We start from the raw sequence: 72089 nt of genomic DNA on the forward strand, positions 1-72089 counted from the left end.
CATGTGGTACACTGTTAATGTCACCCCGGCCCCTTTCCCTCTGTGTATACAAGTAACCCCATCCACTTATTTCTACCCCGCTTCTCAAAATTAGAAATCGTGGATGAGATGCCATATGACTGTCATCTGGAGGAGGAATAAGGATTATAAACAACATTAAAACAAATGATATCAATGATTGACGTACAAGGGCAGACGGGTACATAACTTGCAACTGTTTATGCATGGTACATCCAAGTCGTTCTTCCTCTCGGAATTAACAAACTACCTGTAATACATGAAATGCACATGGTATGAATCACAACTAATACCATTTCTATATATCAATTAGAACCGACTGTAAAGGGGCACGAAGTTGTACTATTTTATCATTCTTGTTTTTCTTTGAATTTGTACATAAGTATGATGTGTAGATAAAGGTTCGATCCTCAACATATAGCAGCATCTTGCGTCCTTTCGACTACTAGTATGTGTCTATCACCATTGTCTGCTCTCTATCCAAGTATGCATCCCAGGGGGGGGGGGGAGGGGGGACGTGTCCCCCTACTCAAAATAGTAGGGGGACACAATATCAGATGTCCCCCTACTATTTTTTTATGATGGTAAGAAATACATCATTCAAAATCGAACTAAAACATGTATTTTCGTTCAAATTACCTTAAATATTGGGTGATAACTCTCTTTTTTTTTGGGGGGGGGGGCTTGTCAAGTTTTCCAGCCCCTTGACCCCGTACCTTTTGGTAAAGATTTCCGCCCCTGTGTGCATGGTAAATGCTTGGCTGGTAGGAAGAAATACATTTTAATTATAGATCACCAAGTAGGGTAGCCTGACGAAATTCAACACTGTTCAAGGTAATATTATAATAGTATGCAGTATTTATACACATTTTAATTACAACCTCTTTATTACATTTATTACCGTTAAAATGAAATTTGGATGTAAAATAAGAAATGAATAATAAATAAGGAATTTCACCGTCACAGAAGGGAAGTCTGTCTCATACATAGCTTTATTAAAATCTAACGTCTCCTGATCATTATACATAAAATCAAACAATGCTTCAAGATTATTCTCCTTCTCAAACATCTCAATCACGTGATTAATAGCTAGAGCCATCACCCAGATACCATCGTTCGCGTAGCCATGGTAATCGAAAATCCATATTTCCTTTGTGCATCGTAGGGCTTTATACTCGGCTGGTGTCTGCATAAAAACACACAGTTCCGATTGTTAGCTGATTTATTAATCTAGTTATCTCGCACAAATCTTTATCACAACCTGTCTTTATGAATATTCTTGACTAAAATTTGTTAGCCATTATACCACATGATTAACAGATTTTGAGTTTGAATGCATCTGTTCGCTTATATCACATCGCCCACATTTCTAAAAAATATGTATATATATATATTGTGTGATACTCTGTATTAGGAGGGCTATAAATCCACGGTTAACGATGTAAGTCCATATTTGTTTAAATTCTGATTAAGGTCAATATTTTATGAAATCCACGTGAAAGTTTGTTGTTTTAGCATGTGACAAAAAGAAAAACAACCATGGGTGTCGATCGGTATTCTTGGTTTGGGGGATGATTGACACATTTTTTTTGTGGATGGGGATCTTTCAACATTACCCCCACTAAAATCACAAATAAGGGCATTTGGGAGTGGTTGATATGCATGGTGATCTTGGAAATTCCTTAATTGTTGTAGTGTCCTTTACTTATATATTTTTTTTGAAAATTCAAATTGTGTTACAAGTGAGCCTATTCTAAACTTATGCGAAAGAAAAAAAAAATGACAAAAATTGTCTGGACCATGTACATAGTGATCTGTTTATTGAGCATGATGTATACACAGGGGCGTCGCACAGTGGGCCAGAATGAGTTGAAAATGAGCCAAAATTATATTCCGAGTTAGAATTTTACTTTAACATGTTGAATTTGGATAATTTTGGGCGTAAAATTGACTGAACATAATTTGAATCCGATGTGACGTCACCTTGATACCAAATTTTGATTGGCTAGTTAAAACCCACGTGTGAAAAGACAAATTACGCTAAACAATATGTAGTAAACTTTGTGTTATGTGCTACTCTCAGGGAATCCAGCCTTGGCCATAAAATGTTATGTTGGGAAGGAGAAAAATAAATTAAACAGAATGGTGAAAGTTTGAAAGAAATTGGACAAGCAATGAGAAAGTTATAGCTGCTTTAAAATTGAGATCACTAATACTATGTAGATTTCAAATTGGCAACTGGGTAAGTAAATTATGACAAGGGACAAGGACAACTTTCCCATAGGCCATGTACTTTATTATCAGGGATTTGTGGTTTTCTCCTAAGTACCCATTCCCCTGGGGCAGTAATCTAAATATAACCCAGGTAGTTTATTGTAGTATGTCCTCATGAAAGAAAAATATAATTTGAAATAAAACTTTTGGGAAAAATGACAGTTAAGCCATAATATGTATTGGAGTACATGGAAGAGTAGTCCTTGTCTTACATCACTATGACATCCCATATGCGGCCAATTTGAAGTCTCCATGGGTATAGTGATTACCAATATTTACAACTTTTAAAAATTCATAACTTTCTTGTTGTTTGTCCAATATTGTTCAAACTTTCACCTATCAACTTGTCTGATTTTTCTTTTCCTTATAAAAACAATTTTTTATTTGGGTTGGATTCCCCTTTAACCGTGCTATATCAAGCTGTGTTGACTTGTGTAAAACGCAGAGTAGTAACGCCACGAATGTATCACCTTGAGGAGGGTTTTTGGCTTAAATTATTCTACAAGTAAGTTTTATATCTGGAAGAGTTGTGGATATAGCCCTTATTTGCGTTAGCAACCTTTATTTTGTTTACATTATGCCCGAAATTCACGTCATTTTCATGGAATGGAAGGGGAATCGTCCTCGCCGCGTGCAAAAGCGAACGGCAATTTACACCTATACGGTGCGCTACGACGACTGCGCGATATAAAAATGACCGTTTTTTAACAGGTTTTTGGGGTGATATGTCAAGTAAAATCGGCTCTAACATGAAAACGGGCAAAAACGGGCAGCTAAATTTGGTATCGACTTAAAGCTTAGACATCGGGAAAAATGATGTTTATAGAATTTTGACGGAAATCCACGGAAATCTAAACGTTTCTATTGTAAATGCAAATAACATGGATTTTCAGCCTAGTTCGAGGAATAATCATCCTATAAACCACCTGAAAGGTGTCTTTTATCTATTTTGAACCCTTTCACACGAAAAAGGAATACATCAAGATAATGTGGGTACCATTTCAGATTCCTACATGAAAAACTTCCTGTGAAATGGCCTGTTTTTCAACTAGGTTGCCATATACGCGACATTTCGCATAATGTCACATTTTACGATTTGAGGTAAGAAATTAACAACCTTTATGCAAATTCCGGAATGAAATATTTTGCTGAAGTATTCTTCAAAGTGTTGTTTTTCAGCTGGGCATGACAAAAATTAAAAATCTGAAATTGCTCAAAATGACTTTGGGCGCACTTTTGTTTCGCCCCGGCCCACTGTGCGTCGATCCATTTTTCAGATGGGGGGGGGGGGGGGCAAAATCATGAATCAACGTTCTAAAGGCGCTCTATCACTCAAAACGAACAAACTCACCCACCTACACATAGGCCTTTACATATATTTATGACTCATGAGAAAGAGACACATATCTCACCCTCACCAACAATGCAAGTGCGAAGCGCGAGCTGAAATTTTTTAGTATGACATGAAAACAGAAAAATGTACCTGTTTAGGTTTGTTTGTAGTAACTCATGAGGAGGATAGATACATGTATCTCAATAGAGAACGAGCTCAAATTTCTCTATATTTTGACCTGAAAACTTGATATTCTGAGCATTTTTGGTACCAATGATTGAGATGGTTATCTAGAAGAACAATAGATGCGAGCGCAAAGCGCGAGCTGAAAATTTTGATATTTCGATCTGAAAAAAGACAGATTATTGGACGCTTTTGATAAAGAACAAGATATATATCCAACAAAAGATTATTGCAAATCGAAGCGGGAGTTCTTTTGAGGTTTAGAACTGAAAACAGGACATTCTATTCACCTATTTTATCATTAATAGTATGGGTTTTTGGTACAGAAACGATGCGAGCACGAACTGAAAAGCTTTATATTCCAATCTGAAAAGCAGACATTTTATGCACGATTTTAAATCAAAATCGAGTTGGTATCTCAATCTCGCTTGCTGATTTAAGTGTAGCATTACAATCTTTTTTTTTTAGTTGCACATGCGGAATTATTGAGGATCGACGCCTGTGTATACAACCCGACTGGCAATATCTTTTTTCTTCTTAATGCATAATGATAAAATGCAGATTCGGACCAATTGAATTGAATTAAAACTAGCACAAGTTACAAACTGTGTGGCTTCTCGTGCACCATCGGGCTAACCGTCATTCCTTAGACGATTTATCTTGCCACCATTTTACTCCCGTTTATTTTTCCACCCTTTTGAATTAATTGATTTATTAAAATTAATTTACTCACCACTGGTGGGATGGAACACCCTATCAACAAAAGTTGTTTTTCGTTGGGGTCCTTTTATGCCATGTGTTAAAAATATCATATAAATAAACATTTCATTCTTTTCATCTTGAACCTCCACCCATCTGTTTAAAAGTCTTGGAAAACAATACACAAATTGCGAGGGAAACAAACTGATATATGGCATACTATAATCATCATGATCAATCTTTTCATTTTTTCATCATTATTATAATTTTTCTACCCTAAATTATTGGGGGGATGATAATACAGGCCATCCCCCACTTGAAATATTGGGGGGATATATCCCCCATCCCCCGTGATCGACACCCATGAAAACAACACACTGTTTGGTTGTATTTGGTAGCCACAGTTGCTCTAAGTTCTTTGATACACAAAATATTAATAATAATAATTATACTTGCTTATATAGCGCTTAATGCTTTGTCAGAAGTCTCTAAGTGCTCTACAGTATATGCAGCATAATTACCATAATCACAATGTATTATTTCCTACTTACCATTTATTGCAGTGTATTTTTATTCCAGATAATAAATTATTAACTAGCATCAAACTATGAGTGCAACACACAATCATGAATAAATTAATTTGTGATCTGAATTTTGACCAATCACTCACTCGCATATCACGTTTGACCTGACCTGCAGACTCCGCCCACTTCCTTATAAGGTATGTGTATCCTTCTACAACACGCTACCTTGAAGGCTATGGTCGTTTTGAATTATTATTTGGATTAGAAAATGAAAGATATGAAACCCGCCATGACTTGTGTGCTTATTTGCCAATATACGATTTATTAATTTGGCATTGAGCGCCTGGATTCGTCGGAGGTTATCACTGTCTTTTGTAAATGCCGTTAAACTCTGTTATGGTAGAAGACGTCCTTACTTTTTAATTGAAACACAATGCTGATATGGACTAAGACGATTTTGTTTGAATAATTGAATGGTTTTATTCCCTTGAATTTGAAAACAATACTCTGAATTGATCCCTACATCAGATTTGATTCACTTTATTAACTTATTTCCAAGAGACATGAGAGAATGTTGTTCTAAACTTCGACACTTGGAATGATAGTTTTCCAGATGATAGAGGGATTAATGAATCTTGGATTAGCATATCTACAAGAATACAACCTATTACACCTGTTTGAGCTCCTAAAATAGATATCAGGTAAGTAATTAATTGTAACTTAATTATTACATTACACTCTTGCATTAAATACATGCTTCCACCTATAGATTACTACTTTAATCTACTTCTTAAGAACCAGTTTTAAGCCATAACTTTTACAGGTTGACACAAAAATAAAGTTTGAAACCTGAATGTAAGGTTTTTGGATTGAATCAATGGAATAATGACAATTTGTTAAGTTTATCAAGTGGATGCAATAAATCTTCTCAGCTAACACATGTTGTTCTTCTTAAAAGGATCATCATTATAATCTATCGGAAGGGTCTGATACAACGCCATAGGATGTTAATAACAAAGTAATAACTTGGGTTCTTGTTTGGGAGTTAACACCAGTAACAATTTAAGCGAACGTCCAACTCTCGAACTTAGTACCTTATCGAAAACCAGATGTTTTTTTAATCAATATTATCCAGCTTTACCCGTGTATTTAACTTTAATATGAAAATTTTGATGTAATGAAAAAAAGATTTAGATATTATTTTTGTGTGTTTCTAAAAGTACGGGTGAGCACATAGCTATATGTGTGATATTTATTATACAAATTTGCATCAAAATTATTATAAATCCGTTGAGTAAAAATCCTCATATTAACTTATCAACTTGCGTATCTTTCAGAAAATGGTTTCCCAAGAAGTGAACGAAATTATCATACATTCATTTATTACATTGTCAAATTATTTGTTAAACTGCAGGGCGCTTTTGGAAAGCAGGTTTTCATAACGGAACAGACCTATCCAGCAGTATAAAATAAATAAAACCAAAAAATGAATAATACAATACATTTAGAGGGATGGTCTGGGCTGAAAATATTGATATCTTCATATATAGAATAAAATTCACTGAGCAAAATGCAGAAAAATTTCATCAAAATCGGATAACAAACTTATTGAACGTTAAAGTTTAGCAATATTTTGTGATAAGAGTCGTCTTAATATTCATTAGGTGGGCTGAAGATGTCACATCCCCACTTTCAGTTTTCTTATGTTATTACAAAAATCATATTTTTTTTTATTATTTCATACTTGTGTGAATAATATGTTTCCTTTATAATGAAATAATTTGCAACAATAAATATCTGATGAACTAAATAAGTTGTCAATCCAATTTTTCTAGTTCTTGGAGGAAAAAATTTGAAGAAACCTTATTTCATATAATAAAATACAAAAGAACAGGTGGAGATGTGACATCATCAGCCTACCTAATGAATATTCATGATGACTTTTTTTTACAAAATATTGCAAAACGTTAAAATTCAATAACTTTGTTATTTTTTGTCCGATTTTGATGATATTTTCGACATTTTTCTCAGTGACTTGTACCCTATTCATTAAGTATTAAATACTTTCAGTCCGGACCATCCCCTTAACATGGCTAGGAAAAGAGCCATACAACTTTTATTCTACTCTGTAATGTTCAAATCACTAGTGACGTCACCTTGACGTTAATTCCTATCATAATATTTCAATCAATTCAATTCTTTTATTTCATTTCCATTCAAAACATAATACAAAGTAATATAAAACAATACAAATCAAGTACAATTTTACAGAAGGGCATTCTTACTTCGTAAAAAAACAACAGTATAATATAGAGCATAAATGGAAATGGAAATGAGGGGATCCACTAAAAAGCAAAGCTTGTAAAATTGTGGATCCCCTTGGAAATGAAGAAATTATAGTCGACTTACTATAATATGCGTACATGCATATACAGGAAAGAAAAAGAGAAAAAGAAATCATATTGATGGAAACATAATTACTAAACAAATTCAAAGCTTTTCACACAAAGAGGTCTTCGTTTAAAATGATATGTTGCGCAAGACAGAAGAAAAAAAAACAGAGAGAGGGGATGTCAAGACGTAGAAGACAAGACAAAACAAGAGACAGGACAGTACAAGACAACTATTTTTTTTTAAAAGGGAGTAAAACTAAGAATGGGAAAGGGCTGACCATGAACCAGCTTGATCTGGTGAAAGAACAAAAGATATGACTGGACAATATAGATGAAAAAAGATAAAATAAAAGTGAAAAATGTAAGATTATAATCAAGATAATGAAGTGTTAGTTCCGTTGCGAAGAATTATAGGAATCAAGCAGGATAAGTTTGAGTTTACGTTTGAATGAATTCAAGGAGACACTGTCTTTAACATTATTAGCGAGTGAGTTCCAGAATTTAGGACCGTTGAATAGAAATGTAATTTTGGCCAGTAAAGTTCTGTAAAGTGGAATGTGAAGTTCGTCAGAGTGTCTCGTGGGGTAGTTATGATAAAATTGATTTTTAGGGAACATGGCATCAAAAATATCGGGAAGTGCATTATTATTATAACTATACATGATGTGCCCTAACTGTAGTAAATACAGGTCTTTGACTTTCAACAGTTTACTTTCTAGAAAAAGTGGGTCCGTATTAGAACGGAAACATGTACTCTGAATATTACGAAGTGCTTTCTTTTGCAAAAGCAACAATTTATCTAATAAAAATTGATGGGTATCACCCCAAATAAGAATCCCATAGTTTAAATAATGCAAGGTTAAGGATGAGTAGAGCATGATTAATGATGTGGAGGGAATGCAAAATTTTAGCCAATTAATAATACCAATATTTTGTGAAATTATTTTGGATATATTTTCGATATGATTTTTCCAAGAAAGTTTACTGTCAACTGTTATTCCAAGAAATTTGGTGTAAGGTACCATTTCTAATGGGGTATTATCACACATAATGTTCATCGGTAACTTGTCTATGGAATTACCAAATAACATGTATTTTTAAGGTTCAAAGATAATCGATTGGCTCTTATCCACTCAGTAACATTAATAAGTTCAGAATTAATAACATCAACTAAAGTTTGTGGATTCTGATGAGAAAAAAATAAGGTCGAATCATCTGCAAACAAGATAAGGAAATATTTTGGCTGATCTACAGAAATCATTTATTTACATTGTGAAAAGAAGTGGGCCCAATAAGCTACCCTGGGGGACTCCACCATCAACATCAGGGCTTGAATGTAGACCCACACTCTGATTTGGTGCATATACATGGAATATGAAAGGATAGGATAAAAGCAATGAAGAAATGCAGCATCAAACTGTATGCAAAGTGAAGGAGTAAGAGGAGCCAGAAGGGAAAGGATGACATGGGAACCAATCGTATTGCTTTGATCTGAAAACACAATAATCAAACTTTACACTTCATCATTAAGGGGATAGAAGAGAAGTGAAGTTTGCGTGTCTGAGATATTTATGAATGCCTGATTTTAAAATACCTTTTTAATGAAGGTGTGAAAAAATAGATTTAGCGAACTTCAATATCAATAGGCAATTCATTCCAAATATCTGGCGTGATGTCTGATTGTTTAGTATGCTAATATTATTTTCGGGTTCGTGAAGTAAATGTTGGATGAGTGGCGTGTGGGATATGAATGTATTGTAATAAAAAAATATCTTGAAATGTGTGTACTTATAGATTTCGTTGAAAATTTAAAAAAAAAATTGCAGTATTGAAAGAATAAATAAAAAGTTTTTTCATGATTTAGGGTTCTGAAAAATAAAATGTGCTAAAAGCAGCTTAATTATACGAGTAAGAACAAATAGGGAGAGTTTTCTTTGGTAGGCGCACAATTTAGTATATTTTATTGTATTGCTATTACCCCGTCAGAACTCCTTTAGCAACGATGCTTATTATTTTCTTATGGATGTTTTTATTGTATTCTCTCAAATCAAAATACACATTCCATTAACAAGTTTTACAAAATATTTGAAATACGATTGTAAATTATACAATAAATCCATATCTCATATAATTATACAAATTATACATCAAATTTCAAAGATACTGGAAATCGATAAAATGCTGATGCCTTTCCAACAATTACAAAATGAAATATTATATTAACAAGGTGTATCAAAATTAATGACAAGAAAGAAAAACAAAATCCTTACAAATCGAATTTGTGAGAATTTGTACATTTTTTCTTCTTCTTATTCTTACCGCCTGTTACAACCGATAATGTCGCACCAACGCATAATGTCGCAGCAACGCATAATGTCGCAATCTGCGACATTATGCCAAGAGCGTCCGACGCATAATGTCGCAGTCAACGCATAATGTCGTAGTTTTTCTAACGCATAATGTCACATGTCGCAACGCATAATGTCGCAGCAAATCGTCAACGCATAATGTCACATGTCGCAACGCATAATGTCACAGTGGTATTTTCTTCAGGACTCGAGCTACAGATAAGATATAAAACATGCTTTGACTTAGTATTTTGAGACACGAAAAAGAGAAAGAAATTATTTTGAAATCAGGATTACTCTTTGTATGGATATTTGTCGCTTTATTACCATTTCGTCTACTGCCTTTTCCCCACTATCGCATGGTCTGATATCATTTCGTCTACCATTAGTTAGTCAACTATCAACATAGTCCAATAACCATTTCGTCTAATAGCCAGTTGGTCTAATAGCCGTTGTGTTTATTATCATTTAGTCTAATTGTATTTTTTTCAGTTGGTCCAATATCCATTTTGTCCAATATCATTACGTCTATTACCTTTTGGTCTAATAGCCAATTGGTCTAATAACCACTTGGTGTACTCTCATTTTCGTCCATGTTCCATTTGGTCTAACTTCAGTTGGTTCGCTATCACTTTGTCTAAACCCATTTCGGCTAACAATCATTTGGTATCGTTGCCATCACCATTAGGTCCTATCATCGGTTCTAGGACAATTACCCCCAAGAAAATCACCTTCCGGACAACCACCTCTTGTCATTTAGCCTCCGAGGACAATTACCCCCCCCCCCGGACAATTACCCCCAGACAATCACCCCCTGGACAATTATTTCACAGACAATTACCCCCCCCCCCGCAAATGCCCCTGAGGACAATGATTCCCCAGACAGTTACCGCCAAACAGTTACCCCCGGAAAATCCCCCCCCCCCGGCCCCACCTTCTCTCTGGCATCGGGGGAAGGGGCACTCGACCAAAAAAGTGGTAGGGGTGTGTCGCGGGCGAGACAAAAAACGGGGTCCTTGGAACGGATCGCTAGCGTGTCAGTGCTGATGCATCCCTGTGGAACGGACATGCGTGCATGATGTAGCTAGCCCAGCGGCACGTCCGCCGGGTGCGCTCGCGCAGAGGTGATGGTCGGACAGCGCTCTGCTGCCGCATTTCACCAAAATTGCAGCTCATTGTAGCAGATCAATGCGACCGGAACGGCGTAACGAAAAATATGACAAGCTTTGGAGCGGATTTCTTTCTTCTTTTTTCTCGATAAGAAGAAAATGTTTTGCCTTGGAGCGGCTTTCTTTGTTCTTTTTCTCAATAAGACAAAGATGCTATGCCTTGGAACGGAAATTTGAGTGTAAAAATGGGGGTCCCCTCCGCGGCACATTATTATTATTATATACTGAGTGCCCCCCCCCGGGCGTGAACCATTATAATGATCTGGGTCGGTGGCACAGGTTTTCAATATATTTTCTACTTTATCTTATGTTAATAACTTTCTCTCTTATATCGCTCCCCCTCCTTTTTTCTCTCTCCCTCTCTCTCTCATTTTCTTCTTTTTCATATTTTTTCTTCCTTTTCCGCCTTTTTTCTTTTTTTTGTTTAGCAATGCCTTCTGCATCATGAAAAATGGGGGTGGGGGCTTGCGCTATATAGCTACGCATATGTACATCAGAAAATGTGTAAACTGGCCCACATACTAAGTTTTCATAGAACAATTGAACATTCATGAAAAGACACGATTAGACATAATAATCACAAATGCCTAATTTCTCTGATTTCAACTGATCTGATTTTTTCTTGATTCATTTGGGGTTTAATTTCAGGAAAAAATCAGGAAAAAAGATAAACATTAAAAAGACACCTTCTTAGGTAGAATTATTGAAAGTCGGTAACGCAAACCATCAACACTACTATTAACAAGAAGAACCTATAAACGTGTTTTAAACAAGAAGAACCTATAAACGTGTTATTTTAAAACAATTCATCTAACAAGAAGCTAAGAATTATGAAACAATTGGTGCACATTCCAGATTAAGATGTGGCTTTAGTTTTAATACAGTAAGCAAAAAAAATATGCAAAGATAATATACACTCTGTGCACTCCCTTTGTCTAGAGGGTTATTGTCCCCGGGGCAGGGTAATTGTTCCCGTTGGTTATTTTCCTCGGGGGGGGGGGTAATTTTCCTAAGGGGTAATTGTCCGGGGGGTAATTGTCATCGGGGGGTAGTTGTTCAGGGGGTAATTGTCCGGGGGGGGGGAATTGCCCTAGGGGGTAGTTGTCCGGGGGGGGGGGGTAATTGTCCTCAGGGGGTAATCGTCCTCGGGGGTAGTTTTACAGGGGGTAGTTGTCCGGGAGTAATTGTCTAGGGGGGTAATTGTCCGGGGTGTAATTGTCCTCAGGGGGTAATTGTCCTCGGAGGTAATTGTCCTCAGGGGGTAATTGTGCAGGGGGTAATTGTCCTCGGGTGGGTAAACTTGTCAGGGATTAGTTGTCCGGAAGGGTGATTGTCCGTGGGGTAATTGTCCTAGAACCAATGATTGGACCTATTGGTGATTGGACCCGTGGCAACGATACCAAATGAGTGTTAGCCGAAATGGATTTAGACAAAGTGATAGCGAACCAACTGAAGTTAGACCAAATGGAACATGGACGAAAATGAGAGTACACCAAGTGGTTATTAGACCAATTGGCTATTAGACCAAAAGGTAATAGACGTAATGATATTGGACAAAATGGATATTGGACCAGCTGAAAAAATACAATTAGACTAAATGATAATAAACACAACGGCTATTAGACCAAATGACTCTTTTTCGTGTCTCAAAATACTAAGTAAAAGCATGTTTTATATCTTATCTGTAGCTCAAGTCCTGAAGAAAATACCGCTGTGACATTATGCGTTGCGACATGTGACATTATGCGTTAACGATTTGCTGCGACATTATGCGTTGCGACATGTGACATTATGCGTTAGAAAAACTACGACATTATGCGTTGACTGCGACATTATGCGTCGGACGCTCTTGGCATAATGTCGCAGATTGCGACATTATGCGTTGGTGCGACATTTGGGACCTTTCGCAATCCTCACGGACGCTAGTATTAGGGTCCCCTAACACAAAAGTTAACGCTTAATCATGCACTTGATTTTTAAGATTGATTGTGCATTACAGTCAATCGAATCAAACGTAGAAAACTGCTCTACGATCAATGCTAAGCTTTGTGTAACAGGGGGGTTACAGGCCCTACAAATCTGCTTTTCGTGTGCAAAATCCCTTTCCGCGACACCCGTACCATACATGCATGTATATTACGACTGATGGCTGGAGATATTCAAAATTAGGACGTGGTTAAGAAAGTGGTTTTTCAAGCAAATCGAGAACATATTGAGTGAGGAAAAACTTACTGAATGAAGGCTTAAATATAGATCATTACAGTCCATCGAATCGATATTACAATTAATGTGGATTATTGGTGGATCACTGGCAATTGATTTCATGGATCAGATCAACCTCTCCAGCCGAACATTTCGCATGCGTTGATATGTACACATCATATGCGATACCTTTGAACTCGTTTCCTCTTGTTTCTTTTGTTTCTTTGTTTCTTTTGTTTACTCCTTATACACAAACGATATGCCTCTCGCACACGATGTGAGGGGCATTATGTTTTACATTCCCCAGAAATGGGGATTAGATTCAAATTCCGGGGGGACCACTTCCATTGATGAGTGGATACCAGGCACGACCATGGGGTTTCGAAAAGTACCCTAAACATGCTATACAAGGGAAGCAATAAAGATTATGAAAATGCATCTCTTAACAAGTATTTGGCTTGTGAAACCCTACAAGTATTGGATATATATCCCTTTTTTCAGCATTTTTAAACATCGTTTTGACACCCTTATAACGTTACATAGGCCTATATACGTAACGTACCTGCCCACTCTGTCCCCTTTTACGGGTGGTCGCTACTGGTATCCACTAATCAATGGAAGTGGGCCCCCCGGGCGGCCTCTCGAGCTCTAGGAGGAGTCAAATGTGGCTTTGGAAAGTCGTCCTCAATCGGATAAATCGCTGTTACCATAGTAGCAACCAGAATTTTGCACACGAAACGCATATTGAATGTTTCCGTCGCAGATGCGAAACGAAAAAAAAATCTCATGTCACACAATTTGCATTGCAGGACTGAGTTTTACGACCATGATGACGGGCCCAAAAAGTCCCTTCCAAAGTCAACTACCGTTGTAAATAGCGTCCGCGTCCTCAAACGAAAGGTCGGGAATATCGGTTGTAACACCGCCCACCTCTCTCTCCTGTCCACTTTCTCTTTGTAATCTCTCTTGCAATTTCTCTTTCCCCATTTGTTTCTCTGTCTGTCATCAATTCTCCCTTTTATTAGTATATGTCAAATTTATGTTAAGATTGGTTTAGATTTATATAGCCATTATTTCATAGAAACGCATGCGATAATTAATTGTCCTTTAATTTTTTTAATTATTGTACTGATTACTCAAATGTCATAGTATGCACTTGGATTTCATGTTTCTTGTTAATATTTTCTCACACTTTTTTTTGTGGGGGGGGGGGTCATTTCAATGTTCATGTCAGCCGTGTAAACTGTTATCATCCTGTTTCGTGTTAAGTAAAAACCAATTAGCTGTTTTATATCGTCGATCAATAGAGAGTGAATTCATGAAAAGAAGGACAACTTTATCGAAAATACCACTTCTCACATTAGACTTGATGCACATAATATATGAAACGGCTCTTCCACTTCTCTTAGTTCGTTTTAATTGTAACTCTCGATTTCAATCATTTTTTTCCTATAACTTTTTCAAATTTCAAACACTAAAGTTACTATAAGATCGTTTACAAAAAGAGCAGAGTTTGATAACAAGGCTCGCTGAAGGAGAACAACTAGAGAGGACAAGTGGGTAAAGGAGAGCTAGGTACAATATCAGTTTTCATTGAAAAATGAAATAGTGAGTGGGTGACGTCATGGGGGGCATACCGAACCGGGATGTGCATATGAAATAACTCTTTTGCGAAATCAAGCGACATGTAAAATGTCATGACTTTCTTATTTAAACACTCGATTTCGATAGGATTGTCAGTGTTAAAATGTTCTCTTGTTATCTAAATTATATTTCTTGCGAAAAAATATATGTCGACAAATATATCGTAATTTGCTGAAATGGATCTGTACCAATGTTGAAAAGTGGAAAAATATTCAGGATATGAAAAATGTGTAATTAAATGATTTTTTTTCAAAGTGTAAACTCTTTTTTTAAAGAACTGTATATACATACATATATATATATATATATATATATATATATATATATATATATATATATATATATATATATATATAAATATATATATATCAGTGTTGTAGTCAAGGCTCAAACCTCCAAGGCTAAGGCCAAGGCCAAGGCTTTAATACCCAAGGCCAAGGCTTCAATAACCAAGGCTGAGGCCAAGGCATGGAAGCCCAAGGCCAAGGCCTGAAAACCTCAAGGCCAAGGCATTTCAATTGTACAATATATGGAAAAAAGACAACAATGCTTAGGCGGCATACATGACACACAGGACCAAATGTATAAAAGGTGTGAGTGAGCAAAATTTTTTACCCTTGTACATTTAAAACGAAAATAATTTTATGATAGATCATGTAGATTTAGACATGAAATCAAAATAAACATATAGTTACATTTGTACAATTCATTATTGTTCTAGGCGATTCACATTGCAATAATTATTATTACCAAGGTGATCTGATCATGGCATGCCCATTCTCAACATGTCTTTCTCCTCTACCTGGGACAGGGGAGGCAGAATGTATTTTTTGGGGGGGGAGGTCAAAGCCAAAAATGCACTTACAGTATAAGTCAAAATGAGAATTTTGGTGCAGTTCAGCAAAGCTTTTTTAAGTGATTTCTAATTGATAAGACAGATATTTTGATTTAGGTTTTAATTTCCCGCTATAGAAAGCATAGCGAGCAAGTGGTTTTGAAAAAAAAAAATCAATTTTGAAGTTGTAAAACTCGATTTTGGGTCAATTTAATGGTGCCAATCACTGTTAAAAGGGCATCCTTGCGAGATGTTGTAATAAGAAATGAAATTTAAATATTTTGAGCTGTTTTTGTAATCATGAAAAAGGTGTGCATCTTACTAAACAAATTAACGCGAGCACAAAACACAAGCAGAAATTTTTAGTGACCAGAAAAGGAAGCTGTTCTGGACTGCATTTAGTGACTCATAAATAGGATACATAACTCACCAATCAAAAAAATGCGAGCGCAAAGCGCGAGCTCAAAAATTTGTAATATTCCGATCTAAAAACTAGACATTCTAAGCATTTTTTTGTGTAAATTGAATGCGAACCTTACTTAACAATAATATATGCAAGCACAATCCAAAATTTGTTGATTTTGAAACCTAAAATTTTGCTCTGTATGCCATGCTTGGCTCATCATGCCATTGATGCCATAGCCCATTTGGAAGTGACGAAATTGAAGTTTGTGTTCAAGTTTACCGAATCTTTTCAGAATATCATTAAGACTTAAAACATTCTTGTTGGTCAAAGAAAATAATAGAAGGAAAACCTAATGGAATAGAAATCAACCTTGTTATCATTCTTCAGAGTAAGCTATTTTTAGAGTATGAAAATTGTTGTCAAAATTGCAGTCAGATCTGTCAGAGTTATTCCTGTCATAAAATCACTATAATCAGTGGTGTACCGTGGGTCACGGCATTGGGGGGCACCAGCAAAAACTTGGAATTGCCTAGTGAGCGCGCAAAGCGCTCCCAGTTGCCAGGTATACTGAACTAATAGAGATATTTTTATAAGGACAGTGCCAATAAACGGACATGTATCTCACTAGTCAAATAATGCGAGCGCGAAGCGCGAGCTTAAAATTTTTGATATTCAAACCTAAAAAGGGACATTACAATCAATCTTTTGTAATCATGATACGTACCTGTCTCGTTAAATAATGCGAGCGCGAAGCGCGAACTGAAATTTTTGTAAATATTGACCCCAAACAGGAAGATTTTAAGGACTATATTTTAGGAATCTTTTATCTATTAAGATTATACACATCTCACCATAGTCATCTAATGGGAGTGTCAATAAGCGCTTGCTGATTTTGTTAGAATTACATCTAAACATGCACATAAAGCACTTGTAATCATGATTAACAATTAACATACCCATCTCACTAATCAAATCTTGCGAGCGTGAAGCGCAAGCTGAAAATTGAGGAAATTCAGACCTGAAGAGGGGCATTTTAAGGCTTGTTTGTAGGAATTCAAGAAGGACTTACATAGTTCACTAACCAAATGATGCGAGCGCGAAGCGCGAGCTGAAAATTTTTGATATTCAGATCAGAAAACAGAAAAAGGAACATTTTAAGGACTCATTCTAGGAATTGATGGAGAGCAGACATCTTTCACCAATCCACTACTGCGAACGTAGGCACGGACAGGAAATGTTTTATATTAAGACCTTAAAATGGGACAATCACTTAAAGTATTCATAAAAAAGAAGCATACTTTTGTACATGTAAAAGAATAACTCGAAGTGCGAGGAAATATATTTGGTAGTTTGGTGTATATTGACTTGAAAACGGGAGGTTTTAGTATAACAGGATTATATATCTCGGTAAACAGACAATGGGAGCACCAGGAACAATGAAGTCATATGCCCTAAGCAAATTATGTTTCATTTATATGAAAAAAATGTTTCTTATGTAATGTAACATAACATAATTATAACATTATAATGAACATTGTCTTCTTTCCCACTACGTTTCTCTTCCTTTCTCCCTCTTTTCCTCCTTTTTTTTAGTCAGCCGATGGGGGGGGGGGCACGTGCCCCCATGCCCCTGTAGTTACGCCACTGACTATAATCCTAATCGTAATTATTATCATTATTATTGATATTGTCATTATCCTTATTAGTCATGATTACGTCATATTACCAATAAATAATATCAATTTTCATCACTTCTCTTTGTTACATAATTATGTGATGATAATTGCAATTGATGGCACTGCTAAGTACACATACTGCTTCTGCTGCTGCTGACTGGTAGTATTTAGTGTCATTAGATGTACATGTACAGAACAATTGAAACATTTATAATTACTTGTATAAAACAAATGAAAGTACAAAATACAAAATGCCTTGAAAAAGCCTTGAAAATGCCTTGAAAATGCCTTGAAATTTCAAGGCTCAAAATCCTCAAGGCCAAGGCCAAGGCCCTCTCAAGGCCAAGGCCTGAATGTTCAAGGCCAAGGCTTTGAAAAAATAGGCCTTAAGGCGCCTTAAGGCCAAGGCCGAGCATCAATGCACTACAACACTGATATATATATATATGCATGTATATATTAACATGAAATGTACATTCAGGTTTATTTTTTTCCAACCCGAAAACGGGGCATTCGAAGCATTTTTTTGTAACCATAAACAACGAGTACATTATTAATCAATAATTGATATGATCGCTAAACGCGAACCAAAACTTGAAAATTGCAAAATAAGTACTGCATAAGCAATAATTGATGCAAGTGCAAAAACGCGAGCCAATATTTGTGATATTCCATCCCGAAAATGTGACATTCTAGTTATTTCTATAACCAAAGACAGAATAAGTTCCTTACAACACAATAATTGATGTGCGAGTAAATTTTCTGTGATCTTTTAACCTAAAATGTATTACGTTTTACGTTAAAACAGGAACTTCTTTTTTTAAGCCGCTACGCGTCGTTGAATAGATTTCTTCAAATTCCACGCTTGTGTAATATTCGGAACGGTCGCACTCATAAGCATGGTGTATCTGTATATTATATCAATAGTTTTTGGGGGTGTAAAATCCGAATTATCTAAGGCACGGTCCCATAGAACTTGCGGATGCAAAACGGATGTAAAACGTTGGAAAACGCTATGCATCCGTTGTTTACCCATTGCATACATCTTTTATACGCTATATTCTTCGAGCATCCATCCACTGTGATTTCACCCGCTCAAACAGTTTTGAGCTGCACAAAACTTTCAGAACGGATGAATTTTCCGCCGTTTACCGTGTACATGTATACATGCGACATAATTATACGAACAACGAACGTCCTATGTTAATTGTGCAAAATGAATGAAAAAAATGGATATCGGACCAACTGGTTATTAAACGAAATGGTGATTAGACGAAGTAGTGATTTGACTAAATGGTCATTATACCGAATGGTTATTATACCAAATCGTTTTTAGACGAAATGTTGATGAACGGAATGACTAAATAAAGGTACACCATGTGGTGAGAAGACGAGTTGGCAGTGGACGAATTGGCAACTCAAAGTATTATGAATTATACTTTAAAAAAATTTTGTTCCTTGAAGTTAGTTGACGCACTAAGTGTTGCTTTATGGGTACGATTCAGGAGTTAAAATGGCATTGTTGGTTTGGAATTATAAGATGGCATTGGGGAAGTTTGTAAACAAGTTAAGGTGAATGACTGAAGGGATAGCATGATGTTAAATACATCTTATGCTGTTTAGTAATGTCACAATTTACCAGTAAGAGCAATCATTGAACATTCATCGATTTTGAATTAGCATTCTCTCTGAGTAACAAACTTGTTTCTTCTTCTTATTTATTTAATATTTCGCCAGATGTTTTTGAAATTTTGTTTTTTGATAAAGGGTATTTTATTTGTTAATATTGTTACTTACGATATAAAATCTGTGTGTTTTAAGGTTGTTATGTGTAAAGGGGTTGCAGCTCTGCTTATTGGCCACTAATGATACCCTAAAGTAATAACGCTCGTATGGAGCGTTGTGGCCCAGTGGATTAGTCTTCGGACTTTGAAACAGAGGGTCGTGGGTTCGAATCCCAGCCATGGCGTAATTTCCTTCAGCAAGAAACTAATCCACAATGTGCTGCACTCAACCATGGTGAGGTAAATGGGTACCGGTAGGAAGTAATTTCTTAAAAAGCTGTGTGCGCTATGAACGCCTAGCTTAGCCGGGTAATATAGGAGCGCCTTGAGCACCTAACAAGGTGGATATGTGCGCAATATAAAAACCCTATATTATTATAATTATAAACATATTGTTAATATTGTTATTATTATTAGTCAAGTAGAACCACAACATGACCGTCAAGTTGGGGATATATGCATTTTTTTTGCTGAAAGTTTTAGTGTAGGGTGTCTACTTCAAGAATCCTACTGGTGCCACTTGGACGCCCTTGGGCATTTTTTTTAATTGACGTCATAGGCCACGCCCACTTTTTTACATACCTCTTATATATGACTTTCATATTTTATGAAATAAGCATGTCGTGTTTGGTATCAAATTAAAACTAATGAAAAATCAAATGCAAATATATCACTGGCATTTAAAAGACATCTTTGTAAGTGAGAGATCATTAAGGTCATAAAAGGTCAAATTGCATTACAAAATAATGTAAGTAATACATGTAAGGCGAAATACATGTCTTAAATAAAATAAGTTAGGAAGTATGGGCATCATGTGCTGAAAGTTAAGTTGAGGATGCGCATATTAAAAACTTGATGGGTGCAACCTTGGCATCTTGAGGAATTTTATTTATGTGACATCATACATTCCTCTTAATTGTTAATTCTCTATTGTGCGGAATATGTTTGATATCAAATTATAGCAAAAGCTAAATCAAATCCACAATTATGAATCACAAGGCATTTATACTGCGTTCAGACAATTTAAAGGTAATTTAAGGTCATGAAGGTCAAGTAAAGTCACAAATGTAAGCAATGCAACATATAATGCGTTCTCAATTGAGCATTAAATGTATTTTGGGCTGATAATCATATTGAAAATGAGCATATTTAGAATCTGACAGTTGTAACTTGGGTACACTTGGGGCAACATCATTTTCTGACGTCATAGACTACACCATCCTTTTCATATAGGTCAACCTCTTAATTATGATTTACAGTTAATATCTCTTTTCTAGTGTACGGAATAAATCATGTTTGGTATCAAACCAAAGCTTATGGGAAAATGGAATGTACATTTATACAAAAATAAATCACATACCAAGATCACCTTTAGGTAATTTTAGCTCATGAAAGCTGTAATGAAGGCGGGAGCTTATAAGTATTTTAAAAAGTGTAAATTCCTTTAAAATTTCGATCTACACTTTGTCATGTTCGCTTCACACTTGCAGTATGAATTATGAAAAAAACATGATTCGACGGCTGGGCGGCAACTGCATTAAGCCTCATAGAACAGGGTGACATCGACTTGCATCTGCAAGGGGAGGAACCACTTTGTCATGAACAAGTACGGGTAGGCCTAATGTTCTTTTCCACGTACTCGGGTAGGCCTAAAGTCTTGTTCCACCTAGTATCAGTTATCTTCTGAAGATATCATGGGAGTAGAGCGTATATATATTTTTTCTCTGACAACACTGACATTTGTGTTCTACCAGACTGTTCTCTTTTAGGATTTACAAGTTTTCAACTGATGAGAAAGTGATCGATATTGTAATGTATTGTAAGTTATGGTATGCAAACTAGCAGGAAAAAAACTGGCTGTACACAGACAATATATTATGTGGGGATACCGTATTGTGTCAATCTGGCAAGGGAACGAGTTGCACTCTGAACTTGCTTAATCCTCTCCCAGTCTGATTTGCCCCTCTTCAGTCTCGATTGCATGTTAAGTTATACTTGTGTTTAGAATGGCACAAAACGATACACCAAAGTCATGAAAGTGACAAACGCTAGCCCTAGAATATGCATGGTGGCCCCCGATATTAATACACAAGGAAAAAGGTCTGACAATGCCATGATGGGAGTATCCACTGTGCTATGAACAGGTACAGGAATGTCCTCATAACTTATACTTCTAATCCATACATAAAAGGTTAGTTGAAGGGCCAGCAGGGGAGTCTTTCGGTAAGATTTTCTCCGGATAAAGATCTTGGAGAAGACTTCACTTTCCTGACTTTTCAGTTGGGGTAGGCTCTTAATCTTTACATTTATTATTAGTTAAGAAAGAGATCAACTTTGAATACTACTTTACAGGTTCAATTGATTCTGATTCCCGTCCATTTCTTCTACATAAGGCTCTGTAGAGTAAGCAGTAAGTTCAGAGTGAAAGTGAAAAAAGCCCAAGGGTGCCCAAGTGGCACCCGTCGGATTCTTGAAGTAGACACCCTACACTACAACTGTCACCAAAAAATGCATATATATACCTAACTTGACGGTCATGCAATAATTTTGATCATATCTAAAATGTGGAAAAATCTTCAGGATATTACAAACGTATAATTTTACAGCACTTGATTTTGATACGCACTATTTATTATATATACATGTATATAAAATGATTTTTACTGAGTCCTGCAGAAAGTCAAGAGCAGGATATGCTTATCATTATTTTAAGAAAATGTAGGAGGAAAACACAAGCTTATATGTTAAGGACTTATAAATAGGCATGTAATTATTTTTTTCTCAGATCATGAAAAAGGAGTTATATAAAGTACAAGATAATGTTTGGGCAAAGTCCTAACTGAACAAGGTATGACTACATTCATTTGAAAACGATACATTTTAGGTGTGATGTATATATTCCGAATTGATTGTATCTACATGTATTGAAACATCACTGGAATCTGCCAATATCATATATAACTGCCAACAAACAAGCGTATGAAACGTTTATACATGTATAATTTGAGGAAACATTGAGGAAACATGAAACAACACAAGATATACAGTAATAAGTTTTAAATATTTATCAAATATACAGTGCGTATCAAAAAAAAGTTTACAAAATACAGTACTCAAAATATTTATATATTCAAAATCCATACACAGCATCCCTCATGCCAGTTCCAAAATGGGTTCTGAGGAGTGAGAAAAGATAACTTTTGAGTTCCTGTGGGGTGAAAGAAATAAAATTAATAAAAATACTATGTATCTGGATTACCATTTGGGAGGTCTTAAAATGATGAATTTTGAACTGTTAATAAAAGCACAGAGAGTTATGTGGGGAAAAAAACTTATGGAAAATAACGAAATGAAATGGAAGTTATATTTTAATCACGCTACACAACATGTAGGCTGAAATTTCATTTTTTCTTGTTACTATTTACTTGGCCTTTTGAATTTAACATTGCCAAAATTCTATACAGATCTTCTGGAAGTGTGGATAGAAACGAGGAATTTCCAGCAGAGTTATGAACCATACAAAGGAAATTAAGTAATGTTTAATAATAAATTCATACCAGTTAACGGAAAGTGAAAATTTGACAGAAAGCTTTTTGACAAAAAAATATATAGATTGAACCACATAATGGATAGTGACGGAAATTTGATATCCCATGGATACTTTCAACGACGAGGATTAGAACCCAATGATGTTCAATTGATTAGCAAGATCTATGATACACTTCCGGTCAGCTGGAAGAGAAATATGAGAACAGATAGAGAAACTATTCCTGATGATCCTGACATAGTTTTTTTAATTAGGGACAAACGTTGTAGCAATAAGTAACATTGCATAAAAAAAAGAAATATACAACATTTCTTAACCAGAAAGCAATAACACCTGGAGTATTCACAAGACTAAAGTGTAACTACCGTCTTTCAGATAAAGACATAGAAAATATTTTCAAAAGAAAAATGCAATTTACATTAAACAGCCGACTTAAAAGGGTTCCAATTTAAATCAATACACGGAATCATTTATACAAATCAGCATTTGCATTTATTTGGGAAAGTTGATTCTATTCTGCATGTTCTGTGTAGCTACTGTAAAAAAGAAGAAGAGACTTTAATATCGTCATTTATTTTTTTAATGCGAAAAAGCAAAATTAATATGGAGAGACTGCGAGAATATTTTTGACTTTGTTTCTTTCACCAATCTTACTTGAAAAGACATATTTTGGGCGATAAAATAAGCAGATCAAGGAAAAGAAAAATTGGTTAATCACTTTATAATCCTTGTGAAGTATTTAGTTTTCAGTGGTAGAGATAACAATTCAGAAATAGTTTTGAATAAGATTAAACTTAAACTTAAAGTAGATGAATTTGAAGAAAGAAAATTGGCATTAAATAGAAATAAATACCCCCTTCACTTTAAAAATGGGAATGTTGGGAGGAGTTTAGGGAGAGCTAGATGTGCAAAAAAAAATAATAAAAATTAATAAATAAAATGAAAATGAATAAATAAAATAAATTGAAAAAAAGATAGATAAATGAAAAATAAATGAAAAATAAGATAAGAATAAAAGAATAAATAAAATGAATAGCATGTAATAACGATAATGAATAAACTATTTTTAGGTTTGAGAGTATTTTTCATTAATACATGCATGTATATGTACATATATTTTTTTTTCATTCTTACCATTCAGAAAAAGAGATCGTTCTTTCCGCCCCCACACGAGTAGAATGGGAAGGTTGTGACGACGAAGGGCATGGGAGGGGGGAGGGGTTATGGGGAGGTGTAGAGGGTAGGGGGACACATGTCTTGGAAGGGGGTTTGTATTTGTTTTGTTTTGCTTCCGTGTTTTTTTTTTTATTTCCTCTTTTCTTTCTTTTTTATTCTTGTTTTGCTTCTTGGCTATTTTCAAACTCCTTTTTATAAACAAGGGTGGGGGGGGTGGTAGGTAGTTAGGGTTCAGGGCCAGAGGCTGATGTTGTTATAGGATATGAAATATTTGAGGAATGAGGCCAAGGTGGGGAGGGGGTATGGAAAATCCTTGTTAATGGCTTCAATTCGACTAGGTTGTATTAATGATTGGCTTTGTGTATTTGGAAAATCTGTTTTGAACATTTTGACAATAGAAAAAAACGAGTACGTTGAGTTTCATTAGGTTTTATTGTAACACTAAAGGAAAAATAAGAAAATGTAAAGTGTTAACTACATGAATTTACAATGTATTCATATATTAATTTGTAAAGATATATTGTATTTGACGTATGTTACGATCTTATACTAAAGCGAATCGTGCTTATAGTGTAACTCGCCGGGTAAGTTCGCGTAAAAGTGTTCTATTGCAAATATAATGTACGAGCGCACAGTGAATGGGGGAGTTTATGCAAGAATATCGCTTCTATAAAATATTCCAGCACAAACACTCTCTATGTTCCTTTTTTCCAACTACTTACGTTTTCTTTTTTTGGGTGGGGAGTTGTAGTGAGTTCTAGAAAAAAACATATCTTTCTCATCAAAAAATAAAAGAGATTTAAGACATATAATAACCTGGTAAAAAAAAACTGCAGCATATGTTTTCATTTAGAGCAAATCATAGGCGATCGTGTACGTGTGCGTGCAGTGGATCCTATGCGTGCATCCGGTGCGTTGGTGTACAAACAAATGGTACCAAACTACACAGAGTCAGTGCGCGCACACACCGGACCAAAGCACTGGACACATAAGCTAGGGAGCGGGTTACTAAACAGTGCGTATCAAAAATATGTTCACACTTTGAAAAAGCCCTGGGAATTAAAAAATATACAACATTTGGGTAAATTTATCACATTCAATCTTAGGTTTGGGTCTCATCTATCCAATGAAAGTAAAAGTTTTGACAGAATTTTACACTTGAGTGAGCACTGTCCATTTTTGTAAAGCTCGCAGAAATCTGTTTGCGCAGAATGCTCGTGTTCACGCTGTGTCAAGGGGAAAAGGCAAAATTAAACTTACCCTTGTTACATATATGAATAATTGTAAAAGAATTTTAAAAGCAATTACATTTATCTATTAGTTATTTCCCTTTAAGGATAGCCAAGAATTGTAAAGAACATTCCAGGATGTCTTTTTATTATGCAGGCCTTGCCTATTTTTAAAGGCCAAGGAGTTTTATTGTTGAATAAGGAAAAGCCAAACAATAGAATTGTATTGGTAGTGGAAATGAATAGGCTTAGGTATTTTGTTTACACTGTTGATTTCAATGAGGTCATTCAAGAGTGTTCTGGATTTTGACTGCTCCTGAAAGGAGAAAGTTCTTTTGGAAGACAATTCTAGAAGCTTGTAGATTAGTCGAAATTTGAGAATGATCTAGAACACTTGTAATTAGTATAAAAGCTGCAGATTTTTCAAGATGATCATCACACCATCACATCATATTAGATCACACCATCACATCATATGAGAGCAGGAGATCACATCACATCATATGAGATCACTTCACCAGATCAGATCAGAGCAGTTTATGCATCAATGAACTGTTTGCAGTTATTTTGAGAGAGAAATTATCAGTTCTCAACATCATCAACCTGTTCAATGAACACGCTTCAACCCATGGATTGCTGAAATTGACTGTTAATCATCATCAACATCGTCTTCACGGACATTTCAACTCGTTGCAGTGACTCTTATTATTCATCGGACTTCAACCTCAGTTTCATCATCGCCATCATTGTGAATTTTCGCCAGTCAACTGGGATTTTTATCATTTGGATTATTACTTGGATATAGCATCATCACTTCGGGATTTTACATCGGACACTTCAAGAGATTTATGTAAGATCATTATTTGTTTTATTTATGTATAATTATTTCCTGTAATAAAAAAGAGGAAATAAAAAAAAAATCAAATTTACTTGTTATTTGTTGCAGTATCGTAACAAATAATTTTGGGGGCTTGTCCGGGAAACGAAAACCAAATTTGTATAAGCCAATTTGAAACTAAAACCAGTTTTTCAGGAAACGAAAGCCAATTTGAGACGAAAGTCAGTTTGAAACAAAAGCCAATTTGAATTGGAAACATTTTGGAAACATTTTGGAAAGTTCTAGAATATACTGTACTGTGTTATTACGTGCTTGTATTTGTGTATATTCACTATGGCTACATTTGATGTTGAAGAATTTCTTGCAATGACAGAATTGTCATATGATCATTTGAAGTCACTGAAGAAAGATGATTTGATAACAGTTTGTGATCATTTGGGTGTATCTCTAGCCCCAGGTTTAAAGAAGGCAGAGATAATTGACTTGTTAGCTAGTCACATGAAGCTTACAGAGGAGCCTGAAACTTCTATCAATATGTCAGAGGATGCTCAGATCCAACTGGCAAACATTGAATTGGAAAAAGAGAGAATCAAACAAAACCTTGAAATGGAGAAAATAAACATTGAAAAGGAGAGAATGAGATTGGAGTACCAGTTGAAATTGAAAGAAATGGAGTTAGCTCATGCAAATACTAACTCTGCTAAAGATAAATCTCCCCAAGGCTTTGATGTGGCGAAAAACATTCGCCTTATGCCAAAATTTGATGAAGAGGGAGTTGATACATATTTTGTGTCATTTGAAAAAGTGGCCAAGAGACTGAATTGGCCCGAGGAATACTGGACTCTTCTCCTCCAAAGTGTTTTTGTTGGAAAGGCTGCAAAAGTCTATTCTTCACTCTCTGAAACGCAATCATGTGACTATGCTACAGTAAAAGAAACAATTCTCAATGCATATGAGTTGGTACCAGAAGCGTACAGACATAAATTTAGGAACATGCAAAGACAATCAGGCCAGACGTATGTTGAATTTGCTAGGGAATAAGAAATGATGTTCGATAAGTGGTACAGATCACTGAAAGTTGACAAAGATTTTGTTCACCTTAGGGAAGTTGTCCTCCTAGAAGAATTCAAAAAGAGTCTTCCTTTTGGCATTAAATCTCACTTAGGTGACCACAGAGTTACTGAAGTCAGTAAAGCAGCCATAGTAGCTGATGAATTTGAGGTCACACATAAAGGTAGTGGAGATAGGCCTCCTTTCAAGAATTATTGGAAAAAGAAAGGTAAAGGGTCATTTGAATCCCACAATAAACCTAGTGAGGGAAAATATGCAAGCAAGGACAAAGACGCTAAAAAGAATCAGGCTAGTGGGGGCACAGAATCAACCAAAAGGTCTGAGAGTCGTAGTTCCAAAATTTGTACTCATTGTCATAAATCGGGACATTTGAAAGAATCATGTTGGAAATTGGTTGGAATGCCAACCAAAACTAAGAAAGACATGGGTTTTGTCAAGCAAACAAGTGTTCCCTCGATGGAGTTTGTTCCATCAGAGCCCAATCAAGATGTTGAGAGTGTTTCTCTGGTATTTGCTGATAAAGTCAAGCAGGTTGATGAAACTTTTAGAAGTTTTTTGCATGATGGTGAAGTATCCCCTTGTTCGACTGGTGCTGCTGGTAGGTCAGTGGTGATCCTTAGGGATACAGGGGCTGCACAGTCCCTGTTGGTGCCAGGTGATTCGGCTCTTCCTCCGGAGAGTTCAGAGAATGCCAACGTCTTAGTTCAAGGTATTGGCCCAAATTTCATGTCGGTTCCTTTGCATAAGGTCGACTTAAAGTGTGACCTAGTTAGTGGTCCTGTGACTGTTGGTGTCGTTCCAGAATTACCCATGAAAGGTGTTGATTTCTTGTTAGGTAACGACTTGGCTGGAGATAAAGTTGTTGCATCTCCAGTGGTTTCGGAAAAGCCCGTTGAGGTAGCTGAAACTGAATTGTTGCAGGAAGATTTTCCAGGGATTTTCCCGGATTGTGTTGTTACTAGGTCTCAGACTCGTAGAGCTGAAAAGGATGATGCGGAATCTGCTGATGTAGAGGAGAGTACTGATGTCTGGTTAGCTGAAACCTTTTTCAAGGATTTGAATGGGGATAGTGTTGAAGGCTCTGTTGCTAACAATGATAGTTTGTTTAGTAAATCCTCCCTTGTACAGGCACAACAGGCAGACCCAGAATTAAAAAGCTTGTCACAAAAAGCATGTTCTGAGGCTGAGGCTGATAAGGTTCCTGAGTGTTTTTATGTCAAAGATGACATTTTGATGAGGAAATGGAGACCTCCCCGGAGACCAGCTGATGAAGATTGGTGTATAATTCACCAGGTTGTAGTTCCTCCTTGTTACCGCACAGATATTCTGAAAATGGCTCATGAGTTACCTATGGCAGGTCATGTCGGTATTCGGAAGACAGAAGATAGAATTATGAGGCATTTCTATTGGCCTAAGATGCACAAAGATGTTGTGCATTTCTGTAAGACATGTCATACATGTCAGATTATTGGTAAGGCACAGCCTTCTATCAAGCCTGCTCCATTAATACCCATTCCTGCATTTGATGAACCTTTTACTAGGGTTCTTGTTGATTGTGTCGGACCCTTACCCAGAACTAGGTCGGGTCACAGATTTCTCCTGACGATTATGGACTTGTCTACACGGTTTCCAGAGGCGATACCTTTGAGAAGTATCACTGCAAAGACAGTGGTGCAGGCGTTAGTGCAGTTTTTCACTAGGTACGGTCTGCCGAAGGAAATTCAATCTGATCAAGGGTCAAATTTCATGTCAGGAATATTTCAGCAAGTTATGAAGGAGTTGGGAATAAAGCAGATCAAGTCCTCTGCTTATCACCCACAGTCCCAAGGAGCGTTAGAACGCTATCATCAGACTTTGAAGACCATGATTAGGGCTTATTGTGAAGACTATCCCGATGACTGGGATAAAGGGATCTCATTCCTACTGTTTGCAACTAGGGATTCCCCGAATGAGTCCACAGGTTTCAGTCCATTTGAATTGGTCTATGGTCATGAGGTTAGGGGTCCTCTAAAGCTTATCAAAGAGAGGTTTATGGTTCAGGATGATGATGTAAACCTTCTAGACTATGTGTCAAAGTTTAGAGAAAGGCTCTCAAAAGCTTGTGATGTGGCTAAGGAACACTTGAAAGAGTCGCAGGGAAAAATGAAAGCTCATGCTGATAAAAATGCAAAAGAGCGAAGTTTCAAGCCTGGAGACAAAGTGTTAGTGTTGTTGCCTTTGCAAGGTGAGCCCTTGAAAGCTAGGTTTAGTGGTCCCTACATAGTCAAAAAGAAATTGAATGATGTCAACTATGTGATCAGTACCCCTGATCGAAGAAAGTCTCAAAGAGTTTGTCATGTAAACATGTTGAAAGAATACTTTGAGCGAGAGGCTAGTCAGCCAATAGGTACAACACAGGTCAAAGAAGAAGAAAAACATGTAGATGTACATGAAGAAGAATGCTATGGAAAGACAGATAATGAATTGTCTTATACAGATGTATCTAAGAACGAACCATGTGGTATAAAGTTGTCTAACTCAGAGATGTTAAGAAATATGGATGAGGCATTAAAACACCTGCCTGAAGATCAGAGAAATGATATATCTGGCCTGTTAAGAGAATATGAGAATGTATGTAAAGACAAACCAGGTCGTACACCTTTAACTGTACATGATGTAGACGTAGGTGATGTAAGACCTATCAAACAGAATCCTTATAGGCTCAATCCAAGCAAGTTGGAAATGGTGAATAAGGAAATACAGTTTATGTTAGATAATGACATAATTGAACCGAGTCAGAGTAGTTTGAGTTCTCCCATTGTAATGGTTCCAAAGCCAGACGGCTCTCAGAGATTTTGCATTGATTACCGAAAGGTAAATGCAGTAACTAAGACTGACTCGTATCCAATTCCTAGGTTAGAAGATTGTATTGATAGGGTTGGAAATTCTGCCTATATCACAAAGATAGACTTGCTTAAAGGATATTGGCAAGTGCCACTGACTGACCGAGCCAAAGAGATATCAGCCTTTGTCACACCTGAAGGCTTATTTCAATGCAAAGTCATGCCTTTTGGAATGAAAAATGCACCAGCAACCTTCCAAAGGTTGACAAATCAAGTGATTGCCGGACTTGACAATTGTGTCGTATACATTGACGACATCCTAATATACAGTGATACTTGGAATGATCATCTGAATCATTTGCGAGCACTGTTTGACAGGCTGGACAAAGCCAATCTAGTAGTGAATCTGATGAAGAGTGAATTTGCCAAGGCAAAAGTCACATATCTTGGTCATGTGGTTGGTCAAGGGCAAGTGCTACCAAGAGAAGCCAAGATACAAGCTATCTTAGACTTCCCAATTCCCACAACTAAGAAAGAATTGCTCAGATTCTTAGGTATGAGTGGCTTCTACAGGAAATTTGTTCCAAATTTCAGTACAGTGGTTAGTCCTCTGACAAACCTGCTGAAGGCAAAAGTGAAGTATGTTTGGTCTGACGAATGTCAAAGATCGTTTGAGAAATTAAAGGCCATTTTGGTGAATGAGCCTGTTTTGGCAGCTCCAAACTTCACAAAGCCGTTCAAAGTAGCTATTGATGCATGTGATGTTGGAGTAGGAGCAGTATTGCTCCAAGAAGATGAAGAAGGCATCGAAAAACCAGTGTGCTACTTCTCTAAGAAACTCAATCGGTTTCAAAAGAAATACTCAACTATTGAAAAAGAGGCCCTGAGTCTCGTACTAGCCCTTCAGCAGTTTGAGGTGTATCTAACCAATGGAGAGATTACAGTCTATACAGACCACAATCCTCTTGTGTTTTTGGAGAAATTCAAAACAAAGAATCAAAGACTGTACAGATGGAGCCTAATGCTCCAACCATTCCCTTTGAAAATTGTACACATAAAGGGAAAGAATAATGTAATTGCTGATGCTCTATCAAGAGTATAAAAAGTGAAATTATTCATGATTTTGACCAAGTGTGTCATTTGAAGAAAACATCTTTGATGTTCATTTATTTTAACATGTTCGTTAAGTACTATATCTTTGTACACGATAACTGTAAATGATTTATCAAGATGACTTTGAACAGTTAAAAGAAAAAATAATCATAAAGAAACCTTTACTACGGTAAAGCTTTCTTTTCCCCGGTGGGGGAGGTGTTACATATATGAATAATTGTAAAAGAATTTTAAAAGCAATTACATTTATCTATTAGTTATTTCCCTTTAAGGATAGCCAAGAATTGTAAAGAACATTCCAGGATGTCTTTTTATTATGCAGGCCTTGCCTATTTAAAGGCCAAGGAGTTTTATTGTTGAATAAGGAAAAGCCAAACAATAGAATTGTATTGGTAGTGGAAATGAATAGGCTTAGGTATTTTGTTTACACTGTTGATTTCAATGAGGTCATTCAAGAGTGTTCTGGATTTTGACTGCTCCTGAAAGGAGAAAGTTCTTTTGGAAGACAATTCTAGAAGCTTGTAGATTAGTCGAAATTTGAGAATGATCTAGAACACTTGTAATTAGTATAAAAGCTGCAGATTTTTCAAGATGATCATCACACCATCACATCATCATATTAGATCACACCATCACATCATATGAGAGCAGGAGATCACATCACATCATATGAGATCACTTCACCAGATCAGATCAGAGCAGTTTATGCATCAATGAACTGTTTGCAGTTATTTTGAGAGAGAAATTATCAGTTCTCAACATCATCAACCTGTTCAATGAACACGCTTCAACCCATGGATTGCTGAAATTGACTGTTAATCATCATCAACATCGTCTTCACGGACATTTCAACTCGTTGCAGTGACTCTTATTATTCATCGGACTTCAACATCAGTTTCATCATCGCCATCATTGTGAATTTTCGCCAGTCAACTGGGATTTTTATCATTTGGATTATTACTTGGATATAGCATCATCACTTCGGGATTTTACATCGGACACTTCAAGAGATTTATGTAAGATCATTATTTGTTTTATTTATGTATAATTATTTCCTGTAATAAAAAAGAGGAAATAAAAAAAAATCAAATTTACTTGTTATTTGTTGCAGTATCGTAACAAGCTGCAAAACAATTCTCATACATTTCCCTTGTACTTTTAGTCAATTGAAACAAAACGGATACATTCAAGCATTTTGTAACAATTTTGCCACTCAAATTGAAATTTCAACATTTAGTAAGTACAACATTTACCCTTTTTGTGCAAGCTGGATCTGAGAACATAACTAAATCTGAACAAATGCTTACATCAGACATCTCCAGCATTTTTCACTGAGCTTTTATCATTTAACGTGGGTTTACATTTCATTTTTCATTTAATACTTGTTTCTCCACACTTTTCCCAAGCTTGACAATGATTAAAATAATTAGAATCAAGACCAAGCCATTTCATGTAAATCACAGCTTAGTGTTAAGAAAATATCGTCTCGATGGCCTCGGTGTGTGGGGGGAGTGTGGTGGGGCGCAATGCACTCTTCGAAGGACACAAGTTTTTAAAAGGTAAAAGATTTCTTCAAATTAATTTCACTTGCTAAAATCCACATTTTCTTTATGATTAAGGTCCACTTTTATTTGCATGACTATTTTAAAGTTCTGCGCAAATCATTTTTCACTACATTTTCAAAAGCAAGTGGTGCTCACTCAAGCGGAAATATTTTTCGACGGTTATATCGTCATTATATGGATCTGTACCAATGTTAAAATGTGGAAAAATCATCAGGATATTACAAATGTATAATTTTACATGATTTTTAAAAAGTCTAAACTTTTTTGGATACGCACTATATAGCAAGAGTTTACAGTTTAAGACCGTAACTGATGTATGTATTTTATTTTGTATATGACATGTATGAATTGAAGTTGTTAACAATTAAAAAACTTCTTAATACAAAAAAATAATATACGTAATTAATCATGTTAATTGGTGAATTTAGGTAGAAACCTGACTAAGTCAGGTTTGGTCGTATCATTTCAGATAAATCAATTATATTTCCTGATTAATAACTCATAGAAATTAGGTAAATCAATAATTATATACACGTTGCTTCTCTTCAGTTGGCATTACAATAGTTTTTAACAGGAATTGTATGAGTAATCATAAATCGTAAGAGTTATGTCAGTGCCATTGAACACCACCTTGCGCAGCTAAAAAAATATGTGAGAATGTTTATTAAATTCAACTGTGTTGAATAAGTAGTCCGTATAGGATACTCGAACGATCTGTTATTACTGATCTTTTTAATAGAACAGGTATCTTAATAACTAAAATATGTTATGGCGTAAATATTTTTGGAAGTACATGTACATGCCTAACAGTGGCGTACGCAGGATTTTTTAATGGGGGGGGGGGGGTTCAATCTGAATGAAAAGCTGACAAGCCAACAATAAAAAAGACTCTACACCAATAACTTGAGATTTCGTACCACAACAAATTTTAGAAGCAACATAAAAAAAGGTCTTCAGATTTGAGGTCGTTTCGAACCAAAAAAGGGAGGGGGGGGGGGGGTTGTGAATATCTCCCTGCGTACAAAATGGGTCTCAAAATAAGGAAGGCATTTTAACCCCTGCAACCCCCCCCCCCCGCTACGTACGCTAATGACGCCTGATGCCAAATAACGACTGTATCACCGAGGACCTATATACTTTTTCCGCCTATAAGCGCATATGTGATGTCATGAATTATTTAAAGTCCGTGGGTCTTTATGAATATATCATCTCAGTAAGGAGTGTAAAAGCCTTCTTTCATATCTATTCAAATTTCAAACATAATTAATTATTGACAGGGGTCATAAACAATTAGATTCATATCTATATGTCTTAACAGCAAGCAAATAGATTCTGATAATATTTATTTATTTTTCGTTCATTATACACGCTAACAAGTAATCACATGTCGGTGTCTTCAACTTACATTATGAACCAGTCGTACAATTCATCTTTGTTATTTCTTTCAACCGAATGTGTGTAGGCAAGTTAATAATAATAGTAATACTGAGGTGCAACAAAATAAAATTTAATGAGCGTAAGGTTTGCGAAAGGAAGATATATTGTTCGTTGTTTTCCAACATTAAACAATAACAAAACATAAACTCTACTCCGACTGTGCAAGCGCTCTTGCAGAAATACGGACAATCCCCCTGTTTTTGTACAGCATTCTTTATGTGAAAAGACTGGGGAGGGCAACATGGAAAATGTTTTCCTCGTTGGTATCAGATTGAAAGTATATATTTATTTATCTGCGGAAATGCCATGAATAGATAATAATTCCCTTATAGTTAAGCATATTAACTAGGCTGTTTCAGAGCAAGGCATACTTGAGGGGGGTCAGTAGACCCCTTTCAGATCTCGGCTTCCGATTGTGCGATCCCCTAGAAAATTTGCTCGAGTGTAGAACCGGATGTAAACTACATTACTGTAGAGTAAAATTTCTGTATGTATATTCTGTATATTCTTACTAAGTAACTATGCAAATAAGTGTATGAAAATTACTCTAAAAATATTTTTTTGTGTGTGTTTGCTTTTGCTTTTAACTAACTTTATACAACGAGTAGAATTGTTATTTTTGATGAATAATCTTGTTTTTTCATTTCCGACAAATTTTTAAGAAAAAGGACGAAAACATCATCAAGTTTCTTATTTTTTTTTCAAATTATTATGCCTTTCCTTGTTTCATGAATTTTGTTTTTATATTCTTACTAAGTAACTATGCAAATAAGTGTATGAAAATTACCCTAAAAATATTTGTGTGTGTGTGTTTTTGTCTTTAGCTAACTTTATGCAACGAGTAGAATTGTTATTTTTTATGATTTTTTTTTACATTTCCAACAAAATTTTAAGAAAAAGGGCCGAAACATTACCAAATTTCTTATTTTTTGGATTTGAATTATTATGCATTTCCTTGTTTCATATACCTTAGTTTCTCATTGTTTTTCTAAAATAAACTTTGTCGAAGGCCCTTTTGCAATCATAAAGAGCATAAAATAAATTCATTTAAACCAGTAAAAGTAAAAGTAATCGTACATTTATAATCATCGGTTGAAAAACACAATTTGCATCGACTTTGTACAGGAAATTATGTTTTTCAGCATTTTTTATCTGACACGGACATACAAAATGTTGCATTATCTTAAAGTTACGTGCCTGGGTGTCGCAAATTTGGTTTCAAAAGGTGCGCGGTCAAAAGAAAAGTGCATGGTTGCGTGGTGACGAAATTTGTCTGGGGGAATTGACCCAGAGTAATCTAAGGGTTAAAAAATTGGCATTACCATATTTTTTTGTATCTACACGAGCTTGACAGTCCTACCTATGACTCTTACCACCCTATTCCTCTTTCCCTCCATGTTCCCTGGAGATTTTCTTTTAATACTGAGTGAAAACATGTATTTAGTTATTTGAACTTAAGATTTGTTTCAAAATACCATTGCGAGTTTGCACCATTATGAGTTAAGACACAAAACGTTATTAGGCGCGACAATATCGGTTGTAACATGGCATGGAGGTGCCGTGGCCGAGTGGTCTAAGGCGCCTGGCTATACATAGAAAGTCCGGGGTTCGATCCCCGGCCGCGGCACCTATACCAGTGAGCAAGGAATTTAATCTACAATGCTCTTTTATCCTGCTTTCAAATAAATGGAAATGCTATATGCATTACTGGTAACTAGGTGTGCACTTGTTAAAAAAATATATCCCTTGATAGGAAGATTGCATCAATTGTTTTAAAAGAAGTGATACGTGTCTTTGCTATTTTAATGTTCTTGAATGTTGGTAGATTTAACTGGAAATGAAAATGATTAGAATTGATTATTTTCAAAACTGTTTATAATCTTTATATAAAGTACTAAGTCGAAAATACAATCTTGAATCAAATTAATAAACAAATAATAATTGTATTAATAATACCTCTCCTATACTACTACTACTTCTACTACTACTACTACTACTACTAATAATAATATTAATGTGACTTATAAAGCGCCAAATCCACTCTGTAGAGTGCTCAAGGCGCATAAAGAGCTAGGAGTTAAATAAAAAAGTTTTTATGAGATTTTTGAAAGTTTCGACAGAGGTACATTTTTAATGTCTTCAAGAAGGCTATTCCACAAAGTAGGGCAAAAAAAAGCAAATGATCTTCCCCCAAGTTTTTGAATCTTTTGGAATAATAGGGAAGCCAAAAGTAAATGAATACAAACACCTGCTTGGTCTGTAGAAATTGATAAAGGAAAGACTGTATTGTGGTGCTGATTCAAGAATACTATGAAAAGCAAGCAACAAAATCCAATTTTTATAGGGAGCCATGCAGTGCAGTGAATTCAAGATGGGAGTGATTTGAGAGCGTTTATTTGACAAATGGATGATGTGAGCAGCTGTATTTTGAAGCTTCTGAAGCTTATATAAATGAGTCTGCGGTCAATTGAACAACATGATATTACAGTTTCATTGTAATAATAATAATGATAATAATAATAATATGATTGATAATAATATTCAACATTTATATATAGCTTAGTAAGCGCTCTATACTAATACCAAGGCTTTAGAGCGGCTATTCTTATCGGGCGTTGGAGTATTCAACGAAATTCTTCCTATCGTTATACATTAAGTAATTTGGTGGAGAGTAGCTTACATAGTTAAACGTCTTGCCAAAGGACTAGAGTGAAGCGCTGGAATTCGAATACCGGACCTTGTGGTTTTTTAAAGTTTGGAGACTTGTCCACTGACTCATAACACCTCGAACGTTACTATATTCTAATCACATTAACATTGCTTTTTATGCAGATAATTCGGATTCATATTTATTTCATTCCAAGATTGATAAAAACTTCTATTTGAAAATAAACTGAATATCAATTCATTATTACATTAATCTTTCATGAATTTAATGTCCTCGGGCTTGGTTTTCCATCAGCTTGTGATTTTCGATTATTAAATACCGTGGCGATGAATGAAGTTGAGAATATGAACTGGGAAATAAGTGACTTTCAAATGACTTTCATTTTAAAATCACGATAATAATTGAACAAGTTTTTAATATGCAAAGATCACCAAGAATGGAGCGGGATCGCGTGAAAACGACGTTTGCACTGATTTCATGGCCCTTATCTTTGTTTTTCGCAATGAAAAATATGTTATTCATTAACGATCTATGAAAACACTTCATTAATGCATTAACCTATTAACAAACCGCTACTAGAAATTGCTCTGGGTAATTCAAATAGGCACACCAAACAAACTGCAACTACACAACAGTTCTTGGTTTCAAAATAAGACAAAATTAACAAGATTATTATTTTCTTTACTAAATTTCATGAAATAATGCAAATAATCAAATTGACAAAATCGTTTTTGATAATTACTATTAGGGTTCTACAGTTTCGACTGAAGTTCTTCTGAAGAAAAGTGGAATAAGTGGAAAAGCTGGGATATTTGGATTAATACAGGCATGTTACCGTACATTCGCGTCAAATCGGATGTGAACCGATTATCTGAAAAAAAAACCTTCACGAGTGATGCAGTCTGGGGAGTCAAAAATGATGGAGTAAAATATCTGACACTTTGGAGAATGACGATAAGGCTTTCATCAAGATAACTGGGAGCTGGGCGCCAAGGGGTAACTTTAAGTTGAACCTTAGAATTAAAAGGGAATGATCTGTTTGGAAGACTAAATTTCTCCTAGAATATGATCGTGGACGTGAAAATAAGTGACGTTCAAGTGTCTTTCATTCTAAAATAATTTTACTAGGTTAAATATGTTCAAACCTTAAAAGTTCACCGAGAACGGCACGGGGTCATGCATAAACGATGTTTACCCTAGTCTTAATTACGTTATCATATTTTGTTAAAGATAAAATGTTATTCATTAACGACTTGTCCGTAAACAAGGCTATAACGAAATGATTAATATAATATGAGGTAAAGGGTTATTCTTGTTGGGCGAGATAATGAAAGACCAATGATATGTAATATAAGATACTATTGAACTTTTAAAATGAACTGCTATATCGCAAAAAAAATGTTCAATAGATATTGTAAACGGAGGACCCATTACAGAACGCCTATCATTGCAAGGTTTACAGGAATGTAGAAAACAATATATATATATATATATATATATATATATATTTATATATATATATATATATATATATATATATATATATATATATATATATATATATATACCAGAATACGATTGTAGCAAATATCAAATATATTGTTTTATGTAACCGGGTTCATTTAACAATAAAAAGATATGATAATGCAATGTCTATTAATATCAATTTAATGTCCACAAAAATTAATTAGTTGATATAGATTGTTGAATAAATAAATATGCTAATAACACAAAGTCAGTTGACATATTTTGAGGGGAAAGAAAATCATGTAACAGGATAAAGAGGTACTAACGATTTTTATTGATCTTGTTTTTATTATTACTATTTTGTCTTTAGGACGAGAACTGCGACAATCTCAACATGGCTATAACACTCGGAGAATGGAGAATGAGAATAGGACGCTACGTACATCGGTTCAGAGAGTATGATGTCAGAGAGCGAAGAGAACATTTATCGAAGGAGAGAAATCGGTTGATGAACGTTTTGCGCAAACGACGTCAAGAAAAGAAGGGTGAATCAGAAGAAGACTACCAGTCCAAATCAATGGAATGTGAAGTGAACGTGGAGGGCGTTTTAAAGGAATCTTCTTTGACTGGTAAAAATGGAAATGATGCAAAAAAAGATAACTGCTGTGTTTCGGCTCCAAAGAAAAAGCGGAATAAAAAGACAAAAAAGGCACGTGAAGCTACAAAACATCAACCCACCAAATATGAAAACATTTGGTACTTTATCTTGATGTTTGCACTACCCGTTTTACTGCTGTTATTGATCACTATCTTTACTGTTTGGCCATATGTCTTTCGTGAGAGACGTCGAGATCTTCTCAAGTGGGAAAACGAATTATCATGGCCAGATATATGTTTCATCGTGGCATATTGCGGTTGGTTAGCATACCATGTGGTAACAAACACGACGATTAATATTGAGGGCAAAGGATATACAAGTGTACATAATAACAAGGCTGAGAACAGGAAGTGTGAATATAAAACCAGAGCATGCAAAATTCCAAGGGGGTCATCAAGCTATACCTACCAAAACAACCGTGTACCAACTACAAAACACATAAACTATTTCTCTGACTGTTCCAGGAAAGACATGAAAAAGCAGACTCAACTTGCAGAAACTATTTCAATGAACGGCCAAACTACAATAGAAACCATAACAATATCTTACAATAAATCAGATAGTATTCCTAATAGCAATGAAGAAGAATTGTCAGGGCTCTTGAACATTGAAGAAACATCCACTCCATACGTACCATCTAAATATCAACTGTCTCCTGCTAAATCTATGAAAGTTGAACAACGCGGCAGTGATTGTATCGTCAAAGATGGGAAGCTTTCTAATACCCCTACAAGATCTAACAAAACTTTAAACAATTCTGTGGAAGTAAAAATAAAATCCCCGTCCTTAATGATATGCAAATTCCGAACGAGGAAAGATGATGAAAAGGACAGAGAAAGAAGAGATGGTGTGAAAGGGAACGATGGTCAAATAAATTCTAACGTAAAATCAAACATAGCCAGAACTGAAACTAAATCTAACCCAACCAAAGAGACCGAGTCTAATCAAGATACCGTTACTTCTACTGGGCATATCAAGAACAGATACAGAAAGATTAAATATGTAAAAGAAAAACCTAAAGTAAAATCCGTAAGAAGGAAATCTTGGAACAGGAAGAGTAAAGGGAAACGAACTAAGACTTTTACCAACCGCTCTAATAATAATTTCTTAACTGATGACACATTAAAAACTTCGTCTATCGAAGATGATCAATCGATGAACAGTCGTCAAGTCAATGGCCCTACATCTGTGAAGGACATCAACTGCAAAGATTTTACTCATGAATCTTCTCTCAAACACAGCAGCTCTACCACTAAATCTTCCGTCGAACACAACTTCTCTACAACTGAATCTTCCGTCAAACACAGCAGCTCTACTACTGAATATTCCGTCAAACACCGCACCTCTACCACTGAATCTTCCATCAAAGACAACAGCTCTACCACTGGATATCCCATCAAAGACAACAGTTCTATCCCTGAATCTCCCATCAAAGACGATAGATCTACCACTGAATATCCCATCAAAGACAGCATCTTTACCACTGAATCTCCTGTCAAAGACAACATCTCTATCAATGAATCTCCCATCAAAGACAACAGTTCTATCACTAAATCTTCCATCAAAGACAGCATCTCTATCACTGAATCTCCCATCAAAGACAGCGGCTATTCCACTGAATCTCTCATCAAAGACAGCAGCTCTTCTACTGAATCTCTCATAAAAAACAATAGCTCTACTACTGAATCTCCCAACAAAGTCAGCAGCTATTCCACTGAATCTCCCATCAAAGACAACAACTCTTTCACTGAATCTCCCATCAAAGACAACAGATCTTCCACTGAATCTACCATCAAAGACAACAGTTCTTCCACTGAATCTACCATCAAAGACAACAGATCTTCCACTAAATCTACCATCAAAGACAACAGATCTTCCACTGAATCTCCCATCAAAGACAACAACTCTTTCACTGAATCTCCCATCAAAGACAACAAATCTTCCACTGAATCTCCCATCAAAGACAACAGATCTTCCACTGAATCTCCCATCAAAGACAACAGATCTTCCACTGAATCTCCCATCAAAGACAACATATCTTCCACTGAATCTCCCATCAAAGACAACAGATCTTCCACTGAATCTCCCATCAAAGACAACAGATCTTCCACTGAATCTACCATCAAAGACAACAGATCTTCCACTGAATCTCCCATCAAAGACACTAGCTCTTCCACTGAATCTCATGTCAAAGGCAAAACCTCCAGAATAAAATATTTTCTTGATGAGGTAAATACATTGCTCTAGGAGCTATCATCTGCCTTAACTTCCACCTCTCCATTTTTTTTCTTGTTCAAAAACCTACCCCCCTCTCTGCCTCCCCAACTCTGTTGTCATCTAGTTGCACGTGTCTCCTCCATCTTTGCCGTCTTTGAAAACTATAACACCCAGCTTAAGAATTACTGCTTATATTAAGTGTAGTCATTCTTTCAAGTTTTGTTTTGTTATTGTGATTCCTTTTACTTAAAATACAATGGAATATAAATGTCCTTTAATTTGGTTCTTAATAAGGCTGCACATTTATTAAGAAAACAAAAATAAGTACTTCTACAAAATATATTTTTAAAGACCAATATCAATAAGCTTTATCAAGTTTTCAAAGCAAAACGAGTTTCATTGTTCTCGTTATTTCTAAGGAATTTACAGCGAATCGTCAAACAACGATGACTCGAGTCCTTAGATCAGGCTCGACCTCTGATGAAGCAGATGGAATGAAAGGGAATGACAGTGCTGACATAGTCAACTTACTCCTGTTAAGATCCGGTGACATAGAAGAAAATCCAGGTCCAGATACCAGGTAATCAGAGAATTAACCATTTACCACTAGTGTATTGTACTTGTTTAAAGCTTAACTTCATGCAGGATCTATACATATGCAATACTTACCTCCAGACAGAAATCACCTGAGATGTGTAATCAGTGTTAAATGTGATTCCTGGGATATTTTTACTTGTTGCGAATCATATAAGAATGCTCATTTTATAAATCTTACAGGTTCTCCCTTAAAACATGATACATCCATGGAAAACCCAAAACGTCTACAATGGTCACGAATGCTTTTATTATTTTTTTTTTCGGAAACATATAACATGAACAGTGATAAGAATGAATTTGATATCGATTAAGGGGTGCAAAACAATGAGAGATAATTCGCAGGTGATATCTTCGAGTTGAACGTAACACACACATACACTCACTCACACACACAAACTCGATGCAAATCATCTTACTGATTTTCACTTGACTCGTACTGATATTGTCTATCATCATTATTCTTTATGTTTTATTCCACCTAACCTCAAAGTGAAAAACATTTGACGCGTAACCCAGACAATTATTTCTTTAAATAAGATATTAGAATAAAAAGGCCCATTTGTTTGGCGTGACGGCATGAAATCACGTTCCTTTTTCAAAACCAAGATATTTTATCTGTTTATGGAATTTTCTTTTCTTGCGTCGTTTTAGTCGTAGTTGACGTATTTGCTGATGCCACACTGCGACGGGTATACATTTCGTGATTGTCAAAAAATGCACATAATATTTTATTTACTACTCAAATTATCGATAAACATTTGCTTTTATTGATTTCGACCATATTTGTATCATTTTTTATACGAATTTTCCAACATTTTTCTCCAAAAAATATTAGTATGGTTTTCTCATGAGCTCACAGTTTATTTCCATGAAACTGATATCAAAAGAAGATGACCTGTTACTTCAAAATAATCCAATTTTATTTTGCTTTGATTTTTTTTCATCCATATGTTCAAGAAAGATTATCATTTCTTCCCCGATAGATTCTAAATGTATCATTACACACGAGCTCACAATATCCACGTGAAGACAACTTTGTCGCTGCGTAGCTCTCATTTTTGTTTTCTCTGTCTATTTATACGTTTTAGCCCTGGAAACCTAAGTGGGTATGAACTGTACCTCTTAGCTGACGGCATGGATCCATCAGATTTCAAGAAATTGGGACTAGCTCTAGGATTCTCTAACGCTCAACTCAACCGGTTCAAGGAAGACAATACTGGCAGCACGATGCTAGCTTCCTATAAGATGCTTTGTGAATGGCTGAAGACAGTATCAAATGCTGAAGCTAGGGACATACTATCCGACAAGTTGCGAGGCGTTAACCTGGTACAGCTCGCTGACAGTGTGCAAAAAGGTGATTGCTAAAAAAGCAAAAAAAATAAAATAATAAGACCCCGACCACATGTAACCCCTGCCAGCCACTGCTAGTATATGCCAATACTGTCATTAATTAGATGATAAATACTAATGACAATATTAACTAAGATGTTGAAGATTCTGTGAGGATTGTTAACCCCTTTTTCGGATCGATAAATAAAATTTATACGGATATGATGGTTAATAGGAATTAGGTCAACCAACTTCTCATAACTCACAAAACATGTGAAGAGCTAGATTCCAAAGAGGGCTAAATCCACTTTTGACCGAAATTGATTTAAAAAACAAACAAACATATGTATCGTAGACGTGGGAATCAAATGCAACATATCACAGCTTAAAAATGGAAAGATTGGTAAAAATTGATTGGAAATTTTATTTTCTTTTCAAAAAGGAGCTAGATTTAACACAGTTTTGTTCCCAAAGGAACTAAATACACTGTACGGTTATTTTTTTTTTTTACATTAAGTTAGGCATTCATTTTTTTAAAGGTACATGTTGTGGATACAAGTTTAAATCACCAATACAAGTTTTGATCATAACGACAGAAGTTGGCAATGCTCATGAATATTACCGGATTTAGCTCCTTTTGCAATTAGATATGGAAAAGTCACCGTCCTTAAAAAAGATGACAAAGCATCATTTTTTTTTTCTTTTTGTAATTTTCGATAGATAAACTTAAGAAAAGATGAGAAGTGTACTCTGCTTGCTAAAATTATTTGTTTGATTGTTTAAGTTGCAAAAATTGAGATTTTATTACGGTTTCCTTCGAAAATTAGTTAAACCCACTGAAAATAATAAATGATAAATTATGATTGAATTATTCTAAGATGCAAGCACAATCATATATATCAAAATAGAACATCATTGGGTAAGGGAAAGTGGTGAATTAAAAAAGAAAATGATTTACAGAAAAATAGAAACGTAGATTTAGCTCCTTCTGTTTGGAACAAAACTCTTCATGTATACATGTTCAATGAGTTTCATTTAAACTCTGCGCTTTCTGATATTATTCCGTCTTTAATGGTACAATTTTCTTCTATTCCCATCATTCTCTTTTTATTATATATTATTACAATTCCTAAAGTATATCTTCCCTATTTCTCATTCTCAATTCTAATTCACAAAGATTCTTGGTCATTTTTATAGTCACACCGTATCAGATCTTTGCTTATGTTAAGCGTGTGAAGGGGGAAAAATAGCTGGACCCTCGCTTAAATTATGAGATATCGACGTTCAAATATTTTGGATTTGGAGTAGTATGCATAATGATACTAATTATAAAGAATGGAATAATAATCCCACTTCAATAAACCATTAAACTCTTCAGATCAATTCAAGAAACTTCTAAAAATAGACCTCTTTTCCAATTAATTTCTTTTTTAATGTATTTTTATTGTAATTATTATGTACTTTTGCTTTAAACTCGTTTGTATACGCTGTGATATAGTTAACTATGGAGAGCGTACTAAATGCTAGTTATTATTATTATTATTATTATTGTTATTAATTACTTCTGAACATGTCCTTTATCTTCTTCCATTAAATTTATTACAATCTATATCTCGTGTTTTTCATGAAATTCTTTGAAACATTCAGGTCAAATTTGAGTTTTGCTTTTTTTTCCGAACGATTCGATTCTATTTAGGTCTCATTATGACTTTTTTAGTTTCGTTGAAATCCTTAATGGGATGATAACCTTTTTCAAGACTACATTCATTTTTTCTAAAAATCAATTTGATAGTTTAACGGCAATCATGATTTTTTACTCATAGGCAAGCTTAGTAGTACAGGACTGCGGGCGGTTACTGAATCAAACAGTAACGAGCGCCTTTTGAAAAAAAAGTTCATTTTCGTGTTATGAATTATAGGCATTAGGATGACATATCATTATGTTTCCATTACTCCTCTACACATTTAATTTAGAATTCTACCGTTTTTAAGAGAATGAGAAAAATACGAACATGAATAATGGGATATATATATTGCTGGTTTTATATCTACAGCTCATGTCGGTGATCACATTACATCACTCACAAAAGAAGAAGTCCAGCGGGTCATTACAGATATTCAAACATATTACAGAATTCATCACTGTCAGATTCAAGCAGATCCACTGAATAGCGAACTTCTTATTCAATTTGATCGGATTTTCACCAATTTAACTTTAATGGAAGAAGATAAAGGAACAAAAAATAAGACACCCCTGCTCTATAAAGATCTGCTTAAGACCAAAGTAAACGGCATCTATCCTAAGCGGTTGTTAGTTGAGGGCGAAGGCGGTGTGGGAAAGACAACGCTTTGCGCTAAGATTGCTTGGGACTGGATCCATAAAACTGGATACAACGAGTTCAGACTGGTTCTCCTCGTACTCCTTCGTGAAGCAGGAAATCAGACTGTCGGGCAGATTGTGAAGTCATACCTTCCTGACGATAACCCTGTCACAGACAAGCAGTTGGATAAGTACTTCCTTTCAAATCAAAATGACGTTCTTCTTGTCCTAGACGGCTTGGACGAGTTTGCACATGATGTTGAAAGTTTTCATCAAATTGCATTGATTACTTTCAACCGGCTATTCATGTCTGGTAAAGTACTGATCACATCAAGACGATGGAGATCTGGTGAGATTAGAAAGAACGCAAGTCTCAGAAAAGCTTATGCTTTCATTGCAGTAGAAGGTTTTTCGGCTAAAAATCTGTCTTCCTACATCGAGAAGTTCTTCCACCCAGACAAGACTTCATCTGAGGATTTGGATCAATTCATATCAAGTAACGATGTGATCAGAGAGAACATGGCCCCCTATCCAATATATACAGCAATGCTTTGCATCATGTGGAAAGAGTTTGACGGAGAGCGTCGCGTAGCAATGTCAAAGCTGCAAACTTTTTCCCAGCTGTTTAGTGAAATGGTCAATTTTTTGGTTGACCATTGCCTATCCAAGCTCGATATATCTTCAAACAATGTTGATGGAGAAATGGAAAGGAAACGTAAGGAGATTCTCTTTCATCTAACTAATATTGGATGTCTTGCCCTGCAAGGGCTAAGGGAAAGACGATTAGTATTTACAGAAGGAGAGTTCCAAAACTTTCCCGGGTCTGTCGATATAGGTTGCAAAGTTGGAGTACTAACTAAACAAACGCAAATCTTTTCTTTGAGAACGAGAAGACAACATTCACAGTATGCAGCGCCATCTGTACAGTTCCCTCATAAGCTCTTTCAAGAGTATCTATCAGGAATGTATTTAGCATCGCTTTACAATTCAAACAGAAGCGAATATGACTGGTTGATGAAAGGAATCATAGGCAATGCACGGGAATATCGGGAGCTACTGTACTTTACAGTAGCCCAGCAAAAAGAAGTCGGATTGGATGTTATTTCTCAGCTGACAGAACGTCGACAAAGTTGGCTTGTTGACTTTATTGTTGATGTAGCCTATGAAAGCCAAGACAAAGGAGTGGCCAAAGCTGTGGCAGATCATCTATCGACTTCATCCAGCAAAACTCTGGAGATCACCGAAGAAATGCAGGCACACACAGTATCAGGACACATTTCTATCATTCAGTATCGCCAAGTGGTAAGCATAGCAGTAGTGCAGTTGATTGTACTTTTTTGTGTTGCCATGTGTATTATAAAAGATTCATTCTTTCAGAATTGAAATTAAGAAGTATTTTTAGGAGACATGTTTCATGTTGCGAAAGCGTAATTTGGTGACTTTTTCAAACTAACAAAAACATGTGGAAAGCTGAAGTTTAAGACAGTACACCAACTCCACAACTCTACTATGAAAACTTTTGACCTTTGTCATAACTTTTAGATTTCTGATGCAATGTTGATAAACGTCAATTATAGTAATATAGAACTTACGTACTTTTTATCCGTCGGATATACAAACTTGGAAATTCCGTACAACTATCAGTCTTGATAGCCGATTATTCACACTTTTATACTATTCAGTACACAAAGCTGAATAGTATCTATAAAATGAACCTCTTAACTCTTTGATCCCTGGACCCTCTTGTTGATTTTATGATAGGATAACATGGTGATTAGCAGGTCATGTGGACGGACTGCTTCAGAAGACCTGGCTGAATTTATTTGCTCCTCGCCCACCCCGAAGTCAATTAAGATACAGAAGGATAGGGACGATTCTGCGCCCATCAGTATGCATGATGTATTTTACTCAGTGCTTGCTGGTAAAACACACGACTCCAAGGTGGGTTAAACATGTTAAAGTCTAGATTACATAACAAAACCAAGTATATCATATGACATCATTATATAACTCGTCAATAAATGTTTGCAGATTCGTCGAAAAAAAAACACGTAAAAAAATCATTCGTTTTAACTCATGATGATAAAACATAATTAAATCCGTTTACTGCTCTTCACATAATAAATGATGAATTATTCTCTAAGCATCAATACAACTGTGTATGGTTTAACCAAATATTCAACATTGAAATATCTCCGGAAATCTGGGCCGAAAATAAATTACAAATGTTATGACAGGAAATCATAACATTGTGGGCTGCATATTTGGTTATAGCCCGATAGCTTTTGCACGGCGAGGCAATTCCCTTTCCATTCCATGAAAGTGACATGAATTCCGGGCTTAATTTAAACAAAATAAATGTTGCTAAAGCAAATAAGGGCTATACCCACAACTCTTCCAGGGAAAAAAACTTACTTGTAGAATAATTTCATCCCAAAACCCTCGTAATAGTGATACATTCGTGGTGTTATATACTCTGCGTTTTACACAAGTCAACACAGCTTGATAAAGCACGGTTAATATTTTTCAGATTTAAATTTTTTTCGTTTATAAATGTAATTAATAATCATTTTGATGCAATAAAAATTATTTTCGGCATCTCTTAAAACACTTTTTAGGCATAAACTAACATTCACTCTGGCCAACTTTAAAGTCGCACATAACACAAAGTTTATATACTACACTATGTAATTTGTGTTTTCACAGATATTTCAAGTAGCCAATCAAAATTTGGTATCAAGGTGACGTCATATCGGCTTTAAATTATGTTCAGTCGATTCTACGCCCAAAATTACCCATAATCAACATGTTAAAGTAAAAATCTAACCCGGAATATAATTTTGGCGCACTTTCAACCCATTCTGGCCCACTGTGCGCGGGTCCGATAGTCCGCGGTGTGTGTAAAATTATGATCAGGACAATATAGTGAAATCCATGTCATCAAGAGGTCAAAAGGTCATTGATGCGAGTCCATGGGGTTCTATAACGATGACCCACAGGACAATCGCCACCTGACATCTACTTCAAGGAAAATATATCCATATTTTTATCGTCGGGGACTGTTACCCCCCCCCCCCCCGGAAATATGCCCTCTAGACGCCATACGGAGCCTCTAAAATGCCATCGACTTGACGACATGGCGAGATACTTTATCTTGCCATTGCGACTGAATAAGCTTATTATGTCCGCATGGCGAGATACGTTATCCTGCCAAGTCAGTCCACTTATAAAAAGTTATATGTCAACATGGCGAGATGTATCTTGCCAAGTCGACTTAAATATGTTACATGTCAATATGGCGATATATCGGGATTCTTGCCGGGACTTGTACACTTCATATCTCGCCATGTGGACATATCGACTTGACAAGATAGAATATATCGCTATGTCGAAATAATAAGCTTATTAATTACTTAGTCAGCGGGGGGGGGGGGGCTTTTCCCCTAAATTTGAGGTGGGAGGACGGTCCCCCCTTTTGTCGTCAATTTCTTTTCTACGCCCCCCCCCTAAATTGAGGAAGACCACCCTAAAATATTTGTGTCCCTCCCCCTAATTTTGGTTGATAACCTTTTTTTTTCTTGTCAAAATATTTTGGTGGTCCCTCCTAAAATTTTGGTTGATTTGCTTGTCAATTTTTTACCTGTGTCCATCCCAAAATTTCAGGTGGATCCCCCTAAATGTTTTGCCTTCGGCCGCCAATGATTAATTAAGACATGGTAAGATAAAGTACCACGCCATGTCGTCACGTTAAGGCATTTTCACAATTATTATTATCATAATTATCTGGGGTAATTATGATAATAATTATGATGATTTCAGGGAGGGGGGGGGGGGGTAACAGTCAACGGCGGTAAAAAATATGGGGATAATATTTTCCTTGAAGTAGTTGTCAGGGGGTGATTGCCGTAATTGGGTTATTGTTATAGAACCCAGGCGCGGATCCAGGATTTCGAGGGGAGGGAGGGGGAGCAAATTTGACCTGATGTTTGGCGCCCATGTGTACTCTTCGAAAAATGGCGCCCACTCCCTCCCGGCCAGGCTAACTTAAATTATCTTATAATCACATTAAAACAAAAATAAAGACCACATTTTAATGTGTTCTAGAAAAAAATCCATGAATTCATAAATACCAAAAGGTAGGGGGACACAGGGGCGGTTCCAGTCTTCGGCAATGGGGGGGGGGGGGGTGGGGCGGAAATTTGTTTCAGCCATATTTTCCTCGATCGGCAGCTCGAAGGTAATTTTTGTTTGTTTCTTTAAAGGGGTAGTCCTCATTAGTCACTTCTTGGCTTTATTCTTATAAATTAATACATAATATCATAATCCTCATTTATATAATGCGAGCACGAAGCGCGAGCTAATTTTGGGGAAAAATTTAGGTATTTTTTCCCTAAAATTTGAACTGATTCTGTGCAATGTTTGTTTTCCTGTAAAAGACATGTATGCAACTTAATAATTATACGAACGCAAAGCGCAAGCAGAATCTTTTTGAAATTTTCACCCAAAGAAAGGAAATTCTAAGCACTTTTTTAAACTCAAGCAGAATAGGTATATGAGTAAACAATTAAAGCAAGCGCGAAGTGCGAGCGGAAAATTTCTAGATTTAGTCCTATAATATTTACTGAACGAGACACTCTATTCATGATTTGTAAATCCAAAAAATATGAGTATTAATAATGCGAGAGCAAAGCGTATACGTTTTAAACAGGTACCTGTTAAGGACTGCTTGCACTTAGCCATGAAGGCGTCACATATTTAAACAATCAAAAAATGCGAGCGCGAAGCGCGAGCTGAACATTTTTGAACTTTTTTAAAGAAAGAATGAAAAATTTCAATCAGTTTTTGTAATCGTGAACAGGATAGCTATGTAATTTAACGATTGATGCGAGTGCGAAGCGCGAGCAGAAAAAAAATCGAGATTTAGACCTAAAAGTGGGCCACTCTGTTCATGTTTTGTAAATCATCAAAAGGATGAGTAATATGGGGTCTTCCTACATTAATAATGCGAGCACAAAGCGCGAGCAGAAAATTTTTGAAATTGTGATCTGAAACTGGATAATGATTTAAATTAGAGAACAAGTTGGGTATCTGAATAAACATGCGCGAGCGTGTTTCATATTTAGACCTAGAATCTAGGCATTCTAAATACAACTTTAATCATGAAAATCATGAAACTTTGATAGTCCGATCTGAAAAAAAGAGTCAATTTCAGCTTTATATTTCTAGCACTTTGTAGAAAAATTGTAAGGTGGATATGGATCGCACTTAAAAAGAGCTGATATTATTATTACTTTGAGTTTTGACATAGGACCGGGACATCCTTACGACATGCCATCATATGAAAATGATGACTATCTTCCTATTCATCTTGCTAAGCAAGAGAAGAAACAAAGGGACAATTTAATTATTAAATTGATATCATAATTAATGCCTAATGAGGGCGCGAAATCTGATGATATCATGGCATAAAAACTGGATATTTCACTTTTGTGATTATGAATAGGATGCATCAGTTTATATATTTTTAACCATTAATGCGAGCGCAAGTCGCGAGCTATAATTTTTGATAAACTGTCATGAAAAGGGGATTTTAAGTAGTTTCTTGTATAAACATTATTGAAACATTTATATAACTCGCCAATCAAAATGCGAGCGTGCAGCGCTCTAGCAAATGCGCCTTAACAATCAGACCAGAAAAGGGATATTTTGAAATCTTTATGGAATACACGAAAATATAGGTACCTGATAAATCAAAATTTGCGAGCGCGTAGGGCAAGCAGCAAATATTAACATTCAAACCATAAAATTTACATTTTTTACAGAGCACTTTTTTAAAACCAATTTGTAAATTACACAAAATAATGAAAGTTCAATTTCCGAGGTGAAATATGTGTTGTATATTGACTTTAATACTTGATATTCGAACTCCATATTGAACAACTTATGTAAATCACCTAAAAGGCAAAGTGAACGCTAAGCGCGAGCGAAAGTTTTATATAGTTGCACCAAAGATTATTTTTATTTTCCAAGTCTTCCCTCATCTTATTTTATGCCTTCGTCGTCCTCTTCCTTTTCTCCTCCTTTTTTCCTTCTTTCTTTCCATTTTTTTTCTTTTTTATTGCTCCGCCAAGAGGGGGGGGGGAGCTCAGCCCCCTGGATCCGCCTATGGGGACAAGGGGCGGGAAAATATGACAAGCACAAAAAAAGGTTATCATCGCCAAAGTAAGGTCATCTCGTCCCAAAATACATGTTTTATTTCGATTTAGAATGATATATTTCTGTGATTATCAAAGACCAAAATAGTAGGGGGACATTTGATATTGTGCCCCCCTACTATTTTGAGTAGGTGGGACACGTCCCCCTGCCCCCCGCCCCTGGGATTTCCGCCCATGATGTAATATCAATGGGAGCGCGAAGCACGAGTGATTTTTGGGGGTTTCAATTTGGTCTAACTTCTCACCAGAGTAGGCCCTACTAGAATATTGTGAACGGGAGCTGTAGTTTCTGTACTGTTTTAGTATACTCTTCAATATTATTAATGATAACCTCTAGGAAATATGCAATCTCGACTAATTATCCTCATCAGTGGCGTATTTATTCAGCATGTGTGCAGGGGAGGGGCCGAAGTCACCAAGATAAAAAAAAATAAATGAAATGGGGGGGGGGTAGACGTTAAAGAAAATCTGAAATTTTATTCTTGAAAAACACATTGAGGTATCTCACAAGGCCTAAATAAATAACGAGAAAGCGAAGCGCAATCTGAATTTTTAAAAAGAATTTTCCTGTATTTTATCCTGAAAGCTTAAGTCAGGGGCGGACCCAGCTTCCGCCAATTGGGGGAGGGGACATTTTTTTCACCCATATTTTCCCCGATCGGCCGCTCAAAGTTGATATGTCCAAGTGCCGTAATGAGCCAACAATTTCGAGGGGGCTCGATATGGCGTATCGCATAAAATTAATAAGAAGTTTGCAGTGAGCGAAGGGAGCAAGCAACTATGTTGACACTTTAATATAAAAATACAAGGTTGTGATACATTTTGACATAATATTTGGAAAATAATAGTATATTTCATCCTAATCCCTTTCCTTTTCTCTCTATTTTTTCTTAGCCTTGATTCTCTCTTTTTTTTGTTGGGGGGGGGGGCAAACGCCCATGTCCTAACAGTCATTTCCTAGATTTACTTTATAAGCAAAATAAATGTGTTATAATCTCATAAGCTATATGCAAGCTAAAAATTAAATTTCATGTATATTGCCCTGAAAATTTAACATTCTGGGCAATGTTTGTGAACCTGAACAGGACGCGTATGTAACTAGATAATTACCACGAGCGCGAAGCGCGAGCAGAAATGTTAAATATTATGGACTGGTCGAAAAGTTAGTCATTAAGACGATACATATTTCAACGATTAAACTGAAAATTTTTGATATTCCAACCTAAAAAGATGATATTTCAAATCCCCCAATCGGACATTCGACATTCATTTCCATCTCTCTTTTTTATCTTTCTTCCCATCTTTTTCTCTTTTTGATATTATTCTCTTCCTATTTTTTCTTCTTCTTTTCCTTTCTTTTCTTTTCTTTCTTTTCCCTCTTCCTCTTTTTTTCTCTTTCCCCATAATTACTTATCCCTCTTTCTTTTTCTTTCCTTTCCCCTTTTTTTCTCTTTTTTTCTTCTCTCCCTCCCCTTCCACTCCCTCTCTTTTTATTCTCCTCTTTTCCCCTCTTCCCCTATCTCTCTTTTTTCTTATCTTTCTTCCCATCTTCCTCTCTATTTAAATATTTTTCTCTTCTTTCCTCTTTTTTCCTTCTTTTTCCTCATTTTCCTTTCTCCTAGCTTTCTTTTCTTCTCTTCCTTTTCCCTCCTCTCTTTTTTTCTTCTTTCCCCCTGTTCTTCTCCCTTTTCCTTGTCTGTCCTTTCCCCCTCTTACTCTCTTTTCTGTTATCTTCTTTTCCCATCTTCCTCTCTCTTTTTATTTTCTCCTTTCCCCCTCTCCCCCTCTTTTTTGAGCGGTGGGGGGTGGGTGGGTGAGGCAGTTCCCCCTCGCCCCCCCCCCATGGATCCGCACCTGATAGAACCCCATGGTCTCGTATCATTTGACTTTTGAACCTCTCGATGACATTTGATATATCTGATCATAATTTTACACGCACTGCGGACTATCGGACCCGCGGTCTATCGGACCCGCGGACTATCGGACCCGCGGTCTATCGGACCCGCGGACTATCGAACCCGCGGTTTATCGGACCCGCGGTCTATCGGACCCGCGGACTATCGGACCCGCGGTCTATCGGACCCGTGGACTATCGGACCCGCGGTCTATCGGACCCGCGGACTATCGGACCCGCGGTTTATTGGACCCGCGGTTTATCGGACCCGCGGTCTATCGGGATGTCCCCGCATAATTTTGTGTCCTACAAAATTTAAAAAGAACTAGCAACAATTACCCCTGCCAGCACATGGGGTAGAAGTCATTTTTGTCTCACCTGCATAGCAGAGTGAGACTATAGGCGCCGCTTTTCCGACGGCGACGGCGGCGGCGTCAACATCAAATCTTAACCTGAGGTTAAGTTTTTGAAATGACATCATAACTTAGAAAGTATATGGACCTAGTTCATGAAACTTGGCCATAAGGTTGATCAAGTATTACTGAACATCCTATTAGAGTTTCATGTCACATGACCAAGGTCAAAGGTCATTTAGGGTCAATGAACTTAGACCATGTTGGAGGAATCAACATCAAAATCTTAACCTGTGGTTAAGTTTTTGAAATGACGTCATAACTTGGAAAGTATATGGACCTAGTTCATGAAACTTGGACATAAGGTTAATCAAGTATCACTGAACATCCTGCATAAGTTTAATGTCACATGACCAAGGTCAAAGGTCATTTAGGGTCAATGAACTTTGGCCGAATTGGGGGTATCTGTTGAATTCCCATCATAACTTTGAAAGTTTATGGATCTGATTCATGAAACTTGGACATTAGAGTAATCAAGTATCACTGAACATCCTGTGCGCATTTCAGGTCACATGACCAAGGTCAAAGGTCAATGAACTTTGGCCGAATTGGGTGTATCTGTTTAATTACCATCATAACTTTGAAAGTTTATGGATCTGGTTCATGAAACTTGGACATAAGAGTAATCAAGTATCACTGAACATCTTGTGCGAGTTAGAGTAGTTTTCAAAGTCAGCACTGCTGCTATATTTAACTGCGTGATGCAGGTGAGACGGCCAGAGGCATTCCACTTGTTCTTTATCAAGCTGTGTTTGTATGTGTGTGTGTGTGTGTGGAGGGGGCCCGGGGGGGGGCACTCAGTATCTAATGCATAGTGGGTATGTGCCGCGGAGGGGACCCCCATTTTCACACTCAAAGTTCCGTTCCAAGGCATTATGATAGAATTTTTGTCTTGTTGAGAAAAAGAACAAAGAAAGCCGCTCCAAGGCATAGCGTTGTCTTCTTATCGTGAAAAAAGAAGAGAAAAATCCGCTCCAAAGCTTCGCATATTTTTCGTTACGCCGCTCCGATCGCATTGAATGAGCCGCAATTTTGGTGAAAAGCGGCCGCAGAGCTCCTCCGGCGGAGGCCGCGCTTGCTGCATCATGCACGTATGACCGTTCCATAGGGATGCATACGCACTCACACCGTGGCGATCCGTTCCAAGGACCCCCGTTTTCAGAAACATTTGTCGTTCCGAAGCCCGTTCCGAGGACCCTCCTTTTTACAATAAGCCCGCTCCATTAAGGCCCCCGATTTTTGTCTCGCCCGCGGCTCACCCCCACCACTTTTTTGGTCGAGTGCCCCCCCCCGGGGGAGGGGGGGGGGGGTGACACTGTTGTATGTTCAGCTAGACTCCCTATTTATACTGAAAGCCAAGCAGTTTATTGATGATTATACACAACTTATTCATAGCAGACCTCTCTTTCAATATAGATAGAAGGTTCATTTAAGTTAAGCATCTTGGGTTGAACTGTAGGAATAACTTTGATAATCATTACAGAGTGAAATCCAAATCTAAGTCTAAAACGGAAAAGTATAATAGAACACGGTGTATTCATTGAGCAGTCAAGAGGCAATTATTGTAATATAGAAACATTGGCGGCGAAAGCCAAAATTTTTAGGAGGGGACAACCAAAAAAATTTTGACAAGCAAAAAAGAAAAAAAATAGTCATCAACAACAAATTTAGGGGGGGCGTCCCCCTCCTCAAATTTAGAGGGGGACACGTCCCCCCCCCCGCTTCCGCCGCCTATGTATAGAAATGTTATCATTACATGTATTGGGTCATAGTCCAGGAAAAGTACGGTTTGACCGCAAATTACAAAAAAAATTCAACGCAATGTATTTATATAAAGTCCCCCAAATGATATACTGAAAGTCCATAAATATCCATTTATTGGAAAAAATGTCTAATTTGCATGAATCCAAATTGGCAGCTACGTTGATAAATTTTCATGATTATTAATAATAGTACAAACATGGTTCTAATCAAAGCACTTCAAAAAAAAACATGATAAAAGCATTAAACTCTCACCAGTGTTATATTTTACCATAGGCTTCATTTTGAAATCACGATGCAAGTCAGATTTGACATTTAGAGGTCAATGACCTCTAAATATCAGAAATTCTGATGTTTTGCATCATTAGTTCATGATAAGTATGGCTATAATGAAAAAAAATAATAATGACTCTGCAGGTTACCTGATATTGTTAAGAGAATAAAAAAGGTCTTGAACCACAAATATATGACATTTCATACCAGAAAAAAAATTGACAACCCACCCCCCAAAAAAAATTAACAAGCAAAAAAAGTGACTTGTCAGGGGGCAGTCTGCCCCCCCCCCCCACCCCTTAGGTACGCTAGTGAGTATTTTGACCGCTTGATTTGCTTCACATCTCGGTGTATTTGGTTGATTTTCTTCTTCAATAAAGTTACATCAGGACTTTATATGCACCTGTTTCTTGAATGCTTTATGTACAGTATCTTAAGCTTATTATAATGACTTACACTCATTCATTTTATAATGTTTAAGCCTGGTGATACTTTAGTAGTTGATGTATGTCAAATTCACAGTTGCCTTAAAATTAATGTTGGGGTGTTGCAAACAAAATATTTGCGATCAATTTCAGATTTATGATGCAAATTTACAAGAAATAGATCAATTTAAACTAAAGCAAATCAATTTATTCTTGTTGATGCAAGAAGCAGACCATCAGTCAGTTGCAAATTTGCAATGCAAAGCCTGGATTTCATTTGATTTGGGGAGCTGATATTCACTTGCGATCAATTGCAAGTTTCTTGCAACACCCCATAAGAGTACAGAATATATGAATAATATGTGTGAGCACCAGCACTGGTATGAGGCAAGTATTGTGGAAATGAAAAGATGAGACGAATATGAGAAAATATGAGCATGAGAATTCTAAGAATCATCCAAAATTATCTTTTAACCAGGACGGCGAATTAGCTAATTTATAGAGAAACGCTATGCACTGAGCTGACAATTTTCCGAGGCCAAAAGTCAAAAGAACTTAAAAGGACGATATCTTTGCAGAGCTTGTGTTTCTTCTTTTACAAATAAACAGGTTTTCCCAAAGATTTTTCCTTAAAGGGATGGTCCAGGCTGGAAATCTTATGTCTCAATAAAAAGAGTAAAATTCACAATGCAACATGCTGAAAATTTGATCAAAATCGGATAACAAATAAGTTATTGAATTTTAAAGATTGATTTTGCCGGTGAAACAGTTCTAGGCATGTATTTATGAATATTCATTAGGTGGGCTGATAATGTCCTATCCCCATAGGCGGATCCAGGGGGGGGGGCGCGAGTGAATAGAATTACATGAGGGGAAGACTTGGAAAAAAACTAATTTAAAAATCTTTCAGGTCAAGCGTGAGCATTGCCTATAAGGTGATTTACATGTCTTGATCAAAATATGGAGCTTAAAATATCAAATTTTGAAGTCAATACACAAAACACAATTCAGCTCGGAAATCGAATTTTCATTATTTTGTTTGACTTACATATTTATTTTTAAAAAGTGCTATGTAAAAAAAAATATGCTTTATGGTCTGAATATTGAAATTTTCTGCTCGGTCTGTGCGCTCGCAAAATTTGATTTGTCATGTACCTATTATTTTTCTGTATTCCATTAAGTTCTCAAAATAAGCCTATTCAGTTAAGATTGTCAAAACATACCAGCTAGCGCTGCACGCACGCATTTTGATTGGTGCGTTATGTATATCTCAATACTAATGCTGTAAATAAAAACTACTTGAAATCCTCATTTCATGACAGTTTATCAAATATTTCGGCTCGCGATTTACGTTCGCATTGATTGTGAAAAATACATTAACTCATGCATCTTATTCATAATTACAAAAGTGCTTTAAATGTCCTGCTTACTGGCCATAATATTAACAGGTTTTGCACTCTCATTAGGCTTATCAGATTAATAGATTAATTAAGTAGTCAAATTGTCCCTTTTTTTCAGAATTGAATGTCGACAAGTTTCATCTCGCGCTTAGGAAGAGCAATAGGAAGATAGACTTCATTTTCATATAATGACATGAAACTCAAAGTAATAATAATAATGAAGCATATCATGCAGGTCTCTTTTAACTGTGATCCATATCATCCTCACAATTTTCCAACAAAGTGTTTAAAATACAGAGCTTAAATCGACCCTTTTCAGATCGAAATATCAAATATTTTAATCTCGAGCTTCGCGCTCGCTTTATTGATGTTTACAATAAAAAAGGGTATGCCCAGTTTGCAGATCGAAATCTAAAACGCGCGCATGCATATTCAAATACGCAGCTTTTTCTCTAATAAAATCACTATCGAGTTTCAGATCACAATAAAAAAACCTTTTCTGCTCGCGCTCTGCGCTTCCATAGTTATTGTAGGCAGATTTCCAATTACTCATCCTTTTCGTAATCTACAAAACATGAATAGAGTGTCCCATTTTTACGTATAAATCTCGAATTTTTCTGCTCCGATTTCGCCCTCGCATCAATTGATTTTACTTATCTTTTTAACGATTACAAAAAGTGCTTAAAGCTTGTGTATAGTTTTGGTAAATCCACCAAAATGCACCTATCACTATTCCAATTCATTGCGAGCTAATATGAATGGATATGCCCTATAACAGTTATGATGTGGAGGACATGAAATGAAAATGTGTTTTACAGGATAAATTTTGCGATTTTACATGGAAATTTAACTTGATCGGGTCACCCGATCAAATTAAAATATCTGTGTGTTTTTGTCTTTCAATTAAATCCTATTCCAAATCATGGAATGGGCTGAAACTTTCAAGATATGTTCTTTGTCTGTAACTTTTGGATATCTAATCACTAAATTTATAAGATAAGTACTTGAATTCCCGTTTTTTTAATTTAAAACAAGCATCGCCGAGAGAGGGCGCTATATATCCAAGATTTGAATATTTGAAATTTTCTCAGAGAAGTGCAGTTGGAAAAATATCTAACGGTCTCTACGCGTCAGTAAGACTGTCATATTAGATGATATTCGATTATCAATCACATTATTGACCCTTTACCAAAGCTATACACAGGCTTTAAAATTTTCATTCTTCTGGTAAAAAATATCACAATTTTCAGCTCGCGCTTTGCGCTCGCACCGTTTGATTGTTGATATATGTATCGTCTTCATGGTTAACTGCAAACAGCAGTTAACAGATCCTTTTATAATCAAAACACAACGTATATAAAAAAATTCTGCACGCGCTTCGTGCCCACGGAATTATTCAATTGTATACACATCTCGTTTAGGATCACAAACGTTGCCCAGAATGTTTTAATTTTAGGAAAAAGTACATAAAATAGAAAAAAATTCGCACTATTCAATTAAGGCTTATGAGATTACTTTGTATTTAGCTTTATTTATAAGAATCAAGCTTAAAAGTGATTAGTAGGACAACCCGTAAAAAATCAACTTCGAGCGGCCGATCGGGGAAAATGTGGCTGGAAAAAATAACGCCCCCCATTAGCGAACGCTGGATCCGCCTTTGTATCCCCACTTGTTCTTTTGTATTTCACTATATGAAATTAGGTTTTTTTACAAATATTCTACAAGAACTAAAACAATTGGATTGGCAACTAATTAAGTGCACTATATAGTTATTTTACTGCCGCAACTAATTTCAACATAATGGAGACACACCATTTACATATGCCTAAAAAATGAAACATTTATGATTTCATGTCAAAAGAAAAAGGCAAGTGGGGATTTGACATCAGCCCACCTAATTGATATTCATGTTCTGTTTTCACAAATATTGATAACCTTTAAAATTCAATAACTTCGTTATTTTGTTATCCGAATTTGATGAAATTTTCAACATGTTGCTTAGTGAAGTTTATTCTATTTATTTAGATATAAATATTTTCGGCCCGGACCAACTTTTAACGAAAATTTGTTTTTCGTCTATTTGAAATGCTTACTTTCACTTCTGACATAGTTTATAACATATGTGTAATCCTGCTCTGTTCACTATTTATGAAAAAAAGTGGTCAGTTTATTAATGATTAAAAAAGAAGGGGATTCTGGCTCTAGTCCCAAAAAATTTCAAAAATTGGAAGAAAAATATAAGACAAGTGAGCACAACGAAGGAGGAAATATGTACAATCTCTTCCTTGGTAGCATTCTTTGATTTGATTTGCATTTTTCTTTTAATTTTCATTTACAAATTCATAGTAATAACAAGATAATAATCAAAATTCGCAAAAATATATACATACATGTACAACAAAGAACAATTGTTTTATATTGTAAATTTTAAAAGTAACCATATATACAAAAATAACAAAGAATTGAATAAGTGCAGTAAGTCGGGGAGATGGTCCCTAGATCCCGTAAATACTGTTGCGGCCCTCCGTCTTAGATTGGGTCCTGGATGCTAGGGGGCCGGTCTGACTTTTGCATCTATCACCTTCATCCATAGATGAATTACTAGCCATCCTTGATGCGAGCGGCTTCCTTATATCTGTATATATGGTGGTTTGTAGAGACCCGGGCGTGTTCCGTTTTCCCAGAATTTATGGGGTGGAGTGTTTAGTGGTAGTGTGAACAGGTGAAATGTCGATTAACAGGGGATTTATATTGGAGCTGCATCTCTGTGGGTAGGCTTGTACATGTATTGGTAGTCAATTGGATTCCATAGATCACACAGGTTGGAGACGATGAATAAATTTAGTTCATAACAACTGCCATAATTTAATTATACAATCAGCATCTCTACATGTTATCACATTTAACACCGTCACAAATATTATCCAGTATTGTATTTGCAGTAGCAGAAATTGAGCGAGTAATGTTCATTTCCAAACCTTTTCTTGATTCAGCCCATTTGGAAAGGAGCGCAGGGAGTTCGTCGTCCGACTCTGACCTCGGCCAGCGTCGAAGTGATGAGACATGTTGTTGTTTGTTAAAAATAAATGGCGACCAGTCATATTTCACTATTACCGCCAACTAGTTAGGCCAACTGTTATTTCCTTTTTTTCTTCGACGTGTCTTTAAAAATCGTTCCCCTGCTTTTTATTATTATTATTATTATTACTATAAAGACTATCGTATCTTACAGGTCACCGCATGATCCCGTCCTTTCTAACGACACCGTCCAGACATCGTCCTGTCTCTCTGGTGTAGACAGGGGGCTCCCTTTGGGACACTATATAGTCTTGAAACTCGAAAAGAATCAGAAAAATAAACTGTTATATAGAGTCTTTTCCCGTGAAATGATCTCGCATATACCAATCAAATACATGTATGTCTGTTTTGTTTTGTAAAGAAAAAGATGAAATTTGATATGGGGAGGTTCGGATGATTTGAAATTTATGGGGGCATCCAAAATGAGGGCTTTAATAAATGGAATGGTGCATTGTTAAATCGGTGCCAGGTAAAAATGGCAGAGGTAATAATGGCAGAGGTAAAAATGGCAGAGGTAAAAATGGCAGAGGTAAAAATGGCAGAGGTAATAATGGCAGAGGTGATAATGGCAGAGGTAATAATGGCAGAGGTAAAAATGGCAGAGGTAAAAATGGCAGAGGTAAAAATGGCAGAGGTAAAAATGGCAGAGGTAAAAATGGCAGAGGTAATAATGGCAGAGGTAAAAATGGCAGAGGTAAAGATGATAAAGGTAAAAATGGCAGAGGTAAAAATGGCAGAGGTAAAAATGGCAGAGGTAATAATGGCAGAGGTAAAAATGGCAGAGGTAATAATGGCAGAGGTAAAAATGGCAGAGGTAAAAATGGCAGAGGCAATAATGGCAGAGGTAATAATGGCAGAGGTAAAAATGGCAGAGGTAAAAATGGCAGAGGTAAAAATGGCAGAGGTAATAATGGCAGAGGTAAAATGATAAAGATTGGCTACATAACAATAATTATCATCCATGACCGGATCGACTCTTGTCGACGAAATAGGCTATAAAAACTGATTAAATATTATGTTGTTTTTCGTCATTTAAGATCTATACTCTGTCGTTTATATGACTAAACTCAAGCATTTTCTTGCCAAAATGATTTCAATTAGTGACTGCATGATGAAAGGATCTTAAGCTCGTAAGCAGAACAACGCTTTACATACAAACCCAACGATTTTTTAAAAATGTAAACTCCAATGTGTGCAGCCACTAACCCTCTGAAACGAACAAGTTCGGGTCTATTTCGAACTACTTTCATAATTTAACCTGGATAAAAAAATAACTGAACATTCTGTAATACAAGTATTCTTAATTTCCACATCATGATGGATCATGATGAATAGATATTTATGTCACTGACGGATCCGTGGGGCACATCAGGCCCGTGCCCCCCTTGAGAGGTACAATTGAAATCTTAGCAAAAATATGCTAACTCAAGTGTGCCCCCTTTTTTAAGCGAGACCCTTTTTCTGTTTGCTAATTATTTTTATGGACAAGGTAGTAGGAAAACTTTTTCCCGTGCCATTTTTCAGGAACATGTGCCCCCCTTGGAAAATCCTGGATCTGCCCCTGATTAATGTGATATGTTAAATGTAAATGATAAATTATTATTTAGTCTTTAGAGCAATACCTCATGCAGCTAGTCCAAGTGGATGCCAGGTTCCCAAAGGGTTTGACGTCATATATGGGAAGCTGCCCCATGACATTTTATGCACTACAAAATGGTTCGTAATTGTTTTAAAAAAATATTTCAGGAGCGTCAGTGAAATGATTTGTCTCTTGATACATACTGAAGATAAAAAAAATTGTTTTTTTTTCTAGAAAATTATATTTCATTAATATTTTCTATACACCAAATATGGGAAAGCTGCTCGCAAATGACGTCATCACTAAAATATAAAAGTATAGCTTTTTATATCTTTGCTAAAACCCTCACCAATATCATTTTATTTTTTTCTGCTATTTTACAATGACTTTTAACTGAGGTTGAACTTCCCCTGTAATGAATCAAGTACAATTGCGATCAAGAGTGTGCTTCAAATTTGAATTTTGATACAACGATTTGACATGAGAAGGAAGTCCATGAGAGTCCAGAAAAAAACAAGATATTCCAGCCAAAATATTTGTTGCAGACGATCTATCTATGATTTTTAAAATGTCACCCTTTCCATTATTTTTATTTTCTTAGAACATTTCTTTGTTAATCTATGTAGGGCTTACATGGATGGGGTTTAAGACCATTTTACCTATACCATTATGTCCTCTGCCATTATGCCCTCTGCCATAATTACCTCTGCCATTTTCACCTCTGCCATAATTACCTCTGCCATTTTCACCTCTGCCATTATTACCTCTGCCATTTTTACCTTAGCCTTTTTTACCTCTGCCATTTTCACCTCTGCCATTATTACCTCTGCCATTTTTACCTCTGCCATTTTTACCTCTGCCATTTTTACCTCTGCCATTTTTACCTCTGCCATTTTTACCTCTGCCATTTTTACCTCTGCCATTTTTGCCTCTGCCATTTTTACCTCTGCCATTTTTACCTCTGCCATTATTACCTCTGCGCCATTTTTACCTCTGCCATTTTTACCTCTGCCATTTTTACCTCTGCCATTATTACCTCTGCCATTTTAACCTCTGCCATTATTACCTCTGCCATTTTTACCTCTGCCATTTTTACCTCTGCCATTTTTACCTTTGCCATTTTTACCTCTGCCATTATTACCTCTGCCATTTTTACCTCTGCCATTTTTACCTCTGCTATTATTACCTCTGCCATTTTTACACCGAGCCGTTAAATCAAGGTTGTAAGTTAGGTGGATATGAAGATGGAGTTAGTAAACAACACACACACACATATATATATATTTATTATATATACATATGTATATATATATATATATATATATATATATATATATATATATATATATATATATAGGTATATACTCACATGCATTTACATATTTTTCCCTTTCTTCCATTTCTTCATCTTGATTATTTTTCCTTTCATTTCTTCTCCTCCTCCTTTCATTCTTCTTTTTTTCCCCTATTTCCTCCTTCCTCACCTTTTTCTTTCTTTTCCTTTTTATTTTTCTCTTTCTTTCGTTTGTTCCCCCCCCAAAAAAAAGGATAATAAGCTCTACTGAATACAAAGGCATAAGCCCTAGAGAGAAGAGAGATATATCTCATTCTAAAGCAAACTGAACAAGGACCATCATCTTGTGTTGTCATTATACTCATATAAATGATATATACACACATCATTGCTAAACTCCGCAATTTATATTCTCCGAGAGCTGCCTTACGCAGTGCGTTGCGTAAGTCGATCATTCAGTTCTAACGCACCAAAAGCTATAGCGCCATCTACGTTTACTGCATGATAACAAAACCGTAGCGGACGGGTTCGCTACAATATTCTGCGCTGTTTTTTTTTTATCAGAAATGCGCTTCCGATAAATGTACACTGTTGTCTTTCCCATATATAACACAAAATAATGTATCACAAACATTATACTATTTATAGTTTTCACAAATTATTATTTTTGTAAACCGCGATTTTATATTTCATAGTGCCATATATGTGTGTGTGTAATATTCGACATTGAAATGCATATTTAGTACACTTAAAATTTTAAACTCCAAATATAAATGATCGCATATCAAAGGGAATCAAAATTTCTTACAAATCCCGTCAAAAGGTCAAAATGTATGGTTCTCGACAGCCTTTCAGATTTTACGCTAACAATGATACTTTCACGGAAAAGTGCACTTGGCATCATTATTCCTTAGTATTTCCACAAGACGTTTAGTTGGGATGCAAAGAATTGACAAATTGTGCTATCCAATCTAAAACTCGCTGTATTATGTACTTATACATGTAATTAAATACTCGCTTCAGTATGTACTTATACATGTAATTATGTACATAATATACGGTATTTTCCATTTTTCTTTCAAATGCGCACCTGGTAAAATGCGCATTGTCTCCTTTCGGATAACATAAAATACATTATCTTCTATCTTAAGTGATTTTTTTTATATTTGTGGCATTGGGACATTTACTATAAATTCGCTGGATAAACGGTTTTAAATCGAAGAATTTAAGTTGCGTAAAAAGCTTAAAACTAATGATAGTTTTCATTTTATTAAACTTTTATTTTGAGGAAATCGCGGTTTTATGTTTCACGCTATATGTTTGTGTGTAATATTCAAATTTTAGAATGCGTATTTATGAAACTTATAATATGAAACTCTGAATAAAAAATAATTGAATATCAAAGATAATCTAAAGTATGATGATAATGCGTCAAAATATCAAAATTCGTGATTTTCGCCTTTCTTTCAGATTTTACGCCAAAAAATACACTTTTACGCAAAATTGCGCTTGGCATCCAGCCGCACGCTATTTCTGGGTATTTTTTACTTTTTGCTGGTCTACTTACACAAAATGTAAAAACAAGCCATTCTCGGCATGACATTATCTCGTAGCGTCACGATGCTAATCGTGTATGTCGCGAATTTGGTCTCAAAGATATAGAGGCTGTTGATTATTCATGGATTCTGACCACGGGCGCAGCTGACCAGGGGAGCGTTTCATCAATATATTCAGCTGACAAGTTGTCAGATCTGACACCTTTCCATGATTTTGATTGGCAGAGAGACACTGTTCCTATGGGACTTGTCGGATAAACTATCCGACAAGTCCTTTCATAAAACGGCCCCCCGGAGACATATTTTCCTGGGACATTATACTGGGGTGTTTCCATTTTCCTTCTTCTGTTTCTGTTTATGGGGTCTCAAAATGTCTCAAAATGTTGATGTCATATGTAAGTCTGCCTTTATAGCTATAAGAAAAATAGGTAAAATTCGTAGGTTTCTTGATTAGAATACATCCCATCGTCTTATTCATGCTTTTGTCACATCTCGCTTAGATAATTGTAATTCCCTTCTCTTTGGCCTTTCCACAAAAATGACCTCAAAGCTCCAGCGCATCCAAAACACTGCGGCTCGTCTTGTTTCTTGTGTCCCTCGTTCTTCCCACATTACTCCTGTGCTTCGCAAACTCCACTGGCTTCCTATTACTTCTCGTATCACCTACAAAATTCTTCTTCTTGCTTTCAAGTCATATCATGGTCTAGCTCCTTCATACCTTTCTGAACCTTTCTATCAGCCAGTTTGAGTTCTAAGTTCTGCTTCTCAATCTCTTCTTTCTCGATCTCATACTTCTTACAAACAATACGGTCAGCGTTCTTTCTCTTATGCAGCTTCATTTCTTTGGAACAATCTCCCACTACAAATTCGCAGTGCAAATAGTGTTAATACATTTAAAGTTATGCTTAAAACTCATCTTTTTAAATCTTAATATTATATGTTTTATTGGCCCATTGATGGCATTTCTTTATTCATGATCTGGTGACATTTTGTTGTGCAAAGTACATTGTATTTCTATTTCTATTTCCATTATACTTCATTTTCCTCTCTCTCAACCGCTTAGAGGCAATTTTGCGATTTTGCGGTATATAAAAATTGTTTTTTATTATTATTTATTATTATGGTTAATAAACACTACTCCATATTATCCGTCTGTCCATTCGCTCTCATCTGTTCTTCTCTTGTCGCCCTTGATGAGTGAATGGTTGCCCCCGACATCGCCCAAACACATTCTTCTGATATGCTTTTCATACTGCACTTTTTTGTCTTAAATTGGTGGGGCAAAGAGGGGTGGGGGGTTAGCCCCACCAATTTCCAGGGGTTAAGCTTAGCCTACTTCGTTTTCAGACTACGTTGTGGGCTAGCACGGTAAATAGTACGGTACTATCTGGCCCTGCAAAAAAGCAGGGTTAGCCGGCTTAGTGTGGTGCTACCACCACAATTGCGGTGTTAAGAGATGCAGTGGAAAAACTAAACAGGGCTAAGGAAAGTGGGGCTGAGCAATAGCCAATCACAGAAGTTGAATTGCACATTAATCACGCTCTGTATGGTAAAATCATCAATATTCATGAGCTGAGTGATAATCCGGGGTTAAGGCATTAACCACGGTTGAGCTGATAGTATGGGGTCAAGGACAGTGTGAATCGAAAAAAAGATAGTATGGGGTTAAGGATAGTCCGGGGTTAAGGATAGTAAGGGGTTAAAGAAATGCAGTGTGAAAAGCATAACAAATTCCATACAGATTATGTGTAACCATGATTACCTTCCCTACACTTGTTTGGTTGATGTTGATTTTTTTCATGAGCAGTTGCCCTCGGGGAGTTACACCCCACTGATATTCGGCAATGATGAGCCAGTTCTACATGGGTCCCTTGCTTGAATGCTTCATCTAATTCCATCCAAGTCTTCCTCTCTTCTAGACTTTGTAGAGTCTTTGTGTTTCTCGCAAGTATAGTCCACGCTAGGGAGCCCCTGGATTGTCAAGTAAACAGCACAAGATGTCACACCCAGTACAAATAAAAGTGGTGTGCTACAAGGACCGAACATTCGAAGCTAATGGGCATGGTTAATAAGAGTACCAACGAATATTAGCCCATTTATAAGGTCATGATAAAGGCTTAAAGTGAATACAGACATCTTTTTCACGTACAGGAATCGTAATTAGACGTTCTTGCTGAATCCATGAAACATCCATTTTATGTTCTTTCCTCTTTGGTAAATCTCCCATGGATGGCCACCATCTCCAAATATTGTAGCTATAGTGTCTAAGCAAATCGTATGCAAATAATAATATAATTTTCCTGATATTTATGGCAAACAGAAATTCCTCAGTGAGACAGTGAACAGACAAATAGACTTTAAGAGATGCAGGACTAAGCCAGATTATTGCCTTTCCAACTAGAGGACACATTATAATGGAACACCCTTAACATCACCATCAATTGCCATTCAACATTGATTAGACGGCGTGTACCCAATTAAGGATTTATTTGCCACAATGTGTTACTCATGGGTATACTGTGAGGGTATACAGAGAATTAAACCTTTTAGTAATTATAGTACGACTAAGGATGTTCTTCTGGAGGAATGCTGAGTTCAATAGATCAAGCAGATGTACCTTGGACAATCATACAACCCCCGGGGGGCGGGCACTTGCCCAAAAAAGTAGTGGTTGTGTGCCGCGGGCGAGACAAAAAAAAAACGGGGGCCTTGGAGCGGGCTTACTGTAAGAAGGAGGATCCTCGGAACGGGCCTCGGAACTACAAATGTTAGTGAAAACGGGCGTCCTTGGAATGGGTCGCCTGCGTGTGATTGCGTATTCATCTAACGGAACGGGCATACATGCATGCAGCTAGCCAAGCGGCACGGGCGCCGGGTGCATGCCAGCGCTAGCGCAGATGCGATGGTCGGACAGCGCTCTTCGGCCGCTTTTCACCAACATTGCGGCTCATTGTTGCAGATCAATACGGCTGGAACGTCGTAACAAATAATATCCGAAGCATTGGAGCGGATTTCTTCCTTCTTTTTTCTCGATAAGAAGAAAATGCTGTGCTTTGGAGCGGCCTTCTTTGTTCTTTTTCTCAAAAAGACAAAAATGCTATGCCTTGGAACGGAATTTTGAGAGTAAAAAAGTGGAGCTCTCCTCCGTGGCACATACCCACTGTGGATTAAATACTGAGCACCCCCCCCCCCCCGGGGAGTGGTATACAATTCTCTGTACTGAAAAGAGTCCGTCAAGTCGAGCAGAGGAGATTGAATTCAAATCAAGAGGACTTTGACAAGAACAAGAACGTTGCCCATGTCTATATACTTCTGACACAAGTTGCCTCAATGGAACAATGGTCATAAGTTGTGTCGGAAGAAGACAAGAGTTTCATAGGAAGGCTTGCGCGTATTAGAGCTCCAAAGGCATCCGCAAGGTAAAGGCCAGGATTGCTACAATGCATTTAAGAGTACCTTAGAAGGGTTTGTAGACAAGCCTGTAATACATTCTTTGACCGATTGACAATAATCCAGGCTATATAAATTAGCATGTTGGGAGCCCTTAGTATGATGCGCTATGACTACATTGGAATCCTATTATTAATAAAGGAAAACGATTTTCAAGCTTTGTATTCGCCACTGGTCATGATGAAAATGACGCTACTCTGCAAGTCCAGGGACCCAGTCCTGAACAAGACATGGTCAGATAACATATTGTTATCTTTGAGCCATTCTAGGGAAAGTCAAGTGGGTGTCCAACTACTCAAGAAATTGTTAAAGAAGACAACCTGCAGAGAGATACTAGGCCAGATGGAATCTCTGCTAAAATCCTTTATGAGACTACTCATCAGAACCTACCTGGCATAAGTTTGCTTTTCCTGGACTCACTTCTTTATACGGGGAAATAAAAAAAGTCTTTGTCATTCACATCAATATAAGAAAGGGTTGCCAAGTCTATAAAGCTACACACTAATTCAAATACTGTGCTTTGTTCTTGCCAATCCCATCATCTTGTCAGATAAACAATACGGCTTTAGGAAGCGAAGAACATATTGCCATTATTTTTCGTTGATGATGATAATAATGATAATAATAGCCAATTTTATAAAGTGCTTTTCCTAGAATGACTCAAAGCGCGTTACAGCAAATTATTACCCCGGTCATTGGATTTATTTCAATCCAGCACAAAAAGTGTTCAATTTCCACTCCCTAGGGAGCATTCCTTGCATTCGTCGCAGCCACATTATGGCGCTGGCAAAATTAAACAAACAATATCTTTCACATCCTACCGGGTACCCATTTGGCACCTGGGTCGGGAGTGGCAAATTGTGGATTAACGCCTTGCCAAAGGACGCCTGACCGCGATGGGATTCGAACACACGACCCTCTGTTTACAAGGCGAGAGTCAGAACCAATACATCACGACTCTTTACTGAATATAAAGTATATTAGGTTAGTTTGCATGTTTAGCGATAGCAGCATACTCATATGAACAACTGAAATATTTTCACTGCAGTCAATGTGAGAAAAGTCAAAATTTATTGACATTCTCGATATATTGAGGATACCTATTTTCACAATTTGCAAACGAGGCAGATTTGTTGGGGTTTTTGTAATAAAATCATGGAAATTATTTATTCATCATGAACTTTTTATTCAAATTATTTGTTTTGGATATTTAATTCGTAATATTGGGATTATTTTCCATATTTTCTATATTTTACTGGCTAATTTGCATAATATGCAAATTGATTTTCAGGCACTGGGATGAATTACTATGCTTAGTGATAGTGGCATGTAAATGTAAACATTACTGAAAATGTTTTTCTCAAGCAGTCTATATAAGAAAAATCACAATATCTTGACATTTTTCCCCATAATTATAAGGATGCTTATTTGCATAATATTCAAAAGAGGAAGAATTGTTTGCACTTTTAATTAAAATCATTAGATTCAGTTATTTATCATGAATGTTCATTCAAATGTAATGTCGTTGGTCACTTAAAGTGTAATTTTTTTATTATTTCCCTTATTTTTCTATTTTTTTATGGCTAATTCGTATAGTTCGTATATGATGGCTAATTCGTGGAGCGTTGTGGCCCAGTGGATTAGTCTTCGGACTTTGAAACAGAGGGTCGTGGGTTCTAAACCCAGTCTTGGCGTAATTTCCTTCTGCAAGAAACTTATCCACATTGTGCTGCACTCGACCCAGGTGAGGTGAATAATTACCCGGTAGAATTTATTCCTTGAATGCTTTAGCGCCTATTCTCGGCTACAGCCCGGTGTAATGTATATTTCAGCGCCCTGAGCACATAATTAATGTGGATTTGGCGCTTTAGAAATACCCTATATTAATATTATTATAATATGCAGATTTCACAAATTTCCACGGCTTGGATTTTGGGGGACTTTTAATATGTTGTGTAGGGGGCATTCCTGGAAAGCATTGCTGTGGAATATGCCGTGTTGCAATTAGTGGTGGATTGCCCTTATTCTTGCTAGATTGACTGGACTAAAGGGTATGAGTGGTAGTAACAACTGGTGCCTGTTTCATAAAGGACTTGCAATTGTTGTAACTTTACCATTATTGCAACTACCATGGTAACCTTGATTCTGATTGGCGGCTGAGCCCTGTTAACATTATGGCAAGGTTACAGCAGTTGTAAGTCTTTTACGTAACGGGCACCAGATCTGTTTCCTGCTGAGCAAGTAACAGAAGATACTTGACCCCTTTTTTACACATCCAGTCAGGCGAATCATCCTTTTGACCTCAGAGCTACCCTCACTAGGCTAAAAACTGGAAAAGCACCATTTCTGAGCATCTAAAGCATCAATGAAGTAGCCTGCAGGCTGCTGCTTGTCCTTCTTCATGCCATCCTGAGGTAAAGGAAGTGCACATAATTGCCTCGCAACTACTGTGGGATCACCCTCACATCTACCATCTAAAAGCTGGTAGAGACTTGCCTTAAGCTCTTCTTAAAGTCCAACTCTCCGTCAAAGATATTCCAACCTGCTGCAATTTGGATTCAGAAGAGGATTCCTAGATGCTGAAAAGCGTTTAATAAAATATGGCATCTAGGCTTGCTGAACAAGCTGAGAGACGCCGAACCAGACCAGTTCATTCTTCGATCAAAAGAGAGCCTGTATGATTGTATGGATAGCCTTGTCTACTGGGACGGCAAAGACTCTCCTCCAATCCATATCCAGCATGTTGTAAGGCAAGGTGGAGTGTTCTCATCTTCTCTCTATTCTCTTTTCAACGATGGACTTATTAAGACACTTCGGGATAAAAAAAATCTTTGTTGCCGCATCAATGTCCGATCAAAGTCCTTGTCCTTGCTGATAATATGGCACTTTTGAGCAACTCTGCAATAGAGTTTCAGGCAATGTTAGACACCACGTTAACATATTCACAGTGTTGGGGGTACAATATCAACCCAACTAAAAGCGTTGAGGTGGTCATGCATTTGAAGACTTGCTGGAAGATGGGCGACTCATCAATTTTCGACAAAGATTACCACGACCATCGTTTGGAAGCACTGAAAAGGAGCCCTTTTTACGCAGGATGATATACCCTCACAAACGAATAATGTATAACCCTTTTACCTGAGGAAGACAATTTGGAGATGTGACCAGGTGCCCTTTTTCGCATAAGTGCCAGTTTTTACCCCCGAAAT

At 36.4% G+C, this 72089-nt stretch overlaps 2 protein-coding genes across 2 annotated transcripts; one reads left to right on the top strand and one right to left on the bottom strand.

The window, feature by feature from the left end:
- Positions 1–40201: 40201 nt before the first annotated feature.
- Positions 40202–41266, bottom strand: LOC121416723. The gene has a single exon (XM_041610183.1). It carries the CDS (start codon positions 41264–41266, stop codon positions 40202–40204), a length of 1065 nt encoding a protein of 354 aa, XP_041466117.1.
- A 1761-nt stretch (positions 41267–43027) lies between these two features.
- Positions 43028–47492, top strand: LOC121416724 (NACHT, LRR and PYD domains-containing protein 1 homolog). The gene is made up of 3 exons (XM_041610184.1): positions 43028–43247; positions 45277–46844; positions 47304–47492. The coding sequence occupies exons 1-3, from the start codon at positions 43028–43030 to the stop codon at positions 47490–47492; spliced, it is 1977 nt and encodes a 658-aa protein (XP_041466118.1).
- The last annotated feature ends 24597 nt before the right edge of the window (positions 47493–72089 follow it).

Source organism: Lytechinus variegatus, chromosome 6 (assembly GCF_018143015.1).
Source record: "Lytechinus variegatus isolate NC3 chromosome 6, Lvar_3.0, whole genome shotgun sequence".
NCBI classification, from domain to species: domain Eukaryota; kingdom Metazoa; phylum Echinodermata; class Echinoidea; order Temnopleuroida; family Toxopneustidae; genus Lytechinus; species Lytechinus variegatus.

Coding starts and splice junctions, on each gene's coding strand:
- LOC121416724 (XM_041610184.1), top strand. CDS start 43,028: ATGGATCCATCAGATTTCAAGAAATTGGGACTAGCTCTAGGATTCTCT. Junction 43,248..45,276: donor CGCTGACAGTGTGCAAAAAG/GTGATTGCTAAA, acceptor TTATATCTACAG/CTCATGTCGGTGATCACATT. Junction 46,845..47,303: donor TCATTCAGTATCGCCAAGTG/GTAAGCATAGCA, acceptor ATTTTATGATAG/GATAACATGGTGATTAGCAG.
- LOC121416723 (XM_041610183.1), bottom strand. CDS start 41,266: ATGAGATTCAGTGGAAGAGCTAGTGTCTTTGATGGGAGATTCAGTGGA.